Raw genomic sequence first — 71,439 nt, 5'->3', positions numbered from 1 at the left:
GAAAGCACAGAAGATTTCTGGCAAGGTTGTCTTTGATAATTGCGTGGAAACTTTTGTAAGTTAATCAATTATGTAAAATGATCCTCTATTTCAGCAATAAAAAATTGCATGTAGTTTTACAATATGTGCTAGTTTGCACTAAAGGTCCTTCTTTAACAGAGACCATAAATAATGTCTCCTTCTCTTCAAACTAACACGTACTTTAAAGGGTAGACGTTAATATCTTAAAATTGATTCAAATATTTTTTTCACTAGTTTTACAATGTATTGAGTTTATTGTTTTTGTGCAATTTGATTGAACCCTATTGCAGTGCTCTTCGACAGGGTATGCTGTATACCCAAGTGTATGCCATATCACAAATAGGGTAACAAATGAGAAAGGGTAGACGAAAGACAAACAGATTAATTTTGGGCTTCTATTAATTTTTTTTTAATATAAAAAATTAATAAAGTAGCCTATACCTGTAAGCTATGCAGTAGCAAATACAAGGCGAGCACTTGGCCACGTGCATCTCCAAAAGGGAGAAATAACACTAACTCTCTGTGTTTTGTTTTGTTTTTTTGCAAAATTTCCTTGCACGTTTAATCATATTTCATTAACTTAACCAGTTGAACGAGGCACTTGCGCTTTAAGAGATTTTGGTGTGCCGATCAGCAACTGAGAAGATAATTAATGTAACACTTCGTAGTAGGCAGATGGTTCTCGCAACTGGTTAAATGTTAAACTAACTTATAGAGGAGGTACTGTAAGAGGAGGTACTGTAGTCTACTAGGTGAAATGCGTTTCCTATATCATTGTAGGAAAATTCGGAGATACCTGGGGAGAGATTCAATAAAAGATTCCCACGTACAACACTGCATAGGCCTACCAGACTAAGTCATACGTAGAAACTTCGTTAAAAGCTAAAAGTGATAGAAATCTTTTTGTCATAACTCCGACTATCACGCAAATCTAGTTTTAATTTGATGCCTTTCGCGAAATGCAAAATGCACGTAGACCTATACAGTGCCACAAATACGCAAAAAAACGACCAAAACAAGATGAACATACTAGGTTGCCCACCAGATCCCCTAACAGTCGGTTTGCTTTTTAGGATTTCCACTTTTCACATTGTCTATATTCTCTTGACATTTTTGTCTCGATAAACTCTGGTGCATAAGGTTAAATCTAGAATACCATGTCCAAATGATTCAAAATCTATTTTTGACACTGCCAATTTAAAGCAACTTTTACTCCGTGTTTTTCGACTATGTGTTTGATTAATAGTGCACAAACACAATCTAGTTCTATCATATTTTATAACTTAACGAGACACCTAACGCCCGTTTTCATTTTTGCAACTTTTATTTCGAAACGCAATTGAAATTTTCCATTTGTAAGGTACACAAAGTATCGCAAGAAAAAAGATGGAAATCACTGCCCTATTGTTAAACTGAAAAAAAAAAAAAAACTTTTTCAATTTCAGAACAAGTTGTTTATCTTTCAAAACCAAGTTAAATCATAGCAGTTTGGCATATAGAGGTTTTGAACTGACAGTCAGAGGATGAGCCTACCTTTGCAATGAAAGTAAAAAATATCAATAAGGCGTTTAGAACTTAGAAATGAAAACAAAGCAAAACATCCATTGTCAAAGGAAGGATATCTTGAAACAAGACTGAATAATATCAAGCATACTTTATTGATTTATTTTCCTGCAGGCAAGGGAATGACCTCCGAAGAACAACAAAATACCACATATTTTTCGACTGTTGCGGGTAACGTCATAGATTTTACTACTACATCTGGTAACAGCAGTTCAGCTACGTCTCTAATCATCGGGTTGGTGGTTGCAGTTGTCACTCTCATTATGATGGCAATTGTTTTTGTGAGATTTATGCTTTTTCAAGAGTAAGTGAAAATTATTTAATTTAGTCTTTAAGCGATAAGAAATGATGAAATGTTTTGCGTATTTTATAAAATGGCAACTTGAGCTGTTCGAAACTGTTTTTGGTCAAATGAGACTAAACGATTCATAAAAAATTTCAGTTCGAACCGAAATCAAGACAAAAAATCTGACTAAACAAACATTTCGAAATTGGGCCGAATTCTTAACAATTGGAAAATCCATTTGTTTTAAATTCATAACGATTCTAGAATTCTCTAACAAGTTTCCATGCACTAAATACTTGAATGAATCAATAAGTTTGTGATTTCACCACAAAAACAAACAAATTAATAGGCCACTATCACTTTCTAATTCAACTTGCATAGACTAATAAGCCTTACTTTCTGAAGATTAAGTTAGATTTGTTGGATTTGCCATTAAATTAAAATTTGTAAAGTTGAAAACCTTAATCATAGCACAACGTATTACTCTTTTGACAAATTTTAGGTAGACATTCATTGTAAGAACCATTGTACGATTAAAACTATGGTACAATTACAGTAGTAGGTAGTAGGCTATAGCATAATAAAAATGCTTTTAACCTATAAAATTAATGTGGGCAATTTTAACAGGGTAGTCAGAACATCAACGCAAGTTATTCAAATGATGTCCGACAACCAGCCTGTCCACAAGCTAAAAGCCGCCACACGTTCCAGTTCCGGTTCAACTCACACAAGGCTTTCCTCGATTCCAGAAGAAAACACAACAGACGATTCTTTATTCCTGCAACTTGAAACATTGAGTATCAGTATTTGTGACGATTCACTAAAAAGTTTTGGACAACAGACTACCGATAGTTTGCACTTAGCTTCTCTTTATAATATTGAAAGTGATGGAGAATCAGGGAAAAATATCTATATTGTTTTGTCTCCTGCAAATTCATTGCACGTTTTAAAAGAATCTAACAAAGAATCCACTGCGGTATCTATTGAAAGCTCAGCAGAGATCAATGAAGAAGAAATTTCCAATCATACTGCAAGTGCTGACTCCATCAAAACATCTTCGAGTGTTGTTGATGACTGTCGAAATAATGAAGGTTCTACATCTTAGAATGTGGAATGAATCACATCACTCTAACGGGTTCATGAAAAATCGACAGGAGGTAAAGGAAAGCTTCTACATCAAGGAATTTTTGCATGTAATTTGAGATCCCCTTCGCAAAAGATACATTGTCGTGCAATACCTGAACAAACTAGACATACAAACATTAAGAAAAGTTTATCCTTCATACGGCCAACATTCATGTAATTATAAGACAAAAAGACATATCAATCTTTCCAACTGTTCTTTTTGTAGTTGAAGGACTACTGTCGAATCACTTTAATCAAATTTCATTATTTTTTGCAACCGTTCATATTTTTTGTAACATGACCTCTATGTATTGATATTACAAAACTGCAGTATCTGCTTGCTACATTTGCGCTTACAACGCCAATTTGTCTGCGACGTTGCGTCTCTTTTGGTCCCTGTAAAATTCCCATATTGTACATGTTTAAGCTTGCCTATGGCAGCATTGTTTATAAAGTTTGTTCTACTGTATTCCAACTTTGCAGTTTCCTGTATTTATCCCCAGATACAGTTTGTTTGGTAACACTGTGCAGTTAATAATCAATTAATTATGTTATGGTTTTATTTATTCTCGCTCTACAACAGCTAGGGTCTTTTAGTGACAGAGCTCGTTTTTAATTTTATAACAGGATTACGATGTCACCACCTTATTACCTGACTTATCCTCACTGCGTTATGAAAGAAAGAATACATTCGGTACCGTTTTTATTCGGTTTGATTCGACTTGAATCGACCTCAGATCTACCAGCACTAGAACTGAATGCGATAACCATTCGACCACTGAGTCACACTAGGCAGTCAAGCAACACACCAAGCGCAAGGGTTATTATTTATGTTGCGATTTCCCAATCAACCATGCAACGTTTTATGCTGCATCACCTGCAGCAAGAGCCCGACTCGACAGCGTGCCAAGGTTGGCTTTACCCAGTGGCGTAGCGTGACTCATTTAATTGGGGGGGGGGGGGGGCACTCCAGAAGCAAAAATACAGTATTTAGCAAAAATATTTAACAAAAATATCAAAAAGTACTTGGATAAAATTCGATAGATTGTTCACGAACCACCACCATTGGTGTCACTGTGAACCACTGTCATCGCGTGCTGCTCTGTTGTCTGGCAAGCTCAAGCTGGGGAGTGAGGGCTGACTCATTGCTTGTAACCTTATATAAAGAGCCCTAGACCAGCGATTCTAAACAGTTTTGGTGGACGCCTTTTGGTGCCCTCGAAACTAAATGCTAAGAAGAATTCGTTGAACTTGCAACGTACTTGTGACGATTGATGACATTGACAAAGTTATGTTATGAGCTGTCTGTTTGGCACACAGGATCAAATTAAATCAGTAATCTATATGCTAATTTTTTTTTCTTTAAATTAAAAAAAAATAACAAAAATTTTTGTGACCTTTATAAAGAATTTCTCTCTTTATTTTTTTGTAACCAATATTGTGTTGTAATCGCCGTCATGGCAAAACAGTGAGTGCTAATAGGATGCTGACCAACGTTGGCATCTCTAATTTAAGCATTGATGAAAAATCTACTGTTTCAAAAGAATCGAGTTGAATATACATATAACCATACAAAAAGACTTAATTATCATAGCCTACATTAAACTTTATAGTTAGGAAACTGAATCTTTGTGCGATGCCCTTTGAAATTTTAAATAAGGTGCCAGGACTGCCAAGATGTCGCGACACACAATTTGAGAATTACAATAAATACATAAATAAAGCACAAACATACAATGCAAAGTTTTCACTCTCGCTTTGTAGCTAAACATGTTTAACTCAACCGTCAAACATAAATTGGGATACCTACAACAAAATATGCCCAACAATTTCCAAAATACTTACTTTGTAAAGTGGTCGGCTACATTAAGTTAACGTCAACTTGAAAACAAAAATGCTTCTACAGGTAAAATTAGGCTACTCCCAAAACAACAAAATTCCTCCCGGGGGAGGAAATCCTTCGTGTTGGGAACAATTGCAAGATAAAGAAGCGGCTGTCCTACTCTTGGCGGACACGATTGACCAGAGTGCTTCAACAGCTGTCAAGTGGAAACAGTACTAGGCCTATACACATAGGCGTAGCCAGGGGGGGGCGAAAGGGGCCATGGCCCCCCAAATTTCCAAGTTTGGATTCCGAAGTTGAGCCCTTTGTTGAAAATGTAATAAAATTTGCAGAAATTTATAACGTTTTCCAAGACATCTGGCTATTAACACCCCCCAGGACATGTTTTAGACACACAGAAAGGCACCAATAAATTTTGCAAATCGTAAATCGCACAAACTTGACGCGATTTACGTTTCTTTGAACTAACTTGTGGAAGCAATTCCAGAATGGCTTACTCTCTTGGTTTTTGTGTAGTTTTTGAGTTTTTGTGTAGCTGAGTTTTTGGTGTTCTCTAATTTTAGCCGCAGTTTTTGCCCGTTCGTGTGTAAGAGCTACCTTTAATAAGTTAATAGCTGTTTATCTGCTTATAAACTTCATACAAATATTACCCTAAAAATGTTTCCAAAAAGCGCTATAATCCATTATTTGAGTGCAATTTTTCAAAAAATTTCCGGGGGAGCATGCCTCCGGACCCCCCTAGAATACGCGTGCCTTCGGCACGCTCTAACCCCCACCACTTTCATTGCTTCCCTTGCTCAACCCACCAGGATATGCCACTGCACATCAAGTGGCGATGGCTTAAATCAAATACTTGTTCTCTTCAGTTCATCAAATATTTGGCCCACCCCAAAAATTTTTTCTGGCTACGCCACTGCCTATACAGTATACATAGACATTTTCGTCCGGTCAAAGTAATTGTAAAACCGTCAAGATCAAATTTTGAAAAGTGTTTTATAAATTCGGTAAGCCTGAAGTAAACATTTCGACATTGGAGTTACCAATACACACACTTTACGCAATAAACATCGATAAATATTGTAGTTGCCTCAAACTGGCTTGGGTCGTATCTATCAGATTGTTTGCATTTTGGCCGCAAGCCAAAAATCAGTTACAAAATCCAATTACAGCAAATCCAAAATATTAAAGGCTAAAACAATAGAGCAAACATTATGCGTTATGAAATGTTTCATGTTTTAACAACCGAAAATCAGTCGAGAAGGAGTGATCTTTCTGGCGTCAGCACTACTTGACTACTCACTATACAGTAGAACAGCGAGCATTGTGTTTCGCTAACCATACCGTGTAGCCTCCATACTAGCCATCAAGACTTTTCCCAAAAAGATGTGTTTCTTGGCAGTGGAGTGTAGCAAGAATTCAGCGATAGACACGTGTTTCGCCCGTGAGTCTGGGCTCATCAGTATTGTACCACTAATTCATGCCACATAAATCTCAACCGCTGCTTTTGTCAGTCAATTGAACCCTTAATTTTGTAGAAAGAAAACAACTAAACTAACTGTCGCCAAGGATATACGCAATCGAGATGGAGCGATCTTCCTGGCGTCAGCACTACCTGACCAATGAATAGGCTATAGTCAAGTAGTGCTGACGTCAGGAAGATAGCTCTTTCTCGACTATAATATTCATATATAGGCTAATTTGAAAAAGTAAAAGTTATGCATGATTACCGGGGAATGGGATGAAATGGAAACTGGAATGGAATAAAAGACACATTTTGGAATGGAAAATGGAAAATTTCAAGGATGAAAAGAGATCTAACATTTGAACGATGTGATGGAAGACAATCTTCCAGCATTCCATCTCAATTCCATTATTAAGTTTGCACCAACATAGCAAGACATACAAAAGTTGCAAAATAAATTGACTAAAAATTTCGTTTTGATTACGTACAGAAATATACCTATTTTTTTCGTATTGAACCAGCGCAGCTGCCGGCGGACGATTGTTCAAGGGAGTGAAGTCGACAACATTCACACTCTATGAGTATGACCAATAGGGTGGGGTGAATAAAAAATTTTGCTTTGTCTCGTTGATATTTCTTGTGGAACAACATAAAACGACCAGAAACCGAATTTGAGGAAATTTTGACCTTGGAAACCTACCCACTTTTTGGGTTGAAAATTCTGCCTTTTTCGAAAAATATGCAAAACATGCTTATGAAAATAGAACTTTAAAGACACTTTTTTTAGCTATGCTCAATATACTATTTTACATTGCACTAATAATGACTTGGACTAGCTTCTAATACAAGTTTTGTTTAGGTTTTGAGATTTGATTGCTTTAATTTTTTTGCAAAAACATGCAATTTTTTTTCAAAAATCGAATACCATTGCATTTTAAAATCAGTTTTGGGAATATAAAATGACAGTTATGCAAAATCAGCTGGATTCAACAGTCACTAATTGAATTTTAACACAAATATACTAGCACTTGATTTTAGTGTTAACAGTATTTACAAATGTGCTTGGCTGTAGTGCGCCTTTGTGTCTGCAACAGGAATCAGATTTCTGGAAGCTATACCAGCACGGATGAATCCATCTCTTCTACCAAACCCACACACTTTGTACGATGCATCAGTCACCAATTTCACAATTCTTTCTACTGATTGGGAGTGGTTTGATAGCTTTTCACTTCTATTTTGCTTTCACGGTATGAGATGATGTCATCAGATGTAATTGTGGTTGTGAAGATAGGTTCATAACATAAATTACAGTGATGTCGGAATAATGGTTGGCCTCATAATTTATCGTTGGAACAACAATGTTCCGAACGGATCTATCACCAATATTTGCCCCATTGCGAATTTTCTATATTGCCATGACTGCATTTTCTCGAACTTTTCTGGAGTCATCCGCAAGCATTGCTAAACTGCTAAATGAGTAAGGTATTCATCATGTGGTTGCTCCACCAAAACATAATGACTTCTTTCACATGTGTTAGCCCCCTTGTATCTTCACGATGACCAAGAGTCTGGTCTTTTTTGCCATCAAAATAGATTGCATCAATTTGTTCATCGGCATCATTTGGCCAAGAATCACCAATTAATTTGTTTCTGAATACATTTCTTTCCCTCCTCACTTTTGTTTTTGTCGATTATCATTGTCTGATCTAGTTCGGTCACTAAGCCAAGGTCGCAAAGTAGTGCCGTACATATTGTTGCAGTAGCACGGTCAGATAAACCATATCTATCAGCTTCTCGTTCGACGTGTTTTAACCGTAGTCTCATTTGGTCACCTAAACAGAGAAAAGAAACATAAATTAACCAGATTATTGTCTGCTAAAACACAGAATCATGCTTTCAAACTGCATGAAGTACCTGAGAGTAGATCAGTTAATGGCAGATATGGTTCATCAGAGATTGAAGAATCGCTACTTTCCGATGAATTATCAGTAGAAAACATAACACCAGTGTCTGGATCAGAATCTTTTTGCAAATCCATCTCCATGAGTGTCTCTTGTGAATGAGACTTAGCCCTTCTTTCCAATGTTTCGACAATTTTTTGGTTGTCTTGCGGTCCAATCGTGACATCTGCATACGACCTTTACTACCGATTTTGCGACGCTGATCCATGACAAACAATAATTCTTCACGTGGTATCTACATAAGGAAATTGAGAGGTTTAAGAAACAACCTAAACTTTATACAGTATATGTATTTGATAATACTGAATACTACTTCTTACCTTCGTATCTCTTGGACATTTGCACTTGACAACATGGGCTTCAAATTCGCATCCTTCACACCCAGCGTTGGAACATTCTGTGATATCACATTTGCGCTTTATGATATCAAACACTTTATCTAATTTACAGTCAAAATAGATTCGTTTTTTTTTCTCTTTTGCTTGAAGTTCTGCATGATTTTTTAAATTCGTTCCATTCTCTAACAAATTTACTGTAAATAGAGTTGTATTGGTACAGAGTTAGCAAACAATATTTTCTCTTCTATAACTCTGCAAAATGATAGGTACCATCTGCTGTCCCAACATTTTTGTTGTGAAGTTATTGTTTGCTTCGGTAGCACTCTCCTTTATCCATAGTGCTTTGGCTAAAACATTTCTAAGAGTTGATAAATCTCCAGATGGAATTTCTTCTATTGATGGCCCAACAATTGGACTTGCTGTACTTCTTATTTTTCTTTTTACCTTAGCCACTTTATTATACAATCAACATAATATCCAGCAGGTTTCTTTGTCTAGCATAATACAGTATTTCTGTAAATGAGGAAATCTGATTTCCTTTTCAATTTTATTACCGTCAAATTGTCAGACAATCACAAAAGGGTAAACGACAATTCGACGCGGCACTTTTTGACGAGGCCCTATTCGACGCGGGAACTATTGGATGCGGGAATTATTGGCCTATACAAAACTAGATACTGTAACTTTTGACTTTGGCAAATTTTTAGAAAAAATCCAAGATTTTTACTCTTTTTATGATTCATTTCCCTACTTTAATTTGCATCTATTGGCCCCATATTGGGAAAAACACATAACTAAACTAATAGTTTTAGGTATAAAAGAAATATTACAATATTATATTAACTTTAAATAATGCGAAAAAACTTTGAAATTTTAGGAATTTTTCGAAATATTATGAAATTTCAACTCAAAAAGTGAGAAGGTTCCTGTTGTCCAAAATCGCTGAAATTTTTTGTGTGATGTTTTCTCAAACCTCCACAAGAAATATCTGCGAGAGAATGCTCAAATCCAAAATTAGTACTTTTCACCTCACCCTAATGACCAATGGCATACTTTCACTCAAGTTTAGACATTTAAATGCACGACATTGAAGAACCTCTCTCTTGAATGATTCTATTTCTGTAAACACTTTAACATTTAATCAAAGAGTGGGAAACAATGACATCATGTGGTAGCGGGCAAAGCGTTTTAATAACTAAAATGCAAACTCTGATAAAACAAATAAATTAATTAATCAAATTTATTTCAGTATAACTTCACATACCGGTGCGGTACATGGTAGAAAATCAATACATCAAACACACAACTTTTATCCATACAGAAGCTCCGGTGGAGTCATCGAAATAAAGCATAAAGTTTTCTAAGTCAAAGTGTTTCCCAAGCTTAAAATAAAACTTAAGCAATAGAAGAGCGAGTAAGCTTGCATAACACACACCGGACAGTAATTACCGCGAAAACAAAACAAAAAGCATCTACTCCTGCGCTGCCTCAACTTGCAAAAACTTGTTGACAATGCACCTGCAAGCATCGAAAAGAGGAACACCTCTTTTTGTGATACCTATGTCCTTGATGTTTCAACATAAATTGACAGAACACGAATAACAGCCACTCCATCGCATTTCACATAGCTCTATTTCTTGCACAACAAGTGTTGAGCCAAAACAAGACCATAGTTTCTTTCAGGGCTGTGCAGTTGGAGTCGTGAAAATGGTAGGATTTTGGGGTGTCCGGAGTCGGAGTCAGCCAGTTATAAACCAAAACGTCGGAGTCGTCTATTAGTTGCCTGATTTGATTGTTTTTGTAGCTGTAAGCTGACTTCAAACACCAAGCGGAACGTAATTCACAGAAAAACATTACTGTAAAATTTAAGCTGAGATTTAGCTACAATATTTGCAGATGGAAGATGGAATGGAAATTGGAAGAAATTTTTGAGATGAAATGAAAGATGGAGTAAAAGATTTCTATTATGGAATAGAGACGGAATGGAAGGAAATCTCAGGATGGAAGATGGAAAAAGCGTCTTCCATTTCATTCTATCTCATATCCTGATGACAGGCAACAATTGTTTTACAGAAACCTGAGAGTTTAGATTGTCCAAAGCTTTTCCTGTCTCTTTTTACTGTTAGTTATTTAGCTCTGGTTGCTGCATCTTGTACTTTATTTGCACCTGATGCATCTTATTTTAGAAATACATTTCAAGGTGAAATTTATCGGGTTTCAAGATGAAACTACTTTTGTGTTGATGCCTTTTTACGTTGTCAGCCCTCGAACTTTGGTTTTCCTGGGGTTAACAAACCATGCCATAAACAATTTCCTGTAGAGTGCAAAAAAAGGTCAACATTAAATAATTTTAACCATCTTCGACGATCGTCATAGATTATGTGGCACGGACATTATTAAACTTTAATTAAGTTCACTGCAGACTATTATTTTGGCTACTGTTTTGATAACAAAGTAATTTTAATAGCCTAAAAAGTATTGCGTACAGGATATTATTAGGGATTTAAAATAGGAAGCAAGCCTAAGTCACATAGCCTACTGACTTGTGTGCTTTTGTTGTGGAGGGTATTTTTGTTCCTGAGTACATGAAAAAGTTTTTACTTAAAGAAGTTTGCGCCTGATGACCGCTTCTGAAAGAAATCTTATTTTTTTATTAATTACAAACGAATACTATTTACAATAAAAGCATATAGTGAAATATGCTGTCTAAAAAACAGAGCTGAAAAGCTCCTGAAAGCAGTGTCTTTAATAGGTAAAAGTCTGTGGGAGCCATATGGGGTAAATAAAAAGAGTGAAGAATAATACTGAACACACAATGATATGGAATGATCTTAGCTTTGATTGAAGCAGTTTTACAACTCTGTCATTTGCTACGATTTGATTTTTGATAAAGAACAAACAGCAAGCAAGCACCAAGAACCTAACTAAGTCAGCGGCTTTCAACATGTTTGAACTTGTGGCCAATTGGCGGTTGCATCGTAGTTTTTTGGCTCATCTTCTCACGGCAAAGACTTTCCCACTCTACTTATACGCACCAATGAATAGCGGCATCCTCCTCTTTTTGCAATATTGACGCTGAAGAGTAGCCTATACAGTGCCATGAACGATTGTAGCGTCATTCATCTAATAAATGAAACTGAAAACCCTCCTGTCATGGATAATTAAATCAAAGATTACTTGGTTTTTGATGGTCTCTCAATTTACTTTATGGATTGTCAATTTCGGGTGGTAAAAATATAGACCATCAGCTTCAAAGCCTCAAAAGATAACTAGGGGGAACTCCTACACGCTGAACTGCAAATAAGGTTTGTGAGTAAAATAGGAAAGGATTTGGGTCTATTTGAAATTATAACTCAAAGCAAGATCAAAGATATCTATTAATTTTGGATCTTGCCGTTTGTTCATGGTGCAGTGATATTTTGTAAAAAGCGTGTTCAGCATTAGAAGTGCATGTATTACCTGTCCAAGGCCTATGAGAGGGGGGTACGGAGGGTACGGCGTGCCCTTGAGGGCCCAGGCCTGTGTTTATTGGGGCCCGAAATTGAGGTTTTATAGTTTGCGCGCAAAAACATTTGGCTAAAACCATCCTAAAAGACTGATGATTTCAAGCATAAAAGTTGTTATTCTTTAGTCCTGGGGGGCCCGTAATCTAGCAAATGGGCCCAGAAAGGTAATCGAATGCTTTGCGAAATAATTATGGGCCGAAAGTGGTAATTTAATGCTTTACGTACAAAAATGTTCTGTTAAAAGCACCCTAAATTAAATCATAAAAGTTAGTTATTCTCCTGTCCTGGGGGGAGGGGTATAGTGTAGCAAAAGCAGGTTTGAGAAAAACCCAGGCAAAACGCCCAGGTGTTTTTGTTTTTTTGTTGTGTTTTTTTAAAAACTATTTGACAAAGGTAGTTTCACGCTTATTTCACTTCAAAATGAATTTCGGAGTTAGAGCAGGAGCCGGAGAATACTTTCGGAGCAGGACCGGAGCCGGAGTCAAAAATGTGACTTCTGTCGTTCACCTCTGCTAGGCATGTGGTAAATGCAAAAGTTAATGAAGAAAGGGGAGGATTGGTCACATGATTAAATAGATTATGTTTTAACAAGATGCTATGTTTGAGCCTTGGTAGAGAGCTTGGCTGTACAAGATACATATAACACTCAGTAACGTTAACGGATTTAACGTTAAACACACACAAAAAACATGAAAAAACTATTAAATCCAACGTTTTCGACACCACATAGTGTCCTCTTCAGAAATAATTATAAGCTACATCTAAGAGAAATAAAAAAATGAATTTAAAAATTTTACATTAAAGGTGTGCAATAAGCGACACCTCTCAACAGCACCATCAACAACTGACAAACGAATTCAATGCAGGATACACAAATTGGCGAGGGACAGATCACATGATATGCACAACACAAAATAATAGTTTTATTGCAGCCTGATACTATTATTGCGCACAAATGTCCAATTCTGCAGTAAAATGTTGTATGGTGTGCAATATGCCTAAGCAAACTTCACGCGTTTTACCCAAGACAAAGGGGGCCCGGAGTGAGAGGGGGCCCGGAATGACTCTTCGTACCCCTAGTGAAAATTTCTCTCAGAGGCCCTGTACCTGTCATAATGGAGGGAATACTTGAGCAGGTCTTAATTCAGAAGTTTGATCTACTACGACACTACGTTTTCTAACAAGACATAGAGTTTTCACAGATACAAACTTTTGCAGATATTTTCTCATTTCTAATAATAGACCATCAATGACTGTTCCATCTTCAAGCCACCTAATGGAGTGGAAGGTCTGCGCGTCTTAAATGATGAAACCAAAAACTGGCTGCTCTCTACTGTAGTAATCTTACAGTGTAGTCCGAAAACATCGTGAATTTGGAGTGGTAAAAGGATAGACCCTTCGGCTCCAGAGGCTCACAGGACAACGGCAACGACCTGCTTACAACCTCGTTCACCAATTGCGGAGGCTAAAAATGCTTCATCAACTCAGATTATTTTAATTCTTTCTTATTTTTGGATTAGACTTATAGCAAACAATGTGATGCCATTCTTTTCTCTGCCTACTGAAATTGTCCACACACAATGGAGATTCGGTGTTTATTATACAAAACGCCAATGGAGGCACTTGGCCAAAAACAATTAAGACAAAATGTGTTCGCTCACAATAAAACCAGCCAATTTGTCAAACTGTTTTGTGCGGTGCCTTTTAGATCAACGCTTCTCAACTGCATGGTGCGTGTGTAACACTGGTACGCCATGGAAGGTCATCATTTGAGCCGAGGGAAAGTGCAAAAATATTCAAAAAATCTGTATCATTTTTAACAGTAGAAAGTAAGGGTTCTCTGATACTGAGGCAATAAAATAGATAATCCAATTTATTGAGTGGTGTGACATTTTGTTGGTCAGGTCTAATTTATTTTTCAATCAAAGGTTGGGCGGTGTTTTTATTAATTAAAATTATCACAATATTAACTTTTTATTAAAATTTTTGCTTCATTTTCGGCTCATTTTCTCGGCTTGAGCGTGAGTTTACAGGCCAGAGCCCTAAGAAAGGCCGTGAGCATTTCTCTCAAAACCAAAGTATCGTTCATTATAATGATGGAAGTCAAAGTCTGGCCTACAGCTTAGTTGAAAGGTAGTCACTCCCCATTCGACGGCACGCCTTAAAGTGTCTTCCCAACGACACAGCCACATGCTCTTAAGCGGTGTCGAACCAGCGGCCTTTCGAACGTCGAACCGGGGCTTTCACCACTCGGCTATGCAGCCGGCTTCGACTTAAGGATACAGTACTTTAAAGCTAATGCAACTATGAGGCCTTTGTAATAAAAACTTGCAAATAATTCGATAGAAATGCTGCTATATCAAAAAAATATACTCGCCCGGTACCTCACCACATTTTCAGAGGGCTGTAGTTGTGTCAGGAGGTTAAATAGGCTAAAAACACTGCTTTGGATGCTAAGATGTTGTATGGTTGTGCTCAGCTTGTTCAGAAAACCAGATGTAATTTTTCAGATTTTTAAGTCAGCTCCTGTTATGCCATGTAGCCTACAATAGATGATGATAAAAAAGTTGATTCGGATATAAATCTAAAGAGCAAATTTGCATCTACGCCTTTGTGAGGTTTGGTATGAACAAATTTGTATCCTAACTGCGATCAGCGAGAGTAAGCCACATGCAATTAAATGCGAGGTGGATTGAAAGAAGGTAGGCCTTCAGTGTCCTATATGTTTTCACATAACGTAATGCAACACAAAATCCAATATCCGCTATTTGAAGACTTCGTGCATCTGTGTACATCGTCATTTCCCAATTACTGCTTATAACATATTGTCAAGAAAAAAAATCAAAAGTCCTCATATAATGTTGCAAAAAGAGATTTTAGCACTATTAGTTTTTAGTGGTGTTGTTGGTAGGCTACACTCTTTTTTCAATTAATTTAGCAAGTAGCGTTACATTTCAGCCAAGAAGAGTATAGCTTAGGCTACTACAGTATAAAAAAAAACGTTTTTTGGGGAAATTATCACATGTTTAGCTCCTTTTCACCTATCAAATACGTAAAGGATAGCTAATTGTTCATAGTAAAGAAACGTTTTACCGATTTGAATTAGGCCACTCAGAAACCAATTAAGATGGCGAAAGCTGTTAAGAGGAACTGCCCCAACTATCGCAAGATGTACCACACTGCCTATTTGTTTCGACCCAATGTACAATCAGAAACAGTAAAAGCGATCCCATATGTATGATCAATTATATATACTATGATCATAAGGTATGATCAATTGATCATGTCTAAAAAACCTATAACCATTGCATAACATATGGCATCATAATTGGTCGATGTCTGGCTATATGGTATCATAATGGGTCAAACCGTCAAAGTGGTTTTTCTTCGCGCTTTTTCACCATTCTTCAGCCTACATTTCAAAAAAAGTAATTTTCCGCCAAAACAAAACGAAAATTAATGTTTCGAACATCCGTAAGTCATGACAAGTAAGCTTAATAACTTTCATAAACCTTGTAAGAACATTGTGACGGAAGGACATGATCTTTAAATTTTGAGACGCTTTCTGCAGTGGGGGTTGTCGTATACGCATGATTGACTTTTCGAGCTCATAACAAAACAAATTTGTATGGTTTTCGAAATAAAGCAAACAGAATTAATTTTACATTTAACTAAAGCAAAAAATATAATTACATTACAATATTAATCAGAATAGTAACAGTTAGCATGACATGCACAATGCCAAAATCAATATCATTATGAGTAACTTTCCATAGAAATACAAAAACTCAATTAAGTCAACCTCACAAAATTGTAATTTGTTTTGTCTTTTTTTTTGTTCTTTATAGTAAATTTATTAACTCTTCTATCAAAATACGGGCAGTTTTTCTTAACCAAAGTCTATTGGTTGATTTGTTTCTTCATGGCTTACTCCATTCTGGTAGCTTCCATAATGTATTAGTCCAAATTAAGTTCGTTACTTTTTTCGAGCAATTACAGTTACTTGTGGGAAACTTGAGCTTATGAAATCGTGTGTGTGTTGATTTTCTGTCATGCAACAAAAACAAAGTTGCCCAAGATGAGTTTTAACATTTAACCAATTTTTATGGTAGAGCTTTGATGAAGAGTTTTTACCGCAAATATGTGCAAGCCATGTATACCAAAGGGTTAAAGATTATTTAATTGGACACATAGCGAATGTCGTTCAAAAACAAGTCAAGATATGATAAAAAGTTGAGGCAACTGATTTGCGTTGTTATGTCACAGTTACAGAGAAAAAAAATGCCTTTTTTACATTGTTTCAGTGTTTAGTGACGTAAAATTTTTGTAAAATAGCATATTTCCTATAAAACTCGACGCTGATCATGATTTATGTGATAATGTGACGTGCTGGAGTCATATTCTCATTCCACTAACGTGCATCTGTTATCATGAACAGGAAGGAGGTAACTTCCTGTTCACGTTACCAGATGATCTCTGCTGACGTGAAATTAAACATATTATGTTTTAAATTGTGACGTCGCATTCAAAACATCGTTTCAAAGCAGTTGTGACAGTTCTTGTACCAAGCAGGTAGTATTGTCACAACACGTCACAGTTTTTCTACACCAGTTGGTTTGGTTTTCAGTTTGGTATAGGAGTTTTTTATCCGGTTCTTCAGTTACAAAACGACAAAATACAAAATTGCAGAATTGAATCGAAGACAAAAATAGCTGCATTAAAAGTTTTGAATAGTAAAAAAGCAAACACATGCAGTTACTGAATTTAAAAGATTTGCTGTGCTGAAATAGAAATACAGACAATTTTATGATTTTTTTTTTGTTACTTTTGGTTTCGACGCACTGGAGACTCCAGGCTTGAGAAGAGGATAATACTGTTTACAGTGTATAGCATTTTCAAGCTTGATAAATGGTTAGCAAAAAAATAACAATAAATTTTTTGATTATTTATTTTTTAAACATGAAAGTAATCCATTCCGTACTTGATTGAGCTCGTTATTTGCTAAATAGTTTTCTGCATGTCTGTCAAAGTCGAATAAAAGAATGCAAATGAAGCTACTTTTACTGCTTGCATGTGCTCAAGTGTTGGTTTTGACTTCTGCCATTCTGGACAAGGATACGCTGCCACACAATGTTTGCCGGCGATTAGAACCGCCAAGTAAGAAAACTTTCTAATAGTTTAAATTAAATATAACCTTAAATTTTTTTTGAAGTGATTTTTCTTTATATTTATAAGCTGAAAAATGAAACTCAGTTTATATTCCGTTAAACTAAACAAAAAATTCCTCTTACAGGAGTTGAAGACGCTTGCAAGTTGCGTGAAGAATTTGATGAAATGGAACCCTGTGTCCAAGATAGAAAACAAATCAACGACAGAGAGGAATGCAAAGCTTCTTCTTGCTGCTGGAGCGAGTCAAGCCACCCAAGATGCTTTGCAAAGCCAAGTGAGGGTTTATTAAATATCATAAAATCTTGGGGGGAAATGAAAATGTTTCAAAAAATTTGAAGATAAGTTAATGGATTTACAAAATGATTGCAAAACTGAATCATTGCAAAACAAAAATTATTGATTTTTCAGAGAAGTGTTATGTGGATCTCCGTTGGGAAAAGTGCTTCAGATTGCGGGAACCATTTGATAGAATTTATACCGGACATTCCATCAATGGAACATATTGCCATATATCAGGCATCGTTTATACAATGGAAAAATTAGGATTGATTGAAGGATCGGGTTTTCCGATATTCAATTACACAGAAAATAGCTTTCCGCCATGCTTAGATACTTGGGAATATTTAGTGCGGAGTACAGGCAATGGTAAGTTTGTGTGGTCTCTGAATGATGCACTGCCAGTGGTGTTTTCATGCTAAATTTAAAATACACACTTAACCATTCATCAGCCTACCGTGGGCTATTTTATATTATTCGTTTCATGCTCTCTCGTATGTCACTATGCTAAACCATTGTCAATAGATTTGTAAAAGTAACACAAAATCAAATGTCACGACACTTCTATGTTAAAATATAGAATCATAATGATGCTGCATTTGTTTTTGTTACAAAAAAAAACAATCTTGAAATGTAATACTTGTTTATTTTCTGATTGCACAGGTAAATGCGAAGTCGACATTGTGAAACCTAAAAATGCAACACTGACAGGAGAATTGTTCTTTAACGAAGCCTGTGTCTATCGTGGACGATTTCCATTCCGCTTTCAAAGATTTAATCAGCCAACGTCGCACTGTACGTGCACAACCGATGCTTGGTTGCAATCAGATGATGGTGAGTTTAATGGACTTGTACGGTTTTACAAGAACAAACGTATTGTAAACTCTACAAGCTTGCTTCAGAATCTAACAATAGTGAATAGAAAAATTAGTTAAAATGTTTCCAACATCTTGTTTTCAAACTGAAGCAAAAATTGAAGTCGTTTGCAGCTATGAATCTGCAAACCGCAATATTACAAACATTTACAAGTAAGGCGTTTGCGAAGGGAACGGCTTTCATGCGTTATAAATGCTACAAAATGTTAATCGCAGATGGTACAGCAATAAACGGGGAGTCCTAATGTGCTTGCTTATTATGAAAAATCCTCTGATGAGACGCACGATGCATATGCGGCATGCGCTCACTACACATCGACGTATCCCTGTTGTGTCACCGATATGCGTCGCACGGCGTCACTGCAATGATAAAATCAGTTTCGATAACCAGTGAGCTACTTTCCTTTCTGAACCCTTAAATTCAATGCGTAGTTTAAAAATACATTACCAGATGAGATTCAAACTATTGAAAAACTCTTAAATTTAGGTTAAACAATGTCAAATATTTCTCTATTACTGGTGTTGCCAGACGCTTTTTGGATTTTCAGCACAAGTACCAAAATCTAGTTCATTATCTGCATGATAACAATAGCACAAAAGTAGCTCAAAATCATACAACTATGCACAAAGGCTATATTGATTAACTAATACTCAAACTATCATCTTGTACTAGCAGTTTTGGCTACTAACAGACAGGGCCTCTGAGAGAAATTTTCACTAAGGGTACGAAGAGTCATTCCGGGCCCCCCTCTTACTCCGGGCCCCCTTTGTCTTGGACAAAACGTGTGATGTTTGCTTAGGCGTATTGCACACCATAGGCCTACAACATTTTATTGCAGAATTGGACGTTTGTGCGCAATAATAGTATCAAGCTGCAATAAAACCATTCTTTAATTTTAATAGGCTATGCACAATAATACTGAATATGAAAGAGGATAAATATGTCAATTCCCTCATATGATATAGGCCTACCCCGTAGCCGGTCGTTTGATCGACAGACATTTGGTCGACAGGACATTTGGGTTAGGATTAGAGTTAGGGTTAGGCTGGGTTAGGGTTAAAGTTAGTTAACTAACCCAAAAATGAATCGTTCTGTCGACCTAACGTCCTGTCGACCAAATGTCTTGTCGACCAAATGTCTGTCGACCAAATGACCGGGTACCGGCCGCAAAAATTTTTTTCTACGAGATTTCTGTCTTATTTACATATTTTGGTAAAAGTTTGTATTAAAACCGTGTGAATGCAACACTTTCTCGTTGGCACGGTTGGTTCAGTGGTTTCATCCTCTGCCTAGTGATCGTGAGAACGATCACATCGTGAGAACTTTAAATTAATTTTTGCGGTGCACAAGAGCTTTTCAAAAAAAGTAGTGTAAAGGAAAGCTTATATTTTATTGTCATTGCAGAATTTCATTGGCAAATAGTTATTTCGCAATCTGAATCAACCAAGCTCTCAAAACACTTTCGGAAAATCTTACTTTTAGAGTGACTAGAATCAATGAGACAGAAATCTTGTGGGAAAAAAAATTTCGCGTACCGGCCTACCCTGCCCTGCTGCCAGATAAAATAAGACTGAGCATCATAAAATACAAGTTTATAACAACAGAGAATGGCGTTGGCCTACCCTAGATTAAATTCTATCCCATGCATCTGAATAATGACATAATGTAAGGTTTAAGTCGCCCCAATAGCTCAGTTGGTTAGCGCGTGACTTCGTGAACGAAGAAGCTTCAAGATCAAGCGGTGCTGGTTCGACTTTCGGGGTGTGCGCTTGAGCAACGCAATCTAAGGACTGCTCTCCATTTCGTGGCACCTAATGGATGTAATAATTCCCAGGTAACAAGACTTCAACAATCGGAAATTTCACTCTGCCAATCTCCGTAACCGGCCCTGCTTCAAGAGCCTCTACAAGTATGCGAAACAACCAGGAATAGCCTATCAAGGCTTTGTCAGTCCCAGGATAAAGATTCAAAACCAAATTTGCCCCCTTTTTCAAGTAGTTTCTAAAAAACACAAAAAAGCCCAAAAACACCCGGGCATTAAAAAAAACTAGCGGTTTTGGATTTTTAAAAAAAATTCCGGGTTTTTCTCAACCCTGCTTTTGCTACACTATGCCCCTCCCCCCCCAGGACAGGAGAATAACCAACTTTTGTGATTTAATTTAGGGTGCTTTCAACAGAACATGTTTGCACGTAAGGCATTAAGTCACCACTTTAGACACCTAATTTTTTTCCGGGCCCTTTTGCTACATTACGGGCCCCCCAAGGACTAACGAATAACAACATTTATGCTTGAATTTAGTCGTTTAGGATGGTTTTAACCAAACATTTTTGAGCGTAAACTATAAAATTACAATTTCGGGCCCCCCAACAACCACAGGCCTGGGCCCTCAAGGGTACGCCGTACCCTACGTACCCCCCTCTCGTAGGCCCTGCTAACAGATCGGCCTTCAATTAAGTTTGAAGCGGCCATGGCCTGAAACTTTGTCATGGCCTGTGTGTAAAGATGGATCGTAAGAGCCGTTTCAAATTGTGTTGCGCTTTGTGGGTTTGGCAATTATCGCGCGTTTCGTTTCGAGTTGACAAAGAAACGTAGTCGATTTATTTCGACGCAAAACAAAACAAAATTCTTTTTTTTAAGTTATCTCATTTCTGTTCCTCATAACATCGACGACGACAACATAAAAAATGTCAAGTAGCAAAAAAGTTAATCACATCTATTTCTTCATACAGAGGCTGTTTCTATTTCGGAAGACGTAAAGACATACGTAGAAAACCGAGAGGATTTTTCCACGTGCACACAGGTCCTTGGAATGATAACTCGGCTTTCTTGGAGAAATCGCATTTTACTAATCAACCGAGAAGAGGTGGATGAAGTAATGAATGCTTTGACCGAGCTTTCCCAAACAAAGGTAGCAGAGTTTACTTGCAGATGTCATAGTCATATTTTACACTTACTAGAGGATATGCGCCATTGAAAATATAAACTAGCAAAGTTTATACTGTACAATTATACTGTTTATATTTATATTTTATTTTACTGCAAAAAGTGGCACACATAGTTGCGGCCTAAAAGGCGTCATCAGTGCAGTAGATACACTGGGTATAACCGCGAGGTTATAAATCCAGTGTGGCGGTTTTCCAATTTGTGTTAGCAACGCAAAGAATATCAATTCATACATAAAATAAATTTGAAGAAAAAGGTTTTCTTTACCAATAGCATGCGAACTTTTTGACCAGCGAGCAGTAAAAACATACGTATAGCTTAGTACAATCGCGTAAAAACAGTGCGTGTATATTTCATGTTATTTTCCTGTGAAGGGCAACTGTGGTGGTTTTCCGGCGGAAGAAAGTAAAGTAACGTTTGAAAAGCTTGTCACATCTCGTCGCATTACTAACTGATCGATGACATCCTGTAAACAAAGCGTCACTAAAACTGTTCAGTAAAAATTGTTTCAAAACCGCAGGAATACCAGAAAAAACGTGTTAATTTCTTAACCACGTTTAACTGACACAAAAATGTTGTAACTTTTTATGAACAGTAAACAAACTGATTGCTTTTCAAAATCAATGAAAAATGATTGGTTTTATTTATTTGTGTAAAGCATGAGTTTATTCATTTTTGAAAACTGCTGTAAATCAGCGATACCTCATTGCTTTGAAAAAAAAAATAGCGGAAATTTTCACATTATACACCATCAGCCTTTCCTATGTTTTGATGGGTTTCCTCTGTGCTTACAGTTGTCGTAATATGCAATGTACAATGCTGTTGTCTTAAAAATATTCACAGGCCCAATAATTGAACAGCAAAATACCTTACAATTCTTTTAAATGCTCACACAAATGCATAGTAAATCATGTTATCTTGTTGCAGAACTTCCAAGAATTGACGACAACTGACGCTAAAACCTTTCTTAACACAACTCGCAAGGTGGCGCAATATCCGTTTTACGAAAAACTGGATAATAGTTCGGCAAGTGAACTCATGAAGGTGTGTAGGTTGAAATGGTGGCAAAGTTTTACTTGACAAAATTGTCAGTTGTCTACCAGTGAAAGGTTATACAAGAAGGTAAACTTTCATCTCTTTCCATGCGTTGTTTCACATCACTGAAACTACTTCTTCAATGTTTTTGTTTCGGGAGAGAGTTTGCTTTTTTGTACCAAAGACAGGCAAGACACAACAATACCACAGGGTTGAGCATTACGACAATATATCTTAAATGTTTACAAATAGTTTAACAGTCAAACTTTTTCTGCTTAACTTAACCCTTAGAAGGTTGAGCTCCTAGAGTCTTGCTCAGTTTGGGGGGGGCTGTCGATTCTTCTTATGCTTTAGGAATGATATCTCTGTTATTTTTTAAGGCACGGTTTCAAAATTCGAGATTCACTTTATAAAATTATTCACGCTGAGCATATCCGAAAATTAAAACTATGTGAATTTTAGAACTGCTCATATACGTTGAAATGTTGAAGTGACTTATGACTGTAGCGTGAGTTTACACATTATTTTTTGGTAGAGTAATGAAGAACATGCATTGCAATGTTGTGATTAAATTTTTTTTAAATAACTTTACATACAGCCAATTCCCTTCACGTTGTGAAACAGTTAGGATTAACAAGACATGGGCCAAATTAATTACTTTCATCCAGCTGGTGGAAAATTTTGAACAAGAGAATATGAAATATTTCAGAGGATGTGCTGAGAAATACCTTATATCTCTCAATTTATAACCTTTATTCGCTCAAAATTTCAGCTCAATAGAGGTGAATAAAAGTTAGAAAAAGTCAAAAAATCTCGTAGTCGAAGCCTCAGTGGTTTTAGAGATACAACTGTTGATATAAAAAAGTTGAATTGACAGCCCCCCCCAACCTTCAAAGGGTTATAAGTCCTCATCAGAAATTTGAAAATATTTATAAAATTGCAATAATTATTTAACATATTATTTCAAATTTCAGGATACATTTGAAATAGCCTATAATATATCGCTAGTGAAGTGTATTTTGGATTTGTACAGTTTCATTTAACTCAGAATATGTGTTATTTTCAAAATAACGTTAATATTATTATTATTAATCCTCTCTCAATTGAATTGACTCAATTAAAATTTCAAATAGAAAACCACGCTTGTCATCAGCAAGATCATCGAGTCTGCTGCAACTACACAGCAAAAACCCAAATCTCAAGCATTGGAATCCCATTTAGATGCTAACATGAGTGATAGTAAGTATACTAGCCTACTTTATAAGCATCACCGCTAAATTTAACTTATCCACCTCGGCTACCAAAGCATTTTCAGTAAAGGCAGCCTACAATGTTTGCGAAATAACGGTGGATCTTGAAGAGATCAATACCCAGCTAAAATATATTCCAACTTGTCTTTTTTGGTGTTTTGTCAATTTTAGATTTTAACCGTTCGTTTTTGAAAACCTAACGGCAGCAATGTTGCTTTGATTTAAGGTTATCAAAAAAAGTTTTTAGTTTTCTAGTATACAACTAGTCCAACATAAAATGCTTAAAAAAACGTATAATTCAATAGGTAAAGTCTAAATCAAATTATTGGTAATTTATTGTAATTTTTAGTTTTCGAAGATGACCTTGAAGAAGACGTGGATGGATCACCAGAGTTCAAACATGAAATTTTTGATACTTTAGATACCATGTCAAAAACAGTGGCTTCCCGGATGGTTCCATTTCAAAAGAATTCAAGTAACTTTTTCTATTCATACCGAAGAGTTTAAATAGAAATATTTTGATGTAGCCCACCACGCTTACGTCATCACGTAGCCTACTGTTAAATCCATTACTTTTGCCAAAAAATTACAGTATATTTAATAAGCAAAAAGAGTTGTAGAAGAAAAAGAAAGAAGTGTTGAAAATATAAGGCGTGACGTGTGACCTACTTACCAGTTAAGCCTGATGCATGTTTATTGAATGGAGTAGGCTAAAGAAGTGGATGTAGCGCCATAGACTCCACTCATGCGTCCACTTTAATATACGCAGCTCTCCTATACGTTAAACAAGAAATAAGCCAATAAATTGAGTTGGTTACTCATAGCATCTTAAATGGGGTAGCAAATACTGTACGAGCTACGTGTAGGCTTACCTTATCAAGTAATTTACAGCTTTTAAATCTGGAATGGTACGATCAAAATGGTATTTTGCAATTTTCAACTTAACCAATGGCATCTGAACAGCGATTTGTGGACATATCGAACATCAACAGATTCTTGGTTTAATTACAAAGATTTAACACTCGGTTATTTTTAGATCTCACTCTTCGAGCTGTTGAAAACCATGTAGATTTATCAATGATAGTCACTCGGTCCAACAATGCTCACAAGCTGTTGGAAAAGTCTCATTTTAGTGAAAACTCCGATCTTGTCGCAGTTCTTGGGGTCGACCCACTTAGGCCTGGATTCGAAAAAGCAGGAGCAGCTGGTAGGTTAAAGTAGCCTAGGCCAACTTGATGAGTGTTATTCCACTCTGTCGATGACCTGAGAAATTACTTATAGCGGTATTGCTCAAGAAAATACATAAGCAACCAAGAGTGGAGACATTAAATAATTTATTGTCCAGAACATATAACATATTACTTTGATCATACGTTTTTTTACTTTCGCCTGTTATATATGTTGCCTCACATACAGGGCCGGATTAAGACGAAACTGGGCCTGATGCTGCAGCGCAAAAACAGGCCTATTTTTTCTAGGCATTGGTACATATGCATTCGACACTCTGACTCCACCGTACACGCGTAATCAGACCGACCAAAGAGCCTTTATTGCTTTCGACGCAGTCAGCCAAATTTTAATGAACATGAACAATAATAACGACGTGTTATCGTAAAAACTCGAGAGTAACATCAGGCTATGTAACACCAACACAATTCAATACCAATATTGCCTGAAAAGCGGAGTTAATGAAGAAAAGGCTAATCCAGATCAACTTAACGTTGGCATATTGTCAATGCTGCGCTAGTGCTGCTTACTTATACTACTGTTTTTCGAGCCTTAGCAAGCGCGAAATCTTCGATCATGTCAGTGCAGTCAAGGCTGCTCAGCACCTCATGTTCAATGCTCATAAGCGCCAGCATGTTTAGCCTTTCCTCCCTCATCGAGGACCGCAGCTCTCCTTTGACTATTCCCAGTTTTGAGAAGCTCCGCTCGCCGGAGGCATTAGACACCATCAAGCACAGATAGATGCGCAAAGCAATCTCGACGTTTGGAAATGTTTGAGAAAGGTTCAACGACGACAAAAGCTTGTACATGGTAAGCTCTGCTGACTCGTTCACACTCACCGATTTCTGGGTGCGCATAAATGCAGCAAACTGTATGAGCTCAGCCACCAGCGTGTCTTCCAAGTCATCTGGATACGAGGAAACGAGATTTTGAGCTTTATTCTCGATCTGCTTTATGCTCAATGACGTTAGCTCCGAAAGAAATCCGAATGTTGTAGATATATCCTCATACGCCTTCATTCGCTTTTCCAGTTCAGCTAACAGTCTGTCGATCATGACCAGATATATATGGGCTTTGAATGTTTCCCTAGGGGTGAGGTTTTCTTCGTTTGCAGCTCCTTCATCAGGCATTCGCTTTCGCTTACGGCCTCGACGTTCTTCAGCCTTGTATTCGCCGTGAGGAACCTTTTCGATCGCCATCTGCTCATACACGTCAAATCTGTCCCGTGCAAATTGAATCGTGTCGACCAGTGATGCCAATAAACTAGTTGCCGTATTCAGACTGACTGTAGGGTCTTGGAGGCTAATGCTCGTACTGTTGAGACGGCATAGGATATCGTTCCAGGCAGTCGCCATAACTGCTGTCTCAAGTTCGTCCATCCTGCGCGAAAATCCGTCGGCCTGGTTTCTCGTATCGGCCTTCTGCTCCTTATCTGCCGCAAGCTCATCCATGACTTCTTGAATGCTCTTCCACCCTTCTACTAGCGCTTTGACAGCATCTGCACGTTCACACCATCGGGTTCCAGACAAACCTTTGAGCGTTAATGTGCAGCGATTCTTCAGTTTCTGCCAGCGATATGTCGATTCAGACAGGAAAACGTATAGTCCATTGACAAAATGAAAAAACATGGTACAGCCAGCGCAGCTATTAACAGCCTGGTCTCCTACCAGGTTTAAACTGTGGTTGCAGCATGGAATAAAAGCAGCATATTTACATTCTCGCTTCACAATTGCCTGGACACCGTTGTACCGTCCTGACATGTTTGACGCATTGTCATACGACTGGCCTCTGCAGTTAGTAACATCCAAGCCATTTTCCTTCAGAATAGGAAAATGGCGGGTAGTGAAAATCCGGGTAGTGAACAATCGTCACGGCCCTAATGTTTGGTGTGCTCCCAAATTCTGCCAAATGACGTTATGAAACCTTCTAAAGTTGTTCGTCACTTTCATTCAAAGCACAACAATCTTGAAGGCAAGCCACTTGAATATTTTGGACGAATATTCTCTGATATGAACGATTAAAAAAAGCAAATGAAAAGATGACGACTACCGAAAAATCCTTTCTTCATGAATCCTATCTAGTTTCTCTACGAATAGTTAAAACCAAAAAAAGCATACACGATTGGGGAAGAGTTAATAAAGCCGTGCATCTTATCTGCGGCTGAAGTAATGAAGGGCCCTGAAACAGCTCGAAAAGTGTTATAATTTTTCATCTTAAATAAGTAGTCTATGCTAAAATCTTGCTTTATCTTACGTGCCTAGGCGTAACACTGTGCCTAGGCGTGCGAAATTCGGACTACAAATTTCATAATAAGAATTATTTGTGGGTTAATTAAGCAAGGGAAAACTGTTCAGCGTCCGGAAAATTCACGTCTGTTTTCGTCTGGGCCTATTTCAGGAATGGGCCTAATGCTGCAGCATCAATAGCATCCACCTTAATCCTGCACTGCTCACATACACATTTTTCTTGCAGTAGTAGCATAACAGTAATCAAAAGACTACAAAGCACGAAGCATAAAAATGGAATTTGTTTTGTAGGCTATATGAAACATTTGCCAAGAATGCTGTTTTCTTTTTTACGAAAATTTTATTGCGACATCAATTGTTTTTACCGTATACAGGTTCTATTGATGACAGTGTAGCCCTTGTTACAGTATTCTACGATTATTCGCCAGCTCATGATGATAAGAGGTAAGAAGAAAATGTAGCTTAATACAAAGGCAACTTGTAGCAGTCTTTTTTAGCATCTATTGGATTGGTCCTGCATGAAAACTTCAACATTGTTTTTGTTTATTCAGAATCAGCAAATATCTTTCTGTAAAAGTTCGTCAGTTTGTTAGTGGAAAAGCGAAAAAGCTGTCAGTACCAGTCAATTTTACACTGACACATGACGAAACTAACGATTGGCCTGAGGATATGATTCCAGCATGTGCTTTTCTTGGTTCAAACACAACAAGGTACAAATGTCGGTAGCTTTGAATGAACTTTTCATGCGATCTTTGTCATTATAATGACTTTTGTTTGTTCTGTAAACCGAAGCAAGCCAATGAACAAGTGTATTTTAAATTAAAATATTAAGCATGTCTGAAACCTAAAACGTAGCAAATAGGCTCACAATGCTTACGCTGCCAGCGAAAACACTCTTGAGTTTATTTATTACAAAGATGAAGTAAACAACGATCATGCTGCGAAAAGCAAAACTCAATTTATTGCATTTATTTATTAATTAAGAAGTTACGGTCTGTCTCAATCTCATCACAAAATTATACACACTATAGCAGGGATGGCGAACCACTGACCCGCGGGTCACGAAGTGACCCATCACAGATTTTCAGTGACCCACTTGTCTTTTTTAAAATAATGAAATTTAAACAAATATTTCAGCAAAGAATAAATGTTTCACTAAATATTTGTAATAAACGTCAGTTTGCAAATTTATTGAACGCGTGTGACAGTAAATTTAATGGCTTACTCATGTACAACAGTGTAAGGTGATTAAGTTGTAGTAATGTTTTACAGCAATTTGTTGAATTGTTGGAAGAAGTACAACTTTTTTTAGCTGAAAAAAAATCAAAAATATCCAGAGTTAAGCGAAAGTACGAGGTTAAATGATTTACATTTTTTCGCTGATTTCACAATGCATTACAATAAGTTAAATACTAAATTGCATTGCAAGGCTGTGGAAATATTGTATTATCCATGTTTGGGCACATTAAAGCATTTGAGAAGAAACTCGCTATTTTTTCTGTAAACCTTGAACAAGGTCAGCTGAAATATTTTCCTCAGTTGTTGAAGCACTTTACCAGCACCAATTTAACTTACGAACAAAAGCAAACTGCACTCAACAAGTATGTTTTACTGACAAAAGAGACCAAAAATGTAATGTCAGAAAGGTTTACCCAGTTCCAAAAGCTAGATACTACATTGCAGTTCATTCTTTTCCTGCATGCAATTCAATTTGAAAATCTTGAATTATCAAACTTCGAATGGCTTCGTTTTTACAACTTGGAAATGGAAATGATAAACTTTGAAGAAAGTGCAGTTTGGAAAACAAAATTTGTAGACTTAAATCATCTCCTACAAAAAATTGAAATGAAAACGGATATAGATGGTTGTGACTTTCCTGCTGTTGAAAACCATGCTGAAAATATAATTCTTACAGAGTGGAACTCCCTGCCAAATTCGTTTGAAACTATGAAAAGATTTGCGGTAGCTCTGTTAACGTTGTTTGGTTCTTCATATTCGTGCGAATCTTTATTTTCGCACATGAATTTTATACAATCAAGCACACGGAATCGTCTCAGCTCAGATATGAGTGCTGCATGCGTAAATCTAAAAACTACTGATTACCAACCAAGGATAATAAGACTTGCAGAGAAGATGCAGCAGCAAGTTTCGCATTAACATGTAATTAAATGTATGACCCACTTTTGCTTTTTCAAGGATTGAGGTCTCTTTTGTGACTCATGCACTACAAAAGGTTCGCCATCCCTGCACTATAGTGTAGTTCAATTGAATTACCTAAATTACAGTGTACAATAATCAATTATAGGCCTACCTCAATTGTACCCCAATTATCTCCGAAGATCGAAATTGAGACCATAGTCAAAAGTTGTATAACCTCAATTTTCTAACCCGTGATTATTTTAGAGAGGATTGGCAATTCTACGGCTGCAAAACAACCAATCATCCTGGTAGCAACAAGACAACGTGCGAATGTAACCACACCACCAACTTTGCTGTTCTCATGAAATTTACTCCCTCCGGAGTAAGCAATATTGTTTTCACGTGATGTGCTGCAAACAAACTTATTAATCTTAGTCAAAACTTTTATTTCTCGCATAGACCGATCCAGGGTTGCGCACCTTTGAAGTGTTGAATTCAAATTTGAACTTGGATTTCATTTATTAATTGGCATTTCATTATATTAATTATATTTTATAATATATATTTATTTAATTTTTTTGCAAATTATATATTTTTACATTGATGAATTTACAAAAAGCAAATAAAGAACTGTGACCTACCTGTACAGTATCGTTTACACTTATCAGCTCCTTTTGTATTAATAATTTCAGCTACCGGAATTTCACGACAAAGCATTGCAGATAATTTCGTTGATTCTTGGCATTGTGTCAATTACCACTTTAATTATCACACTCTTCGTGTTCGTTAATTACCGAAAGAGATTGCTGAAGGAGCGAATGATCATCCATTTTCAACTGATCGTCGCTCTATTGTTCGGCTACATCTCTTTGCTGACCAGCTCAGTGTTCACTTCGGGAACGACAAAGGTAACTATTTAAACAATAACATTTTAGGCTTCTACATTCTATAGGACACAGAACTTGCAAAAGCAAAAAAATGTAGAAATTCAGCAATAGAAGCTTTTGGTATTTTCTGCTTGCTTGACATTTGCATAAGAAGGCTATTTGTTATCCATTTAAAAATCATAATTACATACAGCGCCACATCGCTTCGGCCTTACAGCCTTGTCGGTGAAGCTATAAACTCCGCGTGTGCGTAACACAGTAGACCTACAATGGGTATTAGCAGACTAATGATTGATTCCATTGCATCTATGTTTTGCTTAACTCAGTGGTTCTCAACTTTTTTTGTCTTGGCTGACCCCTTTTGGTGCCTTCGAAGCGGTGGCGGACCCCTAAAATTAATTTATCTGAAATTTTGGTGTGTCGCATCTCCAAAGACCTAATGAAACAAAATGTTTCATAAGTTTCGAAGCGACACACTTAGAAAAATTTGCTGAACTAGTGACGCATTTGTGACGATTGATAACATTGCCGATTAAAGTCATGAGCTAGGCTATACGTTGGCACACATGATTAAAAATCAGTAATCTATATGCTGATTTAATGTTTTTCTATAAATTTTATCAAAAATTCATATAATTTTTGCGACCGTTACAAAAAATTTCTCCTTTTTTCATTTGTAGTTAATATTTTGTTGTAATCACAATCATGGTAAAACTATGAGTGCTAATAGACTACTGACCTACGTTTGTAGGCTACTTCTAATTTAAGCATTAATATCAACAATCTGTTGTCTCAAAAAAATTATGTTGAACACAGCCAACATAGCCTTATAAAAAGATATAAATCATCTGTATGATTTTTTTTATTTGGGAAATCAAACCTTTCTGCGATATCCTTTGAAATTTCAGACGACGCACCAGTGCGTTGCCACGTACAATTTGAGAATCACTGTAATACACATATAAAGCACAACCAATTTTTAAAGTTCGTAATTTATCAATCATGCTGCAAACTTTCACAGCCCTCCTAAAAGCGCTTCGTGAACCTCCGGTCGAAAATCACGGGGTAAATTGTAAGAATTTAATGTCGAAAAAACAATATTTTACTAAGAATATGTTAATCGTAGGCTATGTTTATTTTTTTAACTCTTTTAGCAAAGGAAACTGAAAAACAAATGCTTCAAACAGTACCAGCATCATTATGAAGCATATTTTCAGGCTCTCCATCTTACTTGCTTGATCTGTTCCATCTCCACTCATTATTTCTTCTTGGCGGTCTTCTTCTTCTCCCTCGCTGAAGGAGTATATCTCTTCTACAAGATAGTGATGGTCTTCCGGCAAAGATGGGCCTCTTCCGTTCCTCGGTTTTCACCAATAATTGGCTGGTTCCTTCCATTCGTCATCGTCGTTGTTTCCTTCTCGATATCTCGCACTATTCTGGAGTCTCCATCTGGGATGGTTGGTAAAATAAAATCCTTTCATTAAATTAGGCTTGAAATGACTTCAATAGCGAATTGCTCATTTTTAAGCGAAATTTATGACTTTGGTGATGTGTAAAATTTGCTTAATTTTAGAAGTGCAATACATTCAAATGTACTTTTTAAGGTTACAGACGCTGTGAAACATGAAGTATTATAAATAAGATACCAGTTATAGGACCTATGTCGTGTGACGAAAAATTGATTTGTTTCTCTATATTAACCAAAGTAAGTTTTTAGGACACTTATGTAAACTCAAAAACTTGCTTTCTGACAAAGGAAAACAACATGATTTGGGCTTACGCAGGCCCAGTTTTGTTTGTGATAGCGGTAAGTCTTTATTTAAAAGCTGCATATTTTTAAGTGACGTAAGCTTTTTAGATTCATTTTTTTTTACATTGGTTGGTCGTCTTAAATTGGTTAGTTATTCCATTTACAGTAACTATTGTATTTTCCTTTGGTTGGTTCAAGAAGTTAAAAACCAGGGCTGTGGAGTCGGGCGAAAAATATACGACTCCGACTTCTCGATTCATAACTCGCCGACTCCGGCTTTAGTGTTTCAGATTTTTGAGGGTTGCAAGATTTTTTTAATTGTTTTTTTATTTAATTTCACTAAAGTTGTGATCAAAATTAAAATGGTTACTTTTACAAAAACTGACAAGAACAAACACTTCTATTTTCTGGTAATGCTTCATACTGCAATACGGAAAACAAGAAACAACATTTTGAAAAAGATGCAAACAAAAATTTATTGTCCATCACTTTGTATCAAGCCGGACTGAGAGTCGGCCTTTTTTAACGACTTTGACTACAGAGATGAAAACGCCAAAAACCTACCGAATCCACGACTCCAACTCCACAGCCCTGTAGGGGAAGACGAGGCAAAGCGGGACATCGCGATTTCTCACGTTTTGTATTCTTTGGCTCCCTCTAACCGGAAGCACTAGTTAGGCAACTATAAACTGTATTTGCTGTGAAAAAATGGCGACTGGCAGAGCACAACGCGTGTCATGAGGAAGCAAAATGTGTTTTGGCATGGTTTGTTATAAGGAAGAGATGGAAAAGTAGCTACGGTACCACATTCGTTAGCTTAAGCGAATTTGTTGGTTGCTTTGTTTTTATCTTAGACATTGAGACAGTAGGCTATTTGTTGGTAACAAAAGCAACTTTTACCTAAAACTTTACAGGTTTCAGCAGAGATGTTATTTTCTAAAGGCTATACTTTGGGGCAAAGCGGGACAGCTGTATTAGGGCAAAGTGGGACAGTGCATTAGGGCAATATGAGACTCTAAAAGTCTAGATTGTATCTGTGGTTCTTCTGTTGATTGAATTTTTGTTTATAACTCTTTTAACCTTCAAGATTGTAAAATATTTATCAGTATTCATTTATATTGTACCGGTAGGCCTACACAATTTAATTCTGACAATGGTTCATCGCTATAAGTGAAAAACTGAAATAGGTAAATGGACGGATAGGCCATCAATATTAAGAATGCAATAGAAGATGTGAAAAGCAAGAAGTTGTCTTTGAGAGAAGCGGCTAAACAGTACCAAATAATGCTAAAATGAAGTGTCCCGCTTTGCCCCATGGCTGAGGCAAAGCGGGACATTAAAAAAAAATCTTATTTGATTTGTACTATAGCAGTAGAAAGATTCCGCTTGATCTTCGAACCAAATATGCTGACCAACTAAGGCTTTCGATTAAAAAAGAAATTAACTAAATCCAACCATCACTGTTGCTGAAATTACGTTTTTACGAAAAGTGTCCCGCTTTGCTCCGTCTTCCCCTAATAAAAACTAAGTAAGGGAATAGGCTACACTGAAATTCATTACAAAATAGGTTCAGCTCTCGGGGAGAAAAAGGAAAATCTCAAACCTTTAAATCTAGGCTACTACATAATCTCTGTCTTCGTATGTTAACAAAATTACACTTCTTATGCCCTTTCGAAAAAAAATAGTTTCCGGCTAGTAGGTCCACCGTGTTTTTTTTTTTCTTGTCAGTATTTATAGTTAAACAAGTTTTAACTTATGGTATTTAATTTCTTATAGCCTACTTAGACTAAAACTCAAAGATATCAGCGAGGAAGTTTAATTGGGTTAAGCTAGAAAAAAATGCCACACGTTTAAAAATGTAATCAATCAAAAAATTGTCTCCATGCGTTTCATACACAACAATCTCTGGCATTTTGTAACTTTTTGTATATTTTCAATCTCATGCTAATCTACCCTTTAAACTATCTTATTTGCAGGTCAATTCAGTTGTTCTTGCCAAAGTCTCGCTCATTGTGTTCAAATCCTCGTACAGTTCCAGTAGGTTATCCTCTTTTGGTGAGGCTACTCGTGTTGGCGAATCCTTGAAGTAAGTGAAATCAAATAGAGGACGAGTGAAAAACTAAAACCTCTTACCTACTTAAGCAATCACCCTACGTGAGAAATAATTTTTGACTTATCAGTTAACTTATTTGAACTTCGCTTTTGTTGTTATTTTTTGGTTATCATTTTAATCAATTAGGTTTCACTTTATAAAATCTACTTACAAAACAAACAGATAGCCTACACGTGCTGAGCACCTCTAGACCAAATAAACAACGTTTCATACACCGGGCCCAAGCAGTAGGCTATAACCTGCTAGTTTACAGCACGTTTACCTAGTTTACAGCACGTTGCTAGTTTACAACAAATGCTAGTTGAACCACTAACATAGATTTAATCATCTTAGTAGGCTACTTAGTACTTAGTTCAAAGGTGTTGTTTGATAGGTGGAGTAATTTTAGCCCCACTAATTTTTTTCTACCAAGGCTATATTTATTTAGGTCTAACCAGTAGTTGTCTGTCATAAATGCCCTTTGCATAATTTGAGATTTACCTTTCTTTTGTTCATTCAGTCGTAGGTTTTTCATGCTATTTCGTTTTAACGCAGACGAGCATCAAAAGGTGCTATTCTTCTCATGCCAATACTTGGAGTACCAACAATCGTGTCTTTGTTATATAACTTCTACATTGAAGATGAGAAAGGCACAAACGCGTTAGATACAGTCGGCATAGTGGGGGCGTATTTGCAAGTGATCCTGACCGGAATACAAGGATTTCTTATATTTATTTTTTACTGTTATTTCAACACTGACGTTAGAGCTGCATATGAATTTACCTCAAGGCGCCAAAAGTCCATTGGAAAATTGGTAAGAAATTTTGAACACAAATTAAATCGAGACCTGTGTGCTACAGATTCATAAAAATTAAAACCTGACTAAATCCTTACAAAACCTTCACAAACTAAGCAAAAGATTTTTGTACAGCAGCATGCTTCAAAGAATTTCAAACAACAAGGTGGACTAAGTTGGTTTGTCAAACGCAGTGAAAGCTCAGCGGGATCAGAACTTGACAGGTAAGTTTCCTGCTGGAAGGTGCAGATCTATTTAAATAAAAGAATAATATTAGCATGACGTCCTTACTGCAGATTTGCCTTTTCAATTAGATAGATCATTAATCAAGTCCCGGATCAAAATAGTTACATTTCTGAGCAATAGGCTATAACAAAGTAGCATACGGCAACTTAAAAGGGCTCTATTTCTGCATTTTGAATTTACACTTAATTGCAAGATGTCGTAGTTGTCTTAGGATACATATTTGAAATTACTTGAGGCGTCAAAATAAATTTCTGTTACTATTTCACAGAACGCAAAGAAGTACTTCTATAAGCAAGATGAGTTCGTTCAGAGTTTCAATGCCCCTCATCTTTCGAAGATCATCATCTATCCCAGAAAGCAAATAATTTGTGTTCGGCCAATTAATGAAGTCGTTTCCTGCTTCAAAAGATTGATTCATTTTAAGAAATGCAAAATGCGTAGTCTGGGTCCTGGTCTGCTGGGTTAACTCACCTATAACTGAAACATAAGAAAAGTCTGATTTTATCGGTGGTTAGCCTACATTGAGATCGTAAGATGCTGCATTGCCAAACGTTAAGTGGACCAAGAAAAACAACTTTCTTATTAATGTTAACATTCCTGTAAATTTTTTATCTTTGCATTGCTGTAGGCCTAGTATGTTTGAAATGAAGTTGTGACATGAAAAATAAGAAAAGGAAGACCAAAGAAAACATGGGAAGACACTGTGAAGGATGACCCATCAAAAAAAATTGAAGATGCCAACAATAAAGAGAAATGAAAGAGTCGCTGCAGACAACTGGTCGACCCTGATGTTTCGGGATGAAGACCACTTTGAAGCAAAATAGAGATTGGTGTAGCATATTTAACACTGTAAATTGCAGAAAACAAACTGTCAAAAATCTAGTAGGCCTAACTTGTCGTTGCTTTTATTACTTTTTTGTAAAAACGACTTACAATGTAGGCTAGCCTACTTGGTGGAATAACAACCAGCCTCAGCCTCCTGTAAACGAAAATTATGAACTAAAAATAAGTTGCCACACGCAGCTGGCCACAACATAGTCGAGACTCCGAAGTTCTCATCATTATTTTATTATTAAATTTGAAAAGAAAAAGTGCTGTTGGTTGCTGAGCCCAAAAGAGTCTAAACCAACACTGTAAATCAATTAAGCGAGAACGATGCAACTTTTTCAGTGCTATGGCACTTTTTCTGTGGCACCCTAAACCAGTCCCGACTTTAAACGCACCTTTCTTTTACGTCAGTATTACAACAGGGTTCAAGTAGGCCACATTTTTCTTACGTTGCATCTCCGAGAGCACAAAGTGGAAATCTCAACTTGCTTATTTTGTTTGAAAACCACAAAATTGGCATCTCCAGGTGATGTCACTCATGTATGCTTCCACAAGGGAGTGTTGAAATATCACGTGGCACCTTCCAGCGGAGTATTGAAAACTGGTATTGCGTTATAGCCTATAGGTTGGCAAAACCAAAACAGCTTGTTGCAGTAACTTCAGTGACAAATATTTGTATAGTCCTGCGTTGAGCGTGATGTCATTATGTAAGAAGTGAATTCTCTGTTGTACAAATCAATAATAATGATAAGTCAGGATTGTGATACATCAGCAACTTGTTCGTTTAAGCCTCTGGGGAGAAGAGATCTTTGTACGATGACATTGAAGGCATTGATGAGAAACCAATCTTTGGTCTCATTATCTAAAATACGCACTACGCAGACTAATGACCCATGTGACGTAGACACAATGCTGTATTGAAATCACGAGCACAATACAGTGCAGTTTAAGCTATTTTAAATGTAAAAAAATAGCAACACCTTTAACCAACTCTACAAGAGCTATAATTGGTGAGGTTTGATCAAAGAACTAAAACATCCTCTTCACATAAGAATAATCAAAACAAATTAACAAGTTTCCTTAAATGTAATAATTGCAGAGCTGGATGCACAATGCAAATCAGTCGATTGATTTGCTGCATCGGTAACCACATTTTACTAAGTCAACGGTTTCCAACCTTCCTGGACGAACGGGACATTTCCTCTGTTAAGTTGTTTAACAGTTCACTATGAGATATAAGAAAAATTTAGCTGTAAGAAGCAAAATGTAAACAAAAGAAAATATTGTAGATGGTTAAAGAAAGTGAGTCTAGCCAAGGTCGATCAGGATACAAGCTACTGTGACTGTGAAGTGGCATTCAGAGCATCAGCTTTAAGGCTGTTTCTAGCTTTTGACTGTGTTACATATTTATAAGACGAACTCACGAAGACATGCAATAATTAAGGGCAAAAATTGACAAACGCTACAACAATGAGTCGATTTGACGAGAAGCTCAGCTGAACACATGGAATTTTAAAGTGAACTAAACCACTTTGTGAACCACTGGTCGACAAGCGTTAGTTCAAGCGATATGGTTAAACAATTTTTTAAGCTAATTTATGAAGTATGTCACTTCTAAGGTTCATAAAACATAAGTCCATCAAAATTCAACAGATTGTTTAATACCTCATCAACGTAATGGTGCTGTTTTTGCTCGGCAAATCATGCGCTGGAAACCAGCATGCAAATGAAACCACTTAAAATGTAAAGAATTGATGAAAGGAATGGATTCATTGAGTGATTCCATTATTTCATGAATCCATGCCCTTTCATCTAGCCCGCTTTTCGTTTGCGGGGCTAACGCGCAAAGAATATAAATCAAATCAGAAACAGATGATTTAGGCTAGATTACGCACATGAGCTTTCCTTATATGGATTTGCACGATTCAAAATGATAATAGTATTAACTACAAACAGGTTAAGCACCAAATTAAAAGTTAGTTTAACGTCAAAATCAGTAAAAATGGACTTTGAAGGATCACTGCAGTCAACCACGAAGTAATTGTTTCAAATAAACCGACAGCACGGAAGTAAATTTGAAATGTAAACTTAGCATAACAAACGTCGCTTTACGGAGTTGAACTGTTGCTGCATTTTTGTAGAAACTGGCAGCCCTGAATGCTCACAATAAAGTCACATAATTATATAAAACCCTGCTTCCAAACCACTTCGGACACTTTCAACAATCCCTGCTTTCAACTGCACGGAATTTTAAAAGGGAACTGTTAAATATTCTTTAAACGGTTTACCAATCAGAATTTAATATGAAACCGAAAACGTTAAAAAATTAAAACGGTTTTGAAACGCTCACCGTCACCGGACGTGATAGCCTAGGTTACGTGACAACCGAAAAAAACAAATAAAATACAGACTAAATCGTCGTGCTCGTGAAGAAATCATGTAGATTTACATTAAGTAGACAATTGTCAAGTCCACCTCCAATCAGATCTTTAATGTCTTGTTCAACCGATGAGCGTCGAATCGAGGTCTTTCAAAGTGTCCGAAACCAAGCATTGTATGTCTAGTCTACACGTGTACACTGTCCAAGTGTCCATTGTACACGATCTGAATTAACTACAGGACCATTGCATATAACTTGATAAATTAAACTCTCAGCCTACAGCACCAAAAGAATAGCACGTTGCAATGCATTTGGTTTTACATGACATTGAGCCAGTTGAAACCAAATAGTGTCCTCTCATGGAACTTGTGAAGACACAGACTTAGTGAAAGTTCCAGTCACTCGTCAGGGAAGCAGTCATATACGAGATCTCGATCTAACGAAGCTGATTTGTTCGAATATGCTCCTCCTTTCAAACCGGTCACAGCCGGGCACAAGTCTTGGTTGCACCACCTGTAAAAACCAAATTCAATTGAACACGTTTTGTGAGATCCCACTCTCGCAACTCAAAAACATGAATCAATCCCAGCAGTTAAGTTTTTGAGTAATATTTAAAGATAAAGTCAAACGAGGCTCAAATATTACTTTAACGCAAACTCACATTGATGCGACGTGTAGATCTGTAGCGCTGGCGCCTTGCCAAGCTGCATGCTCCAGCAACAACATGGCGATGTAGATGCGAGCCAGACTGAAGGAAAAGTCGCGGGCTGACAGGAACATGGCTTCCGAGTCCATTGCCGACGTCTGATGACAACATCAACAAATGAACATCACTTCTCACACAGTGATTACATCGCAACAACAAAGTGATGTAAGTTACCAACCTGACTGATGAATGCGCGAAGGTCCCCAGTCGCAATGTGCACTTTCGCCGTGCAGCTTCGTAGTTCCTTCCTGCCCTGGCTGCTAACCTCACTGAGACGTTCGTTTATCGACTTGAAAAATGAGTCGAGAACCTGAAAGATTAAAAAGCAGTTGGTATCATAAGCGGAACCAGTCAAAACCTAAAACGTAGCACTCTTTGAATAACTTCGCAATCAGTCAAACCAGTTACAACTGCAAAGACATGGCATGATTTTGTAGTCAAAAATAAGTCAAACTATTACAAGATCTTGCAAAACACAACCCGCATTTCTTAGTGCGTTTCGCCAATTACAAACGACAGACTTCTTCAGGGAGCGAGGTCAATCGTTCAGTTGGGTAAAGTACAACTACAGAACCAAGTTGGTGGATACAATTAATTTATAAGCTAAACTAAATTCACACACAGGATCACGTGCAAAATTTGAAACTAGAAAAAGAAGCGCAAATGCTCTCAACAGATAAGCACAAACAAGTTCCACACTTCACACGCATCCCCAAAACCACATCGATCGATTATGAACACGAAACAACAAACAACACATCTCGTCATGAAAAAACGCAAGAAAAACTAATCAAAGACCTAGTTCCAACCAGCACAAAAGTGAACTTGAAAATTGCCCCAGTGAAATCACAGATTTACACTTTTTCCAAGCGATGCGATTTGTGAACACATTAGAAAAATAAATAAAAAAAGAAAACATTCACAATAAGTTATATTGTCCTCGCCATGGAGTGAAAAAGTGAATCAACGGTTTTCAACTTCCCTACACAGGAAGCCTCACAATGAGATAAACACCAGGTCATCAAAAAGTCTATTGATTCTTTCATGCTGACAGACATAAATACTGTGGGTATAAATAATAATCTATAAATAGTAAATGAATAATGGCTGATGATTTCCTGCCTGCCCTCCAATCTAGCCTAGAAAGATCTGCTCATACGCCGATGATGATGAACAACAATTGTCAGTTGTGATATGATTAGTCGAATAAATACGTCGTACCAGGTAAATTATACGTTAACCGTTTAACCTTGAAAAAGTGTATGGCTAAACCCAATTTAGCCACATGTGGCCCTCAGAAGAGAGGTTGGGAATCACAAAACAAGACAGAAACCTAACCAATGATAAACCACCACGACACTCATTGAAATTAAATTAGTTTCTTAGCCTGACATCTTCATTTTGCACATACAAAGTTAAATAGAAAATGTTTTGGTGTTCGCTTTACCAATAATAAATCAATCGTACGTTTGCTTTCAGAATGTGTGTGGTGTGGTGTACATCGTTTCGAAGCTTCCTGTTTATAAAGCAGTAATTTAGGTAATTTTAGTTTTCAATTGTTGTCACCAGTGTGAAGTATCAGCACAGCAGGTACGGTCTGTAATATATAAACTGCCTGCACGTTGTGAAACAGTTCAACAATGTTTATGCTGTACAGCAGGTACGGTCTGTAATATATAAACTGCCTGCACGTTGTGAAACAGTTCAACAATGTTTATGCTGTTTGACGTTCACCACAAGCGCAGGCTGGTGAGTCACACCGCAAACCCCACTGAAACATGTTGCTTTTGAAGCGACTAACATCAATGTTTAGGCGACCTAGAGTCGCTCGTTCTTCTGCTGGTAAGACTGAGCGAGTCGGAGTTTTACTATTTTGTACAATTCGAAATTGATTGGGTTGTAGAGTGCTTTCCAAAGGCCTCTTCACTCCATGCCTGCGTGAGGTCAAAGTCATTTCTAAAAAGCGACACAGTGTGCCGGATAAGGAAGACAGATGTTTAAGTCTAGGATATAATGTTTCAAGAAGTACGTTGTGAAGATGATGGTATTCATCTGCCTTTCGTGAGAGTAGCTTGGTGAAGCGTATCGAATGAGAGAATAAGCCGCTTTTGTTTCCAAAAAATAAAATAAAAACTTTGAAGTTTTTCAAAGTAATCAGGTGGTGTTTGCGGCTAAAAAATGAATTCGATGAAAGAACTCATTCGCAACAATGTACAGAAGTGAAAACGAGGCGTGAAAGCGACTGTGGCACGTTGAGGTGAATCCGGCCACCCTCGGCAACGGAGGCAACTCCGAATTAAAACTTGACACACACTTACTGAGCCTCTTGATTTGGCGACAGCTCGCAAGGTATCCATCGACAAGACATTGGTTGTTCCTTCCCATATGCTAAGCACTTGTGCGTCTCTCAAATGCATAGGCAGCCCTGTATCTTCCAGATAACCAGCGCCACCAAAGCTCTCCAGTCCTTCAGAAGCCATCGTGACCGCCTAATAAAAATCACCAAAGTTAAACTCAATTTCATATAAAACGGCTTCACACAAACTTTGGCTTTCCATACATTAAGCAACACTTTTACTGTATTACTTTGCGAATAAGCTTAACATTCTGCAAACGTAATGAAAGACCAGCTTGATCGTCTTTACAGTGCAACCTAACGTCGCATTTCCATCTTTATGATTGACTACTATCATTGTTATAACAAACCGAAGACCAGGAAAAACCAACACTGAGTGGCCAAGGGCGATGAAAGTTAAGGAGCTATGTTGCAAATAATAGTTCACTTGTTTGGCGGTGTAAAGTTTGCAGATAGAAGTTAACAAACGAAGTAAGTTTCTTTCTTCCTCGGTGTCGTTGCTAGGTGACGTTTCAACGATGCCAAGAAGACGAACGACTTCAAAAATCAACAGGAAGCCACCTCTTGTTTCAGTTTCCATTCTGTGGAAAGGACACAGACATGAGGGACTCATGTTGCACAAAACAGGGGGAGTCCAAACTGAAAGTTAGCTACTAAACTACAACCAAACTCGGTATCCACGAAGGCGCAACTGCAACTCTAAAACCGAGTCAAAGCCTACAACACAGCGACGTTGCACTTGCAATAACATTAACATTCGACGCCTTATTACTAACGATAACTCTCTGGAAAATACCTGGCTAAGGTTTGCATGTGCAGTGGTTGGTCGCATAAGAGTGACCCGAAAACTTTCCTTTTTCGAGCGTAATCCTTGGAAAGTTGCAGCAGATGACGCATCCCCCCGACGGACATGAGAGAGTTGTGTACCCTTGTCACTGTCAGCATCCCCGATACTGTTCGTATACCTGATCCCTCTCTGCCAACCTACGAATGTAGAGACTGTAATGCAGGTTTTAAAAGCAACAACCGTTTTTAAGATTCAAGACTAAAACTATAGCTTGATTTCAAACACGAAACGTTATCATATTAAACCACATAGCAACGTTTATTAATCGTAAATGAGCATCTTACCAGACTGAGTATTGCTGACCTGACCCAGACAGCAAAACCAGTCATTTTTCAAATTGATTCAACGTGCAGACGTTGAATCAATGTAAAAATGACGGGTTTTGCTGTCTGGGGTAGTCAAAACAGTAAACAGAAAAAAAATGAATTCTTACACACCATACGAGAAACGGCGCCTTCCAGCAACAACTCTCCGGTTGGTAATTGACGAGTTCCGAGTTTGTCCTTTAGTCGCTGTATTTGAATGCCATTGAGTGCCCCAGATGTGGGATGACGAGTTTCCAACAAAAACAGTGACAAGCCTCTGCTCCCAGGTAATGCCTCCATCCTATAAGACAGCCACGACATTGTTAGCCGGTGATTCTGTTTGAGGTAGGTACTTTGCTTTAGAATTATTGTAGATTGAAAGATGTACGTTTGCAAACACATCAATAGCTGAAAGCAACCAAAACATACTTAATTTTATTTATTTTACGGAGAACCGAAAACATTGAAACAATCTTACGATAAAACAAAGATTCATTTTTCTTAATTCATGCCGTTAAAACCTATTGGCTCCACAAACGACAAACAGTACAAACCTATCGTCCATCACCCTCGCTAAAGCCAAAGTCATATCTGCGTCAGTGGCCGATGTGAACCACTTGTAACCATGCAAGCTATACAAGCCGTTTGATTGTTTAACGGCATAGGTGTCAGTCGCGCTCCCTGAATGACGAAACATAATTACTTCCTTGGAAATGTTGTACAAAGCAGGTCATACAGACTAAAACACAATGGAACATTTGATTTGGTTCGTCCTGGAGACGGCAAATATTGGGAAACTGTTCCACCAATGAAGGGAAGACAAAGTGACGTGAAGCGATGCTGAGAATGGCTTACATAAACAGCCTACTAGAATCTACAACCAGCGTATATTCTCTACCAAAGATCTAACAACGAGAATGTTTATCTCGGTTACTTATATACTTAACTTTATGAAATCTTGATACTTTTAATGTTTTGAAACTTTTTTGAAAATGCTTCATGGTTAAAAGTAATTGACTAAAATATGACTATAACATATTTTACAATTTGTGAAATAAGATTGCCATATTTCTATCAATATGATAGTCATCAAGAACATTATGCCGCACTGTAGAAAATACTGAAATCTAATAACTGCTGTCAACGTGCTGTTGCTCGATAATCAAGCCTTAAAGCAGCCGGCGGCCATGGCAGCTAAGTAGTGCTTGAATGACCGCCTGTGCTACCTCCTCCGTCGGCCAAGTTTGGCCGCCGGTTTCTTCTAGCCAATTATTTAATTTCACAATAGAATGGTCGTGGATTAAATGTCGAAAATATGTAGTATTAAAGAGTGACGCAGAATTAGGTCAGCGCATCATAGTCACTAATGTTGTATTGAATATATCCAGCTGCGATCACCAGCGCTGTAAGTCTTGTTTGCAATTCCCGATATTTATTTTAACGAAGTGTTAATCCGAAGTGCTGATTTACATCAGCTGGCAATATTGTCGTTTTTATATGGATTCAATGTTGTCGGACATTGAATCGTTGTTAAAAAGGAGAACTAGGTTAGTTGACATCCGTGGGTAAAACACGTGTCTTCATAGTTGAGAACGCTGTGGGTTAGTTACTTCACACCCTCAATGGTGACATCACAATGGAATAAATGGTCAGGTTTTATGAAAGGCGGTATGCAGTTCAAACAATTTACTGAGCTGCGAGCAGTTAAAACAATTTAGGGTCGTTAGATGGTCCCGCAATACCGGATTACAATCCCGATAAAGCATTTAATGCGTGGTACAACGATTCTATTGCAGGACGTCGCCAAGACTTCAACAACGCTAAGTGATCTTTTTAACATTGTTGCAAGTTTAATGCTATTTACTTGTGCTATGGACCTATCGTTATTGTATTTTAGTCTCCAAGCACGCAGATTTAACCGCCGAGAAGAAGCTCTCGGTAGGCCACGATGGCTGCCGGTAAAAAACACGAGTTTTAAGGCCTGATAATCCATTAAAAATAAATGCTTCATTCTTCCACTTATTTTCTTCCTGCTATAATCGCCACATCAAACTCCAGCTTACAAAATTTACTCGACATAGTCATTAAGCAAAGCGAGAACCTTGGACTTAATTTGAATGCAACAAAAACCTTCTGCATGACCATTTCATCAAAAGAAATAACTCCAGTATGCACTATCAAAATACAAAATACAACAGTCTCACAAGTAAATAGTTTCAACTATCTGGGTTCTATGGTCACTTCGAATGGTCGATGCTGGAGCGACGTAAAATCAAGAATTACACAATCCAAACAAGCTTTCATCAAAATGGACAAAATACTGAAATCTAATTCAATCTCTCTAAACACTAGAATAAGAATTTTACATGTGTACATTTGGTCAGTTCTGTTATATGGCTGTGAATCCTGGACTGTATGCCCGAAGATAGAGAAGAAGACCAACAGTGCTGAAATTTGGTTCATTCGTAGAATGATGGGAATAAACTGGACGGATAAAATCACTAACGAAGAAGTGTGGAGACGCTCTGGGTGCACCCCTGGCTTCCTCATCACAACTATCAAAAAAAGGCAAATGACATTTATCGGGCATGTCCACCGCAAACGCGGAATTGAACACTCGGCAATAATGGGGCGATTTCCTGGTCAGAGGCACCGCGGACGTCCACGTTTGGAAATCTTCAAAAATCTTTCAACATGGACAAACCAAAATTTTGAAAACCTAATTAGAAGTATGGACAATCGATCGTTGTGGAGACTCACGGTAGCCGACGCCTTACTCAGGCATGGCCGATGATGATGATGATTGTTCTTATTTTTTTGTTATTCCACCATTCCCCTAGCTAGATAGTTGCAAGAAACAAAAGAACTGACTTTGATTTCAACAAACACTTCGTAAAGTAGTATTCACCCAAGTCTTGTTGCGCTGTTACGGAACTGAATATAGTCAGAATTACATTCCTCCTTCACATCAACCCTTTAAAAATATTTTTGCGATACGCTACACTAATATCCCACCCATACAACTATTTAAGTACACAATTATGACCAATGTTAGTTACCTACATCTGAGCCGCCACCCTTCTCAGTCATCCACTGCCCCGATGTCCAAAATTTCGAAGGATCTCGACTTGTGAGTCTCCTAATAAGAATTAGAAGCAATGATTCATAGGAAACAAACATACCGTACTAATAGGTTAAAATGTTGTTAAAACATTGGTATGACTATGAACACGCACAACACGAATGTTCCAAATCACGTGTTATTACCGGAGCTGGAGGTTATTGTCACGTTTTACATTTCCAGGCGTTTGATCTGATTCGGCTCAATGGCGCAGTTGGTTAAACACCGTACTTTGTGAACGAAGAAACAATGGTGCTACTTGAGATAATGTGGGCAAGAAATTCGATAATGCCAACTTACTGAAACGGCTCTTTGAGATGATCGCTATCACAGTCGGGATCTTTCATGACAGTCTCTAGAACTTTAGCAGCTCCATCCACCATGGCAAGAGGACAAGAATACAGCCCCGACGACGGACCAAACAACAATAGCTTTGCCATTTGATAGACGCGACTGAATAAAGGGTGAAAAAGTATTTTAAAGTTTTACTTGCATAAACTTTTTCAGCGAAGCTCACATAATAGCACCTTTTTTCACTCTTGATAGAGTAATATTTATTAACTAGCGGTGCCTTTTTGGTGGTAGTAGAGATTGTGAAACCTCGTAGATAGTACATGTGTGTCTATCACAGGAACCTACATATTGTAAATGCTTTTATGCAACTTGTACATTGTTCAACCAATTTGTTAATTCGCAACAAAAAAATCAAATTTCAGACCGCTTTGCAAACATTGTCCAACCAGACCTCCATTGGCCGAATTCTCGATCATATCCGATCGCAATCAGTCCCTCTCTGGCTGCAATTGGCTTCATCGCTTGCCATTCTTTGCACGTACTGACTTGGTCGACACGATTCCCCCAAGCATCGTATTGCGTGAGAGTAGGAGGGTTCAGCTCACACTGCTTAGCCATTCCATCAATGGTCTGTGCAATATCCTCACCAAAGCGTCGCATATCAGCATCCATTTCTGTAAACATCTGCAAAAATAAAGCGTATTTTTAAATGACAGTCGGGTAAAAGGCAATGGAATTGAATATGGCTTAGTGCTGTAACTAAACAAAACAAAATATAGTTTCAATGATTAATCCGAACAGTTTCATATAACGTTTTGAGAATCGCGTACTTCCTCAAACACTACATAAAAATTCAGTTTTCGCTGAATTGTTTTCTGAAAACATTTGCTTTAGTAGTTTTTGTGTCTGAACAAATTTATATTAAAACCGGTTGTAAATTCATATTCAACCGTATTCTCACTTAGTTTTATATGTTGGTGGCATAACAAGGTCAACTCTCCATCAAAACTCTGAAGACTCCCAGTAGAGCGGCCAAATCTTTAGTCGACACCATTTTATAAAACTTAGTTTATATGTTTCTCGGCAGCCGATTGTAGCAAGAATTGACAGCGACAGACACTGGTAAGTGCTCAGCCTTGTGCTGATAGCCGGGAAGAACGCTCCTTTCTTCACAAACTTAGTTTAGTTACAGAAAATGCACTGGTGCAGCCCTGTAAAAAAATGGTCAAATTCTTAACTCTTAAAATCTTGCATAAAACAAATGGCTCAGGATTTTTGGTCAGACTCTAAAATCTACTTCAAACATTACACACCTTTTCTGGAACATGACGCTTTAAAAACGACTGAAGTAAGCTATCGCTGGTGTATGGGTTTTTGAAGAGAGGTTCTTCCTGTACAAAGTCACCAGTCCGTGCATGTCGATAATCTAAAACCAGATGTTGTTCTGTAATATAAAAAGTAAAAACCGTTGTAAGCAAATGTGACTTGCTTCGTAAATTAGACAAAACAAAAATCTCTAACAGAATAAGCTATAGATTAAACAATCAAAAAATATGATATCATGTATTTCATTTATAAATTCACAACTCAGTTTCTTTTATAATCACATAGCAGTAATCAAGTTCAGTAACATAAGCTTAAGTATGTTTGCAAAGACTACCTGAAGTTCAGCTTCAATTATGTTCATAAAACAATTCAAAAAAAAATCCTTTGAGCTAAAATGTCTCGATACCTGAAATAGTAGGTTGTTCATTTCCTTGATTTACAGAAAATAATCTGGATGCCGCTGATCTTATGCCTTGAATGCTTCTCTTTGTAAAGTTCCGGTTCCACAAATACCTCATGTTGCAATTTCATTTGCATGAACACACAACTTAGTTACGGTAGTTTATTTTTCTAAAACAATTTGCAATTAATATAAAAAAAATGTTAGGCAAGAAAATACAAAAAATAAATCGCAATAATTATAAAATTCACACAACTATTAAAAAATGAGGGTACGATGTCTCTAATTTCTTGCGGCGTACAAGTACAAATAAACCTGATAAAAATATTTCCAAACAATAAAACTGGCAAAATTTGTATAGAACACATAGTTAATTTAAAAAGTGAATAGTTGAAAGTTTTGCAATAATTGTAAGTTGTATAATGTATATACATTAGCTTTTGAAAGCAACATGCTTTACAGATGGGCTACAAACCAGAACGTGTTGTTTTTTTTTGGACAAATTTGAGAATAAAAATTCCTAGACTTTAAAAAAAGTCCACTGCAACAGAAATACTACCGTACTGAAAATTGAATGAGGCTGTTCACCAGGCATTAAATTAAATAATATGAGATGTTCTGTTATAAATTTTTAAGAGCAATCCAAAAAAGTTCACATTACAATGAACAAGGCTGTAAAATCGACAACAAAACAGCAAAATTAATTTCTAAAAATGCGAAAGTTTGTAACTGTAATTTGATTAGAACTTTCAAGTAAAATAGTCACATGTTGTCCAGACTCTACTGTCTACTGTATTTACAGCTTTACAAAAGTATATGTATTAACAGAGTTCTACAATGATATTTTACATCTTAATATATGTTTCAAATTAATGAATAATGATTGTTACAAAGCACTTGCTTGGTCGACCTGAAAATCATCAGAGGTACTTCATACATGTCAATATTTATCTGAACAAATTAAATAAATCTAATACAAAATTATGTATTTGAAAAAATGAAATTAGTGTTTCTCAAACAAAATGTTTTCGATTTTGTATAATATATTTTCATTAAGTTTCTTTGTGAAGAATTTTTCTTCTCACATTTTGGAATCTATATTGTTTCATTGAGCGGTTCAAAACAAAAATGCAAGAGCGAGATCCTACAAATGCAGGCAGCGCCATGAACTACAAAAAATGTGTCCTTGTGCTATGATTTTAAAGATTTATATACCAAACATCTTAGACGTATATACAATATGAACAATAGTGTTTCAAAAACGTTTTTTGAAGTGAGGCAACAGTTTGCTTTGAATAAATAAATTTATTACACAATGAAGTTATTTTGTTTAAAAAAAAATGTTTTTCAACAGTCCTTGTACAATGTACACATAGGCGCCTAACCCGTGGGGGCGTGGGGGCCAGGCCCCCACGCATATTTATGCATGGGAGCAACTTTTTATGCTGCATTGATACATAAAACAATAGATGAACTAGCCATCGGCAGGCAGCAGGTTAACGGTCAAACATTTTTAAATGCAAACCGCAACAGCTTTGCGCTAAATAATCACTAGAACGAGTAGCGAGGCTACAATCCCACCCCAGACAAAAAAAAATATGTCCTTTTTACATTGATTTAACGTCTGCAGACGTTGAATCAATGTAAAAATGACTGATTTTGCTGCCTGAGACATAGCAACAATCTACCATTTTACGTCGGTTCAATGTCATCAGATGTTGAATGCACCCAAAAACAACATAATTTGCTACGTTGACGCAGCGTGCGTTTAGCTTAATGCGCTTGCAAACAGACTCGATGTCGCTTTCGAAAGTCGAAACCTCTGCAGTGAATTGTCGCGGCAGTGAATCGCTCGCTGTGAAAATGAACTTGAAGTCTCGGCCCGAGGTAACCACTAACCAACGCAACAAGGGCTGGTACAAACCGTATTGCGCACACGCGGCATAATCAACGCAACAATGGACTCGCGCAAACTGCATGGCGCACACACTACCGTTGCCATAGAAACCGGATCAAAGGCGGGAAATATGCGCATTTTTTGTTTCATCTGCTACACGAAAACGGGCGTTTCACAGCAAATTGAAACTTGAAAGCTGGTCAGCGATAAGTTACGATATTGTAGTGAAAAGGGAGCAATGTCAAGTCGAAAACTTAATCAAACGTCTCTCCGTAACTATTTTTCAAGGGCTTTTTACGGATGTCAGTAACTTTTCAATTTATTCAAGGTGACGTGCTGTTGCATTGATGTAAACATGAATGATTTTGCTTTCAACAGGTATATTTTCAAGCATATGACCAAGTTAGTATTTTCATTCCATTTACAGACAATACCTTTTAGTAAACCTTTTCGTCTCTTGTTTTATGCTAATAAATCTAGTTCGTTGCTAAACTTTATGTTGTGCTTAGCTTAAAGAATCGCAGTCCATCAACAGCTAGCCAACGCAGACGCATAGCATGTGTTTTGGTCGAGTTTTGTTTATAATAATTAACGGTAGGTCGTACGTAGCGATAACTCCGAGTGTGGCAATAAAAGCAATCCTAGTGTGACGACATAATTACGTCATCCATCTGCGTGACATTTCGCTGAATTTACGTTGCTGGTGATGAAACACGCTTTCGCCCCCACGGCCAAAAAAATAGTTAGGCGCCTATGAATGTACATATATACAATACACATTACACATACAAAAATATTAAGTTTTGTTTGCAAGATGTTTAAAACCAAACCATTAACAAGTGTTCAAGTAAAGAAATTTTATCAACTCAAATACATTACAGACATTAATAACAGAAATGAATAGTGGAAGTTTGAATTGCAGCATTGCCACGTCTTTCCACATTAATTGCAGAACCATTTTAATTCAATAAACTTTAAATGATTTTTTTTGTTGCTTAAGCGTAAAGCCCAAGAGCCAAACCAGCATCACGTGACCTTGCATCAAGTGCTTAACCACTGAGCTAACAAGGTAATAAACATTAGTTTTTACATATACAATATACCTGCTCTTGACACATGACATCAAATATTCAGCATTTGCTTACAAGTATGACTGTTTGCTGGTATTTCTTATACAAAATTTAAAAAACTGAAAATTGATTTTTCTGTATCCACGGTGACAATATTTTATCTTGCACCACAATTTCTACTTTTGAAATGACATTACTGACGACAACCTTGATACTGTCGGTGAAATATATAATAATTTTGAATTAATTGAAGTATGCTGAGATCATGACTAATTGACTACTGAAAAACTACAATGAAACAAAAACAATTTGAACCAAAAAATGTTGAGTGAACTTCTGATGAAAAATTGTCCAAACACTCGTATTGGAATGGCAGCCTAAAGATTGAACACAGCATTTTCTTTGCATAGCATGCATTTTTTCAATAAACGTAAGAAATGGATCAAGCAGTTTCTAAGCGGAAAACATGTTCATTTTCTAAATCACTAAGTGATTTGATGGCCCTCAGGCCTTCACTTTGATTATAAAACATATATATGGCCACAAACTACAAAGAGAAGTGTATAACACGTTAGGCCTACTCAACACTTTTAGAAATCACACAAAACAATCGTTATCTTCAGAAAAACATGAAAATGGAAGTCTAATAACTTCAAACTGTGGAATGTAAAATAAAATATTCCAAAAAGTAAAACATATTGTTATGCTTTCCTGTTGCCAAAAAGTTTACAATAAAAAAAAATAGAACTAATATATAGATATATAACAATTAACATTTCTCTTTTGAAGATTTAATATAAGGTAGTAGTCTAAGTAAAGTAGTAGTAAGTTTTAGTCTGGTGGTGTCCCCGAGGTTGACCGTATCAACCTCCACTTAGCATTTGATGAATATTATATATATAATACAGGAAAAGAACCATTAGAGAATGGTAACCTAAATAACATTAATTTCCATAAACATCACATTCAAAAAAAAAGTGTCATTGAGTTAAAATGTAGGCTATTGTGCAATATTTCACAATGGTAGATGATGATGCTTTAAATCGAAAACAACAATTCATGTAGAATGTAGATAAAATCAAAACAATATTAAAATTCACTTTATTATCAATAAACGATGCTGTACTTCATCATTGATAAATGAAACAATTTTCAAGCTTTCTGAATTTTTTAAAGCACAATCTCTTTAATTTAAAAGCAATAAAATTTTAGGGTTTTAAAGCATCAATCTTCTACTTGGTTGTGTACAAATTTTTTGAGAAAATATTAACAAAGTTTTAAACTTTTAGTATAAAGCAAAGTATGATTAAAGGCTTGCAGTAAATATATATATACCCTATCATATATTATACATACAAATGATCAACATTAACAACTTTCCTCGGCATTATACAACAACTGATAACCATATAAATCCATTTGATCGTAGCTCTATCATGTCAAATTTGTAAACAATACTCTCAATGGCAACACCGAAGTGAGTCTTTGAGATGCCATTCAAATGACGCCATGCATATGCCACAGTGCCCAATGGACCCTGAACCAAATCGCATGCCTGATGTTCACTACAAATGACGTTTTGAAAACACAAACTCAGCAAAATTTGTTTATCATGGTACAAGATTGAACTTTATCAAATAAACTAAAATTTCAACATAATGAATAGGGGCAATTACAGAGTAGAATTTGGCAAATGTTGTATAAAAATATGATAAACAAAATTAACTAGCAAAAACAGGTGTATCAATTACATCATTTATAATATGATCAAAAATGCCGTCTTGTCCTCCCTGGGCTCTACAGAGTAATGTTATAATATCATACACTGTGTTAAGACTGTCATCTTTTAGGCGCCAAAGTTTTAATATTTCCAAACATTGCTGTTTCCTAACAATATACTTTTCCATTTCTTGTTTTTCACGTTGAGTAAAATTTGCAGCCACCATTAATCTACAGTTTAATGGTTGGGTTGCATTTGAGCAAATTTTGCAAAGATGTACATCATTCAAACGAGACTGACGAGTATTTAAAATTTCTTGTTGTCTTGCATTTTCAACAGAATTATCTAAAAACAATTCGCTTTCATAAAAAGCATTTGCATCATTCTTAAGATTATTGGGAGTGCCAGTTTCCACAAATTCATGTTCTTGTGTTCTATTTTGAGAGCTGCATGAAAAAGGCAAACTGCTTTCAAGACTGATACAAACAACGTTAGAATCCGAAACAGTTGAAGAAGAAGTGTGATAAGATAAATCACCATCAGCCTGTGCTACTATTTGTCCATTGTCTGTAGAAAACAATGGTGGATCAAGTTGTGAGTTATTTGTGGAATGCATGTTTTCTGATTGTTGAATAACTAAAATCTAAGATTTCTTCCTTTTGCTTGATAGTTTTTTCAGTACCAAAGTCTTGTTTTCACATGAGCTTTTTTTTTGCTAAAAGAAATGAAAAATAGCATACCACTTTGCAAGGTATAAGTTTGGAAACTAAACCTGCAAATTTAAAACATGCAACAATTGCAATTATCAATCTAAAATATTTATGATTTATCTGACATAAATAACAAATGTCAAAAAATATATATGTAAATGCTCCTTCACCCATATGTTGCAGATAAGATTAATCTAGATTCTTGACTCTAAAATGATGGACAGTACCAGTGGCGTAGCAAAGGGGGGGTCGGGGGTTACAAGTGCTACAAACAAGTTGTTTGAGATATAGCTAGCCTACTTTAATGGTTTCGTTTATCAACTGTAAAATTTAAAGTAACAGATTTTCAAGGTAACACTTGAAACAGTAAATTAAAAAAAACAAAGCACATCTCTTTCTTAACATGCTAACTGCTTTGGAGTGGAAATTGAAAGATTTTGCATTTTTCATTCTATGCTCAAAGTTGCCAGGTATTGGAAAAAGACCTGAGACAATGTTAGTTTGGAATTCTGACATTTCAAGATAAATAGTAAAAGGATGTTTTATTTTGTCTAGAATTTCAATAATGTCATAGGAAATAAAAAATATTAGCACAAACAATTGTCCGAATGGTCTACTATTTTACTATTAGTCGGACACAGCATATAAAAATAGGTTAATTTATCGTTTTTTTTTTCTCCGAATTTTAATATACCTGGCAACCTTTTATTGCTCCTTCAGATTTCAGAAATCAGAAGATTAAAAAAAGGAACTCTGAAGGGCCGTCTTTAAATGTAGCAAACCTAGCAAACCTCGCAAACCTAGCAAACGTAGCAAACCTCGCAAACCACAAAGTTGCCAGATGGTATTTTTTATTGTATTCATTTAAATTTCTTGCCTCTTTATTTATCGGGTGCATGTTTTTTAAAACCCTTTTGAACATGTTACTTGTTTAGTGTTGATGTTGCAGATGTTCTATTCTCATCTATAAAAAGGTATCATAATCTCTGCTTTGTTATTTATGGTTAGTTTTGATATAAATACATTTAAAGCAATGCCTTTGCGATCAACATTTGTGAGATAGCCTATTGCAAGTTAATATTAATGCAATATTTGGTTGTCAGACCTTCGGGAATCAGTACTCCATCCCTTAGTTAGAGCATGGTTGGGTGAGTTCACTAATCACTGGTTTTCTAAAAACCGGGCTGCAGACGATAAATAAAACTTAAATTTGCAGACGACCGTAGTTCCAGCTCTGGGCTACGCCGTGTGACACAAAACGAAGAAGTTCCTAATGACAAGTTTTTGTGTGTGTTTAGAAAGTAAGGGATATTTTGTGAACGAAACCGGTTTTTCCAAGGTTTGGTTATTTGAAGTGTCTTTAAAATACCTATATGCTTTGGCTCTTTTTTGGACTACTTGCAAAAAAATGGTTTGTTTTTGGGATTGGTTTGAAACGTGTTTTTGGCTGGGTAATTTTGTGGAATCTGGCAACTCTGCAAGGTTTGCTTTAAATGTAGCAAACCTCGCAAACCTCACAAGGTTTGTACATTTGTACAGTTATCTAGTGATGGTAGCTACTATCTAGGCTATGACTTTTAATAAGGTCTGTGCATTTGTCAATTGATAGTTATGAGGTTTTCTCAGCGGGCGTCTTTAAATGTCGCAAACTCCGAATTCCTCGCAAAGCTTGAGAAGGTTTCTGCATTTGAAAGCCTACCGCAATAGGTTTTCATAGTCTCCCTAAAGAAGATAGATTTAGACTAGCAGCAAGTAATGATAAGGTTGTCTGTAGTTTAGGCCTATCTATTTGATGCAAACTGTGAACAGTTGAAAACCTCATCGGCCATCAATTGTAGAAACCTTTCTCAAGATTTGCGAGGTTTGCTACATTTAAAGAAGCAAACCTTGTAGAGTTGCCAGATTCCACAAATTTACCCAGCCAAAAACACGTTTCAAACCAATTTTTTTTGCAAATAGCCCAAAAAGGAGCCAAAGCATATAAGCATTTTAAACACACTTCAAATTACCAAAACTTTTGGAAAAACCGGTTTCGTTTAAAAAATATTCCTTACATTCTAAACACTCTGAGCAAGAAACTTAACGATAATTGCCTCTACCTAGTGATTGATTTCGAGTAATGGGTAGTACCAAATTTAAGTCATAAGTAGAGTAGACAACCGGAAACTGACATTGCCGTCGGCTGCAGCGTGGGTCAGGTGTATGTCGGAAGGCGTACACCGATGCATAGCGCTCAAGTCCGCTTTCCCGCAATGCAGGATAAAGATAAACAAACAAACAAACACACAAAGACTTGTCATTAGGAACTTCTTTCTTTTGTGTCACACGGCGTAGCCCAGGAACTACGGTCACCTGCAAAAGTTAAGTTTTATTTATCGTCTGCAGCCTGGTTTTTAGAGAACCAGTGATTAGTGAACTCACCCAACCATGGTCTAAGGGATTAACTACTGATTCTCGAATGTCTGACTACCAAATATTGCGTTAATATTACCTTTCAAGTTTCAACATCTCACAAATGTTGATCGCAAAGGCATTGCTTTAAATGTATTTATATCAAAACTAACCATAACCAACAAAGCAGAGATTTTGATATCTTTTTACTGATAAAAATAAGACATCAACACTAAACAAATAACATATTCAAAAGGGTTTTAAAAAACATGCACCCGATAAATAAAACGCCAAGAAAAAAAAATACAATTAAAAAATATACCATCTGGCAACTTTGTGGTTTGCTACGTTTAAAGACAGCCCTGTGGGCCAAGTTTTTGGTGAAGCGAAGTCGGGTGCAACCTAATTCGTACCATGAACAATTCGTACCTTGAAAAGATCGAAAGAAAAAATTAAAAAAAGCCGAACACCACCAAAAGAATAATAATACCGATACTGCAAGTACATAAGTATTGAATAGGCCTAGCCCATATTTTTGTCTAAAATGCACAATAACTACAAACCGGTAATACTTTATGTAAAAATATCTAATTTCTTTATAATTTGGCAATGCATCTTCTTTAAGATTCTGCTGCACAAAGATGTGATAAATTTGTATCTCAACTAAACCAAGTTTATCACATATTCTGATAATAATTCCTTTGTTCAGTTGTTCACTACACATTTCAGATATTTCTTTTGATAAAATTTAAGAAAACTTTGTAATTGTCTTTACAATTGTGTACAGTCATCATTTTAACCTGTCATTGCCATGGAACAAAGTGTTCAAGACGCTATTGAAATTGTTGACAGTGCCAGGCAACATAAATGCGAGCTTGAAGGTCGCAAAAATCAGCTACAATCTGCTATTGTTCAAGTGACCAGCACTGCCAATGATGCTAAACAAGAAGTAGAGCAATATTTTGCAACAATGCAGACAATGTTAATAGAAGAAATGAAGGCAAGAGAAAGATCACTAGTTGACCAAATCAACATCATTGAAAAAGAAGCACTAAGTCCTCTTCAAGATTGTCAGGTTGTTGTTAGCGAAGGCATTGATGAAGCATCAGCTGTAATCACATCTGGTGAAAACATTTTAAATTGTGATTTGGAGATGAAGTCAGGCCTAAACAAGGTGGAGAAATTTATAACAATGACTCATAGTCTAGCTTTGGATAGTGTGCCAGAAGTCCCATCTGCTATAGAAGTCCCAAGTATATCAGTGATATTTAACAGTGAATTTATTTCATCTGTGTCAAAGGCCGTCCAATTAGAAGGTAAGATATGCAGACAATCTCCTGTGCAGATCATTGGTCTTGAAGCAATTCCTGGTGGGATCGTTGTATCTTGGTATAATGTAGAAGAAGATGATGAAAAAGATGAAGATACACAGTACCTTTATAAATTGCAAAGTTATCATGGTAAATTAAGTATGAATGATTACAAAAACAAACCGATTAGAGAAAGAAACTTATTCAGAGATGAATATATTGGTCGGCAAACATCATATACAGTCAGAAATTTATTTTCCAACACAGTGTATACATTTAGAGTTTGCCGTTGTTCCTATATTGAGAGTAGTGAAACAATGAAACAATGGAGTCCTTGGAGTGTATATCAGGAAAAGATGACCATGATGCCCGGATTTACCTGGTCGTCTCCAAAAGACGTAGAGTCTTATGTTGTCACTGATAAGAAGAAAGTGGCCACAAAAAAGACAAGTATTGGTAGAGTGTTGTATTCTGAAGTTTCTTCTTATTTTGTTGGCTATCCCATCACATTCAAAGTTGATGCTGAAGGAAAGTCTAGAAGCAAATGTGATTGTATTGCTTTGTGTGTCAAGCGTGACCCAGAAGCTACTGGTATTCATACAAAAGATGGCACACTTTGTATTACAGCAGATGGACATGTATGGGTCAATGGCGTATGCAGTCAAACTCGATTCAGCAAGTTAAGTAGAGGAATGTTTATATCATTCCATTTGAGTGTTGCTGAAGAAAAATCACTTGAATCTAGAAAGTCAAAGTATCCCACATACAGGGCCGTGTTGACATTGGGTGAGCAAGAAGCAGTTTTTGATTGGATTCCTGCACGACCTGGGACGTCTTTTCACCCACAAAATTTGGGAATTGCTATTTTCTTCCAATCTCCAGGTTGGCGGATTTCAATTATATAAACAATTTTTTCTTTATTGTAATATTTGTGAAACGTGGAAGAGAAGACCATTTGGCAATTCTTTGCTTGTGCTTATAAATTGGGTCTATATTTAACCTTAAGTTAAAAATATCTTTAGTTGCCAATCAGTGTTGACCACCTTTTTTTTAAAGTTGACTTTTGTGTTTATTTATCCAGTTAAGTTTCATGTTTCAAATTTTTGGGCTAACCTTGCAGCATACATCATTATCTAATACATTTAGGACCTTGACAATTTTTTGTTTTGATTTGTCAGCATCATTTTTAGTTGTCTCGTTTATATATGTATCATATTATATATATATATATATCACTGAACATCACACATCCCGTGGCGTATATATATCACACAACTTATTAAATTAATAATTAATTTGAGATTAACACTGCTTTGCCATGATCAGAACTTTCATGGTAGTTAGTCTCTTTTTTGATATTCCGTCATACTTTGATAGGCTAATGTCATAAATTTTCTAAAAATCTGTTCCAATACACTTTTTAATTGAAAAAATAAATATATAAACTAAAGTTTGTAAATAAATATAAATAAAATAAAGTTTGTAGATTTTTACTAAAATATTCCAATGCTATATATCTGCTTTTACAAACCTGGCAGAATAGTAAACTGATGTGTCAACCCAATTATTATTTTGTATGTGTTGTTTTTTGTTTCAGCAACGTTTGTTGTCGAGTGTTAGACTATATAAATATGTGTACACAACTTGTTGAAGCGAAATTGATATATCTTACTTTATCTATGTAAAGCAAAACCTTTTATTTGTTTATGCAAAAACAAGTTTTGTAAATTTTAGCCACGCTTAATAAAAATTTATGTGAATATATTCTCAGTCTAACAGGGTTGCTTTTTGTAAGCCTATAAAATTGCCAATTAACATTTGCTAAATCTACCTTTATTACACCCATTGGCATATTTTTATGACATAGTGAATTCCTTTCAATCATCCATGGTTAAGTGAAGTAAATCGCATTTACCCAACAGGCTACCCATTCATTCCACATTGTTTTGTTCATTCTATCCTTACAACATTACTGCTGAAGTACTGGGTAATTTTGATCATATATGATTTCATAATTTTGTCCATTAAAAACTTTTTCATAAAAAGCATGTGATCAAAGTAACCCCCAGACAGAGCTACTTATCTACCAGTCCCAGGTATACAAGTCCCCCCCCACCCCCCTTGGTAACTCATGACAAAGACAGGACTCAATTCAATTTTCTCTTTTGCTTTAAGTAGTTGTGTGATGTTCTAGGCGTTACCCACAAACCCAAATGGTAGGCTATGTGTGTTTGTTCAGGCTGTTCTGTAACATTGCACATGTCTGATCTAGACTTTAACCTTTATTTATATAAAAAAAAAAAAAAAATGTCAGTAGTTTTTCCTTATGCGAAGAATGTCAACAATCTGCTCTGTCTGTGTTGTGTCATTGCATTTGAAAAGTTACAATTTTCTAGCAACACAGTATTTTTATTTGTCTCACTGTTTAGGCTACGCAATATAGCTGCTATCAAAATGCTAAAAAATCATCCATTGTTTCCTTACATGTCATAGCAGTGTTAAAAAGTACCCTGGTTGAAAAGTTTTGAGAAAATGCATAGAAATAATGCACTTTAATGCAACAGCTTTGTACAGTTTCCAATTGAGGTTTTACAAAACAACTTGTTCCCTTAATTCCATCAGCCATGCATTGCTTGCCTCCAGAACCAATTGTTTTTACTTCAAGTGTATGAGTCAATAGTTATGAGTTGAAGTTCATTTGGGATTTTCTGGCTAGCGACAGTGCTTATCATAACATGGGTAGCCGCCATCAGAAAGCGTTTTTCACCTATAATATCAGAAGAAATTAAACATGAAAATTTGCTATGAAAACTGGTATCACTGGTTATCTGTGCGCATGCAAATCTAATGTTTTTCTCCAAACTTGGGCGCTTGTTGTTTAAATCTTGGTAGAGTTTCACTAGGTTTGTACTTGCATGTTTTTAATCACTGCTTAAGTGTTTAATGCTTATTCACTGTATAGATAATTTATTATATTAAAGTAACTCTAATTACTGGGTTGAAAGACTTTTTAAATGGCTTTGTATCATATGTATGCTTGCCAGATGTGTACTTTGGAATAAGTGTTAAAAATTATGTATCACTACCTTTGATTTAGAGATTTGACAAACAAAAATAGATACTCATACAGACTTAATAAATATCAGTTATGACTCCATCTTTATTTGTGAAAATGTGCCATTGCAATGCACAAAAATCACCATGAAGTCACATGCATATGAATTTAACTCGTACTCCGATTAGGTAGCCTATAGTTTAACGTGATTGTCTAAAAACGGCATCAGAATGTGTGGTTAGTTGAGACTTCAGCAAGCTTCCTGTACTGTCGTCATATCAATAGCTTACTAATAGACTGTGTGAGGTACTATGTCATATCACGTAGTGATTGTTAACATTGCACAAACCTTACGTCCATTTAGCGAGGTACTATACTTGGAAGCATGGTGTATTTCTGAGTGCTTTGTTCATGTTAAGTATGCTGCTTGGTGCAATGCATTCATACAAACACCACTTTTTTCAGTGATTTCTCATTTTCACACTGCTATCATTGATTTATTAACTGTTGATGTATTGGCAATTAATTATGCAAATGAGTTGTAATTTAAAGTGTTAAACATTTTAGATTCTAATCACTTTTCAACTATAGTACTTGAAAGTTATTCATTCATTGTACGGTAATCTTGTTTCAACAATTGACAAATTAGGCTACCAAACATACTTTATGGGTTGTCATATGCAGTTGATAGACTGCATCCATGTTGCTTTAGGTGGAGCTTAACATGCAGTTTTCGTTATTCAGATTATATTATATATGTTTTTTCACTTTTTTGCAGTAAACTTAGCATTAGTCTTGCCATTTCTATCACTGCTAATATGTTTACTTTTTAGTGCGGACTGCGGTATAGCAAAGCGCTATGGGTATACAATGTATGCTACCAAGTTGTTGCTTGTATTTCATTTCTGATTCCTTTTTTATTTAAGAATTGTGTTGTAAGTGGCTGTATTGGTTGACCACTTCTATGATTTCTCTGATCTGACCTTCTTGTGTTCAAATTAATGACTAACTTTTGTGTATCTGTGTTAAATGCTGTATAGCACGGTTGAGTTATAAAAAATATTACAGAAGTTTAAAATAAGTTTATTTCGACAAACAAATTTAGAAATTTTTAAGTGTTGTTTGGTTTTGTTTGTAATTTCACGGTTTTCCGTCCTTTGTTCCTCGTATCGCGAGCGTTGAACGTCAGTAACTTTCGATCTGACTTGATAGCGTCTTACCAACCACGCACGCCTATTTTGAACGTTGACTACCACAAGGTTTTCCTTTCGGAGATTGCTTTACACGTTATCGCACCATGTTATTGTACATGCTTGGCTTTCAGCATGATATGTCAGATATGATGTGTGATGCTGGAATTGTTATGTGATGATGTGGAATGTTTTGCAATCAAAAATATCATTATTTGTCTCGGTTATACTGATGCGGTTTGTCGTCGAATTTAGCTTTGTTACTTAATCAAGTGTGAAGGATTTCCCTGCAAGTTTTACTTTATACGTACAAACTGTTTTTTGCTTTCAAATTTGAGCTATTTATTCCAGTTTAATGTATATGTTTTTGTTTTCCAATAGATACAACTTTGGTACAGTTTAAGTTTTTTTTAATTTTCTTTGATTTAAATAAAACTGCTTGGTGCTCTGACTAATTTTTCAAGGTTTGTCACAGCCGCTACTGGTAAGTATATATATATATGTTATATCTTCAAAGTTAATATAACTTTTCCACTGCAAACTAAGTTCAAAATTTGTACTCAATTCAAAATGCTACGATTTTTTTTTTATGTAATAATTCCGATTTTGTGACAACTACTTGTTGCAGAAAAGCGCTTGCTCATATTCATATACCAAGGGAGATGGTAAAGTTTGTGTTGAGATATAATATAACTGTTAAAAGCAACTATGTCTGTACCCGTTACACTACTTTCAGGTCTTGCGTCATTCGTGCTCACAGCATTCGGACGCGTATCCGACATCCGTCTGCACCAGCGTCTGCATCAGACAAAGGGTCCACGTCTATTAGGCGCTGACAGTTAGGCGCTGGTCTAATAGGCGCGCACACTGTGGCGTCTGGATATTTAGGTGCGGAGCACTGTGGCGCCCGGTCGTTTAGGTGCTATTCCTAGTGAAGTCTGTAGATTGTATCAGCTTGGCAGGTAGGGGCGTAGGGCAATGGTTTTCACACAAAATATTATATGGAACAGAAAAATATGTTGTTTTGTTAATGCGTGTGCGTTGTTGGTCATGGCTTCAGTGAGTGAAGTTGCTTAAACCGGCAATGCTTTTTCACACAAAATGTTAAATTGAACAGAAAAATATGTCATGGCTTCCGTGAGTGAAGCTGCTTAAACCGGCAATGCGTTTTCACACAAAATATTATATTAAACAGAAAAATATATGGGTGAAGCTGCTTGAACCGGCAATGATTTTCACACAAAATATTATATTATTGCCGTAGCCAAAATAGGACAGGCAAAGACTATGGATCTGCCATGATTTACGACGTAGGAATACTTCCGTAGGATTACTTCCAATACATAATGTTCGGAAGCTTGAATAATTTATTGATAAAGCTTTCACAAACGCAAACCTGGACTAACAACACATAAAACAATAATAAATCAATAAAGCAACAATATATTTTTCTGTTCAATATAACATTTTATGTGAAAAGCATTGCCGGTTTAAGCAGCTTCACTCACGGAAGCCATGATATAATTTTCTGGCAAGCTGCCAAGCTGTTACTATCTACAGACTTTACTAGGAATAGCACCTAAACGACCGGGCGCCACAGTGCTCCGCACCTAAATATCCAGATGCCACAGTGTGCGCGCCTATTAGACCAGCGCCTAATTGTCAGCGCCTAAAAGACTTGCTCCCCAGACAAAGGCTATTGTAATGAGGGTATTTTAGCATTTTTTTTTGTGGTTTATAGCCAGTGCCACTTTTATGACTTGCAATGCTATTGATGGTTTGTCATGGCACCCGTTTACTGACAATTTAATGATAAAAGTTTATTATAATTTAAAGTTCTATCTTAATAATAATCAATTGCAAATTAGTCCTGAACAGTTTACTTTTTATGGGTCTGCTACTATTCGGTGAGTCCGATTCGGTTAGTCCGATTCGGTAAGTTCCTAACCTCTAACCCCTAACCCTAAAACGGCAATGATAATTGAATACGTGAATTCAAAAAGGGCCCAATTCCACATTTTGCCAATTTTCACTTTTTTGTGTTTTTCTCCTCTTCTTGGTGTCCTCTAAATGATGCGTGCAAAAACAGCCGATTTACTCTAACCAAAACGTGAAAAATGCTCGGTCAATATTTCTACTGAATGCAACAAGGGCCCAACTGGTGGAATTGGGCCCTTGTTGCATTCAGTCAGCTAAAGCGAAAACAGTGTTGGCTTTGTGTAGTCTGCGGGACTTTGCTCGTGGGACTTTTACAGCTGTAGCTAAATATAGCAACAGCTTACTATTTATGTATTGAACATTATTTTTGCATTTTTAGATTACTTTCCTTTGAATAAAGATTAGTAATATTGGAATTGGCAGCACTAGTTTAGTTTGTCATACAGTCTACTGGTCTGTGGTACTGGTTGAGTAGCCCACAGCATCAGCCTTGTCGTTATACAGTAGCCTACGGTAGCCTTCAGTTTATCTCTGAATAAAAAGGTTAATTCCTATAAAGATGTCTGAACCAACAGTTACTGATGCAACTTGTGAAGAAGCTAGTGAAGTAAGAGGAAGAAAAAGAAGGAATGAAAAAGAATGGGGTCGGAATGCTGCTAAAAAAATGAGGGCTGAAGGGAAAAGTTACACCAATAGCAAAGAAAAGAAGATCAATGCTAGAAAAACTGGAAACAACTGCAGGTATAATAACTTAATTTCTGTAGCAAAGAACAACTTATTTTTTATGGTTGAGTTTTTAGTTTTAGGCTAGGCCTAGCCTATAGCTTACTTAACATTACAGTAACTGACGTAGGCCCATGTGTTTGATTTGGTCTTTCCTTTCAGTACTGGTAATCAGTTTCAGCAATATTTTTTGTTTCTAGTTGTGCTTATGTATCATGGTATAGCCCTTCATGCAGCTATTAAGTACCGGTATCTTTAACTGTCACTACAGTACTATTTGTTGGCACTGATAGGCTAAAGTGTTTGTTATTCTTTTATTAGGTGCAAAAGCAGATGCATTATTGGGCTAACTGATGCCACAAAATGTTGGATACCAAGGAACCACACCAAAGGACAAAAGAGGGAAGAATGGCAAACAGATTATTAAAAGTGATGATATCAAGCTTAAAATTGATACTCATATTTGCAGCTTCCCCTACCGGGTGTCTCACTATGGTGGTCACGGGAACAAAAAGCGCTATCTTGGGTCTGACCTCAATGTCCTTAAGATGTACAGTATACTTTGTTTCTCGAGAAACATTATCCACAACATTATGCTGAGTACAAAGATGGTAAAGACCCACAAAAGCTTGACTGTGAAGTGAAGTATCAGTACTATTATGAGTACTACAAACTAAATTTCAACTATGGCTTTGGGAGACCAAAGACAGATGTATGCACAGTGTGTGCTGAGCATGAAGAAAACATAAAGCTTGAATCAAACGCTGCCGCTAAGAGAGCACTGAAAGTCAAACTTGATATACACAAGCGAAAACCCAAAGTATTCTTTACGGCACTGAAAGAAAAACTGCACTGGCGAAAGACCAAGAGGACACAGAGTGTCTGTGTTTTGATTTTAAGCAAAATATGCCATATCCACACATTGCAACAGGAGATTTGTTTTATAGCCGGCATCTGTCGTTATTTGTTTTTGGTATACATTTGGCAAAAACTGGTAAAAGTCGAATATATACCTGGCCTGAAACAGAGACTAGAAGGGGTGCAAATGAGGTCTTGAGCTGCCTTCACGACTACATCACTAATCACCTTGATGCAAATGCACGCAAATTGCATGTATTTACCGATGGGTGTCGTGGCCAAAACCACAACAATACCATGGTGCAATACCTGCATACTTTAGTATTGAATAGCAGATTTGACTCTGAAACACACCATCTGCCCATGCGCGGTCACAGTTACCAACCATGTGACCGACAGTTCGGCATTATCGAGAGGATGCAGAGAAGACGAGACCATGTGGAGTTGTACTCCTGATGGAACGAAATGATACGCGAGCGTTTCCAGCTAACAGTCACGAAAGGAAATCAAATGAAAGATTTCAAAGCTGCACTTGGTTAATGCTACAAAACCAACGTGAAGGACTGGAAAATAACACAGTACAAAGTTTTTAACTATGATACTCCTAACAAGCTACAAATCGTAACCTCTACAAATATGAATGGAACGATCGAACAAAAGTTTCGCCTTTTAAAACCAGCATTCACCCGGGTGGAATACCCCACTGAACCCCTACACAGTGGTCCATGTTCAGTTAATCCTAAGAAAGTAAAAGATGTGCAGTCACTGGTACGATATCTGGGAGAAGAGGGAAGAGAATACATGAAGTCCTTGAATACGCACATGCCTCACGGTGAACCTGAAGAAAAGTCCGGTTATGAAGAGTGACCATGACTTTGAAATGTTGTAAACATTGCTGCATGATAGTTTTGCCTTTCTCTGTGTAGTTGAATCAATCTTATTATATTCTGTGCCCATTTTCTTATTAATAAATTAGTCAAAAAAGAGTTGGTAGCACATACAATCTTGTTGATTTGTAAAAGGGCCCAATTTTGGTGGATTAACTTCCCCACAGTTTCGTAGCAGAACCTCCCCCTGATGAAATTTTCATGCTTATTACTACTTACCAGTATATCTAAACATATAACCAATATTGAAGTTCCGGCACTAAGATAAATGGCAGTAAAAAATAAAACGCGTTTATCTCAAAATCACATTTCTGGTAATTGGGCCCTTATTGAATTCATGTATTCAATTAGGCTACGGTACCCGATAATTTAAAAAAAAAAATTTGAAAAAATCGCCGAATTGGGATCGGACTCACCAAATCGGACTCACCGAAACGGGCCATTCCGACTTTTTATAAGAGTCAATTTCGATATATGTAAAGCTACTTCTTGCCTCTTTCCACTTGTTGATTCAGCAAATTTCTAACATATCTTCAAATCGCATGTTCTTTAACGATTCCTGATCAATTTTGAAAAACGAATTCTTTGCAATAACTACTTACAATTTTTTTACAAATTTTTCAACTTGACATGTTTCCAGGCCTTGATTTTTCATTAGTTTATTTTTGACCTGGAGAGCACAAATTTAACTGTCGACTTTGAAAAGCGAGGGACAATCTTAATTAAATAAATTATTAGGTTAAGTAAATGGTTAGTATTAGGTTAATGGAAAGGCAAACACTAAAACTGCTTACCTAAATAATTTCTACAAATTCTCGAATATTCTCCTAATTGGATTCACCGAAATGAGCCATTCTGACCGTATGCAGATGACACAAATGTGTTGAATGAGAGTATGCTTGAATGGGAGATGTAAGGGCAACTTAAAACTAAAGAAGTTTGTGGTGAATTTTTGCAATAAATGAGTCATCGTAATGCTGTACATTTTTACTTTTGCATAGGAATGGCCAGTGTTCCGGTGATACTCAACGTATATGATATTGTAAGTCAGTTTGAAATTATATTTTACTTTTGCTTGTGCTGTTAAAAGCCTTTGTATTTAACGACGTTACATTTGTGTGGAATTTTTCATTTCAAATTTGTAAATAAAACTGAGGATTTTTGCACATTTTGCTAACCTTCATCGAGACAAGTGAAGTTGGCATTTCAGTAAATGTTCAAACTTCAACAGTTTAAGATAAAATGCACTGTGTGTTTTATGTTTTCTGCCATTGTTTCAGAACTGGATTAATGGATACACATCGAACATAGGCATTGGCGTATATCACACTGGCGTCGAAGTATATAATAGAGGTCGGTATAAATTCACAAAGTTTGTTTTTATAAACTGTTTTACTGACACCTTGATTAAAAATTTTGCCACGTTTGCACAAAGCTCCCGATGTGTCTTTTTTAGCAGGTTAATCGTATCACCTTTTTGCAACAAGACGTTGCTTAAAAGGTTTATAAGATGGATTTGCTGAAAAGGGTCATTTAACAATTATTTCAATTGCAATCTATCAGAATTCGCTTATGGAGGCCATCAGTTCTCTTTCTCAGGCGTTTTTGAAATTGCCCCAAGAGACACTACTGATTTAGGGGAATCGTTCAGGTTTAGGTGAGAGTCAACTTCTGCTTTTTTATTTCTAATTTTTATCTGTTACCTTGTAGCAGCTTTACTGTTAGGCTACATCTAATGCGTAATGCATCAATTTATGAAGATTACCAGGTGGTAAGCATTTGCTTTATTTTTCCCGCAATGTTTGTTCTTGTAATGCAAGTTCTAAATTGTTGAACTAACTTTCAGAGTTTGTACAAACGTGCTCGAAAATATTAGATTTTAAAGTGCTATTGACTAAAAAGATTGACACATTTCTCTTTTGAATTTACTTCAATGGCTTATTCCGGCGCACTTCTGGGTGCGATATTGAACCAATAAAACTTTACGCGAGTAAAAGGTTTTAATTTCGCAGAGAAAACAATGGGACTTTTCCTTTCAATGTTGTACACGGTTTTTAACATCAGAAATGTTGTTTCTACAGAGAAAGCATAGTGCTTGGTATGACAGATTTCTCTCAAAGTGATATTGAAAATATCATTGAGCAACTGGGAAAGGAATTCAAAGGAGATGCGTATCACTTAATGCATAAAAATTGCAATCATTTTTCTTCCTCATACTCAGAGGTAAGGCCAAAAGCAACATGTTGCGATCCATGCTGTATTTTGGACCGTTTTGTTTAATAAGTCATGAACACAGTTGACTCGGTCAAAAGTAGGCTTAGTTTGTGGTATTTTTTGTAAAATTTCTTGATGATAGTTTTCAATGATACCTATAGGGTTTGAGCAGGGTGTGGTTGGAATTGCATAGACCCACGATACTGCTAAACCTACTACTGCTTCAAAAAGTCCGCAATTTCAAAAACGCAGTTTAAGTGCATACAAATTTTCCTCAGTATAAAGATTTAAGCGAAGATAATTTATCAGATTTTGTGCGGAAGACAAATACCGAAATGGATCAATCGACTCGCCTATGTCAGTTCTTGCATTCCATTTCTGCAACGCTGCTTGCCCCAAGAATGGCTGACCCCAGTTGCGCTGTCTAACAACATCGGAGAACCACAAGACTACATGGCGGATGTCGACCAGCGGAGGACTTAATACAACAAAACTTGTGTTTATTGTTGTGACTCTACGTCGTAAATCTCTCGTAAAAACTGTGACTTTTTAATGTAGCTACGACGTTAAAGGAATCTTACCGGTATCTCTCTGACTTATTGCTTTAGAAGCAGTACATCGACAGCATTGAGATGCTATAAAAACTAACCGCTGAGAGTTTTTTTTCTTTTCATGGTCTTTGACTAAATCGGGGCGCCGATTTCAAATATAAAAGTTTGTTTTCTCTGGCGTGTCTGAGGTATCTTCATTACATAAATGCTTTTTCAGGTGAAGGCACATGCAGTACATTCACATTCATATGCGAAAAAGCACTCATATTACAGTACTGTGTAGTGTATAATATTCAAGCGACCAAGTATGTCGGTTAATTTCAAGAGTAGAGTGAGTTAGCACACTTAAGATAAAATAATTGATCTCAATCATGTTAATTGTTAAAGGAACAGCTGAGTCACTTCTATCACAGTAGCTGTTATGATAGGAGCTAAATAAATACTGTTCTTGCGTAGCAACCATTATTCACACTTTTTTCCAACTGCATTTTTATTGAACAACCATTCAACGTTTTATAGGCAGAGAAAACTTTTTCTCGAACCCTAAAAAATTTCATGATCAGATCACCGCTTCAATGCGTGATGGAAATCTACAGACAAATCTGCATCAGGCATTGCAGAGTGCAAAAAACAGTGTTGCAGAACGCGTTTTCCAATATTAAATTCTCATCAGTGCAACTACGTTTATGAACGCAATAACAACGGTTAACTTTAAACTCAATACAATACATTACAAACATTATAAGGAGATATTCTCAGTGTTCAATTGAATATTAATAAATCCAGAGACATCAGGTGGATTTATTCTTTAAGAGTTAAGTGAGGCTTCCCGTGACGCACCGAGTATTGAATGCGGGCTGGTAAAGTTTTCTCTGCCTATAAAACGTTGAATGGTAGTTTAATCAATTATTTCTGAAAGTTCCTTGGTTTCATATTATCTGAATTTTTATTAAAGTCTGCAATAACAATCCATTACGTCATATTTTATCATTTAAATTTGTTTTCAAGGAAAATCTATAAGTATTGGAAATTATTGATTTATTTTTTGTAAATGTGTGTTTAACATCTACAATTTTCGTCAAACGATCTCAGATTTTTATCATACCCGAAAAGTGTTACTAGACTATTTGTGTTATCGTTTGATAGCAAAGCAAACTCCCGTGCTTTGTTTGCATTCACCAGTTGATGGATTGCAAAATGTTGAGCTGTCTAGTAAGAGAGTTTAACTCGCCCTATCATTAGTCTACGCCTATGCCCTAAAGCTGAAACAAATTAAAGCATATTGAACAAAGTTTCTTTTACGCTCATCAGCATTTGATTCCATAGCAAGTTAATTCTTGAGAAATTTATCTGTTCATTTTTGTTTTCTGGCAAAATTTGTCAGTGAGTTTAATTGTATTTCGTCAACGTCACTATGTGTTATCGTTCTACATTCGTCTGTTCTGTACGTTTTGCACCCAACGTCATTCTGTATATCCATTAGAAGTAAAGTGTTAAACATATCCCGCTTGCGGATGTGCTGACGCATCGGGTTTTGAAAATAATATTTTTTGCTTGCTTCATATTTTTGTATGTACCAGTCATTTGTCAGAATAGTTGAAGAGAGTTTTAGCAACACAGTATTTAAGCGTGGACACATACTTAAGACTTAATAGCAAATTGTCGAAAATAAATCGGATTTCAGGATATAAAAAGTGTTCGTATTTGTTATCGCTTTTATTGCTTGTAGTTGTATCTGTTTGCATATAGGCTCTATTTCCATGAGTTTGCAGCGTAAAACTGTTCATCTTTCTATACAAAGAGACCGAGAAAACAAAAGCTTGAAAAATCTTCTAATTTATAGAATATTGTATCATTTCTAGTTTTTTTCTTGAGCGTATCAGGATTGGTTATTTCCACGCTCGCTTGATTTTGCATGTCCATGTTTAACCACTCGAGGCACAGAGTTCGAGGCAGTGGTACTGTTGGCTGCGTGTTTTTTTATGTGATATCCATAATATAAACAACAGAATTAAAAGCTTTTTATTGCACCACTTGTCATTGACATGTTGCTGAATTTGTTGGGGTTGTGGCACTGTCATTAACATCGTCACACAAAGATAAACTTGATGAGATGAATAGCTTTGACCTTCCGTTCGTTTTGTAGAACTTGCTGTACATAAACGAAATAATTTTCCGACACATTTGACGACGAAGTCCGATCTTTAAAAGCATCTGATTGCAGTTTTTCAAGCAAGACGTGGCCGAAGTATAACCTAAGTAATACATTAGCTTGCAGTTTGAGCACTTTGGCAAGGTTGGCAGAAGTACTATTTTTGGTGCTTACGTACCACAAATAGGAAAATGTCACATGGAGCTATATATCTCCATGGCCATGCCAGTGTACCTGCTTTTACGTATATCACTTGTCAAAAAAAAAAAAAACACTTGTCGAAGAGTGCCTGCGTTTCAATGTGAAATTTGGTGTTTTAGTCACAAATTTTCTCATAAACTCCATTGATTGCAGTCACTAAGATAAGATCCTTCTTGCACTCAGTTCAGTTGCAGAAGAAAAAATAGTATTAACAGAGGGTGGGAATCGAACCCATGCAATCGAAATTAATACTCCTTTGCCCTAACCCATTAGGAAACGCTGGTTGTGGCGATGCATTCAGTTAAATTTCTTTGTATCAAAATTCTGGCGTCAAAAAAGCACGTGATTGCGTCGACCAGTGGAAGATGAATCGTAGACTATGTCATGCATGATTGCGTCGACCACTGGAATACGTTAAAGTGCCTACCAGTGTACCTACTGCACTGAGGAGGCCGGAAGGCCGAAACAGTGTGAACTGTCTGAAATGTTTTATTTTTGCCCCGCCAGACGTTGGCCGGACATGGGTTGGAAAGTGGGGACTCTTCTGACTCATCAAGACCGCCAATTGGTGGATTTTCTTCTCACTTTATCTCGCTTGCCAGCCATTGCCCAGACGGTCACGGCCCTTCTGCTGCTGGAATGACGAACCTCCTTTCTCTAGTTTCCATGCGCAAGTCGTGGCAGTGGACTCGCTTGACTTTTCCGGGTCAACTTCGCCTTCTTCTCCTGCAGCCGGCGACTACCACCGGAACTGAAGTTGACCCCTTCAGCTTATCCAAGCGCTCAAGCAGACTTCTCTCTCCAGATCACCTCAGGCCTCCTTCCCGTGCTCCTCTCCTTCTTCTGATTTGTAGTGTCATCTGTCCCACGCAACGTCAAAGATCGACGCTGTCTGCCGAGGCTCAATTTTTCACTCCCTCCAGTTCAAATCTTCCAACTTCTGTACCCCTACCTCAACACTGACTCGCTCC

At 36.7% G+C, this 71,439-nt stretch overlaps 5 protein-coding genes across 9 annotated transcripts in view; 4 read left to right on the top strand and 1 right to left on the bottom strand.

The window, feature by feature from the left end:
• LOC145781404 (uncharacterized) overlaps window positions 1-3,639 on the top strand; it is a 3,667-nt gene extending 28 nt beyond the window's left edge. The window contains exons 1-4 of one of the 2 annotated variants that reach the window (XR_014290736.1): window positions 1-55; window positions 1,699-1,888; window positions 2,498-3,027; window positions 3,623-3,639. The exon at window positions 1-55 is cut by the window's left edge and continues 28 nt beyond it. Coding sequence is in view for 1 of the 2 variants with exons in the window: in XM_082593197.1 (XP_082449323.1) it covers window positions 1,707-1,888; window positions 2,498-2,975 (660 nt within the window). In the remaining variant the exon portion in view is untranslated. Of the gene's footprint in view, window positions 56-1,698; window positions 1,889-2,497; window positions 3,590-3,622 lie in introns of those variants that run through there. The other variant, XM_082593197.1, reaches the window with a different exon arrangement.
• Window positions 3,640-17,148: 13,509 nt separating this feature from the next.
• Window positions 17,149-36,650, top strand: LOC145775189 (uncharacterized). Of its 2 annotated transcripts, none has more exons than XM_082586440.1 (19): window positions 17,149-17,262; window positions 17,399-17,548; window positions 17,683-17,919; window positions 18,214-18,384; window positions 21,157-21,335; window positions 22,298-22,414; window positions 23,539-23,644; window positions 24,005-24,130; window positions 24,692-24,862; window positions 27,503-27,572; window positions 27,680-27,838; window positions 29,532-29,649; window positions 29,960-30,175; window positions 31,372-31,611; window positions 31,872-31,961; window positions 33,881-33,990; window positions 34,552-34,810; window positions 34,931-35,016; window positions 35,307-36,650. In XM_082586440.1, exons 1-19 carry the CDS (start codon window positions 17,154-17,156, stop codon window positions 35,401-35,403), a joined length of 2,811 nt encoding a protein of 936 aa, XP_082442566.1. In that variant the 5' UTR covers window positions 17,149-17,153; the 3' UTR covers window positions 35,404-36,650. The 2 variants fall into 2 exon arrangements, with proteins under 2 accessions (XP_082442566.1, XP_082442557.1); XM_082586431.1 differs by having other exon boundaries at window positions 34,928-35,016.
• Window positions 36,651-36,762: 112 nt separating this feature from the next.
• On the bottom strand, window positions 36,763-47,767 carry LOC145774545 (acyl-CoA dehydrogenase family member 11-like). Of its 2 annotated transcripts, none has more exons than XM_082585813.1 (13): window positions 47,608-47,767; window positions 47,189-47,319; window positions 46,327-46,559; window positions 45,882-46,034; window positions 45,520-45,599; window positions 43,015-43,141; window positions 42,593-42,761; window positions 42,105-42,292; window positions 41,736-41,889; window positions 41,271-41,441; window positions 39,131-39,262; window positions 38,908-39,050; window positions 36,763-38,759 (listed from the first exon to the last, which is right to left on the bottom strand). In XM_082585813.1, the coding sequence occupies exons 1-13, from the start codon at window positions 47,717-47,719 to the stop codon at window positions 38,645-38,647; spliced, it is 1,908 nt and encodes a 635-aa protein (XP_082441939.1). In that variant the 5' UTR covers window positions 47,720-47,767; the 3' UTR covers window positions 36,763-38,644. The 2 variants fall into 2 exon arrangements, with proteins under 2 accessions (XP_082441939.1, XP_082441945.1); XM_082585819.1 differs by having other exon boundaries at window positions 47,189-47,301.
• An 8,371-nt stretch (window positions 47,768-56,138) lies between these two features.
• LOC145781267 (cytokine receptor-like factor 3) lies at window positions 56,139-57,607 on the top strand. Its single transcript, XM_082593046.1, has one exon. It carries the CDS (start codon window positions 56,201-56,203, stop codon window positions 57,602-57,604), a length of 1,404 nt encoding a protein of 467 aa, XP_082449172.1. The 5' UTR covers window positions 56,139-56,200; the 3' UTR covers window positions 57,605-57,607.
• A 3,717-nt stretch (window positions 57,608-61,324) lies between these two features.
• On the top strand, window positions 61,325-70,145 carry LOC145773127 (deubiquitinase DESI2-like). 2 transcript variants are annotated; one of them, XM_082584782.1, is made up of 6 exons: window positions 61,325-61,428; window positions 66,352-66,392; window positions 66,631-66,703; window positions 66,914-67,007; window positions 67,432-67,573; window positions 67,874-70,145. In XM_082584782.1, the coding sequence occupies exons 2-6, from the start codon at window positions 66,354-66,356 to the stop codon at window positions 68,045-68,047; spliced, it is 522 nt and encodes a 173-aa protein (XP_082440908.1). In that variant the 5' UTR covers window positions 61,325-61,428; window positions 66,352-66,353; the 3' UTR covers window positions 68,048-70,145. The 2 variants fall into 2 exon arrangements, with proteins under 2 accessions (XP_082440908.1, XP_082440909.1); XM_082584783.1 differs by lacking the exon at window positions 61,325-61,428 and adding an exon at window positions 62,639-62,654.
• Window positions 70,146-71,439: the final 1,294 nt, after the last annotated feature.

The sequence above is a fragment of the Aplidium turbinatum genome, chromosome 1 (genome assembly GCF_918807975.1).
Source record: "Aplidium turbinatum chromosome 1, kaAplTurb1.1, whole genome shotgun sequence".
Classification (NCBI taxonomy): domain Eukaryota; kingdom Metazoa; phylum Chordata; class Ascidiacea; order Aplousobranchia; family Polyclinidae; genus Aplidium; species Aplidium turbinatum.
This window is presented reverse-complemented; position numbering and strand designations above follow the sequence as displayed.

What these genes read in the sequence shown, in the direction of transcription:
- LOC145773127 (XM_082584782.1), top strand. Translation starts at nt 66,354, where the DNA reads ATGGCCAGTGTTCCGGTGATACTCAACGTATATGATATT. An exon ending in CGTCGAAGTATATAATAGAG is followed by an intron (nt 66,704 to 66,913) that starts GTCGGTATAAAT and finishes GCAATCTATCAG; the next exon opens with AATTCGCTTATGGAGGCCAT. An exon ending in GGGGAATCGTTCAGGTTTAG is followed by an intron (nt 67,008 to 67,431) that starts GTGAGAGTCAAC and finishes TTGTTTCTACAG; the next exon opens with AGAAAGCATAGTGCTTGGTA.
- LOC145774545 (XM_082585813.1), bottom strand. Translation starts at nt 47,719, where the DNA reads ATGAGGTATTTGTGGAACCGGAACTTTACAAAGAGAAGCATTCAAGGC. An exon ending in TGAACAACCTACTATTTCAG is followed by an intron (nt 47,320 to 47,607) that starts GTATCGAGACAT and finishes TTTATATTACAG; the next exon opens with AACAACATCTGGTTTTAGAT. An exon ending in CACATGCAAACCTTAGCCAG is followed by an intron (nt 41,890 to 42,104) that starts GTATTTTCCAGA and finishes TCCTTTCCACAG; the next exon opens with AATGGAAACTGAAACAAGAG.
- LOC145781267 (XM_082593046.1), top strand. Translation starts at nt 56,201, where the DNA reads ATGGAACAAAGTGTTCAAGACGCTATTGAAATTGTTGACAGTGCCAGG.
- LOC145775189 (XM_082586431.1), top strand. Translation starts at nt 17,154, where the DNA reads ATGAAGCTACTTTTACTGCTTGCATGTGCTCAAGTGTTGGTTTTGACT. An exon ending in TGAAATTTACTCCCTCCGGA is followed by an intron (nt 29,650 to 29,959) that starts GTAAGCAATATT and finishes TAATAATTTCAG; the next exon opens with CTACCGGAATTTCACGACAA. An exon ending in GCGGGATCAGAACTTGACAG is followed by an intron (nt 35,017 to 35,306) that starts GTAAGTTTCCTG and finishes ACTATTTCACAG; the next exon opens with AACGCAAAGAAGTACTTCTA.